At 43.5% G+C, this 51,681-nt stretch overlaps 1 protein-coding gene across 3 annotated transcripts; it reads left to right on the plus strand.

Moving 5' to 3' along the window:
- Positions 1–11,534: 11,534 nt before the first annotated feature.
- PRDM4 (PR/SET domain 4) lies at positions 11,535–41,663 on the plus strand. 3 transcript variants are annotated; one of them, XM_047786457.1, is made up of 12 exons: positions 11,535–11,553; positions 12,068–12,334; positions 15,407–15,540; positions 18,042–18,227; positions 20,676–21,470; positions 27,280–27,429; positions 28,834–28,952; positions 29,991–30,076; positions 30,909–31,036; positions 32,096–32,410; positions 35,442–35,610; positions 40,001–41,663. In XM_047786457.1, exons 2-12 carry the CDS (start codon positions 12,324–12,326, stop codon positions 40,311–40,313), a joined length of 2,406 nt encoding a protein of 801 aa, XP_047642413.1. In that variant the 5' UTR covers positions 11,535–11,553; positions 12,068–12,323; the 3' UTR covers positions 40,314–41,663. The 3 variants fall into 3 exon arrangements, with proteins under 3 accessions (XP_047642413.1, XP_047642412.1, XP_047642411.1); XM_047786456.1 differs by lacking the exon at positions 11,535–11,553 and adding an exon at positions 11,641–11,718; XM_047786455.1 differs by lacking the exon at positions 11,535–11,553 and adding an exon at positions 11,715–11,882.
- The last annotated feature ends 10,018 nt before the right edge of the window (positions 41,664–51,681 follow it).

The following is a 51,681-nucleotide window of genomic DNA, read 5'->3' on the forward strand; positions in this document are numbered from 1 at the left end:
AGCATGAACTTAAACTACTCTGTGTGAGGTATGTGTCTTTACCTGTGGTTGTGTGAACACAGAGAAGGAGGTAGAGAGACACACACTAAACTTTTGTTATTAGTTGCCTAAAAAGAGTGGCATTGGGGATGGAGGTGGGAGTTGTTCATTTTTCTTTATGGATCTTTAATATGTAAAGTTTTACAAAAAAGCAAATATTACTAATCTAGTGAAGTATTTATTTATTTATTTATTTATTTATTTATTTATTTATTTATGTCTTTTTGCCTTTTGAGGGCCGCATCTACGGCATATGGAGGTTCCCAGGCTAGGGGTCGAATCGGAGCTGTAGCCACTGGCCTACGCCAGAGCCACAGCAACACGGGATCCGAGCTGCATCTGCGACCCACACCACAGCTCACGGCAACGCCGGATCCTTAACCCACTGAGCGAGGCCACAGCCTTATGGTTCATAGTCGGATTCGTTAACCACTGAGCCACGACGGGAACTCCATCTCATCTAGTAAAGTTCAAAATACTAAGATAAAATGTACAGAAAACTCAAATGATATCCTGGTCTGACCCAAATCAACAGATTTAATCATTATAAAGTTCTTGGACTAGAAGTTCTGGCTTCTTATAAATTCTGTCTCTGAGGAAGAAATATCTAAGGGATTTTCTTCCCCTAGTAATACCACAATCAAAAATGATCCGATGCTGGAGTTCCCATCATGGCTCAATGGTTAACAAACCTGACTAGTATCCATGAGGACACAGATTTGATCCCTGACCTCGCTCAGTGGGTTAAGGATCTAGCGTTGCCATGAGCTATGGTGTAGGTCACAGACAAGGCCCGGATCCTGGGTTGCTGTGGCTGTGGTCTAGGCTGGCAGCTGCAGCTCTGATTTCACCCCTAACTTGGGAGCCTCCATCTGAGGTAGGTGTGGCCCTAACAAGAAAAAAGACAAAAAAAAAAAAAAAAAAATCCGATCCTGATCCTCTACTGGTCTTTTTACAGGGTTCAAGTAATGCGATACTGTACCCACATAGCCATAAAGAATGCTGATGGTCTTTCTACACTTTCTAAGGGTGAGCGTGCATTTGAAATAAGTGGCTTTTCCAGTGAGAGAAGCACTCACATGATGTGTGTGTGTGTGTGTGTGTGTGTGTGTGTGCACGCGCGCTCGAGTAAATGGGGAGGGACTGTCTTCTTACATACAAGATCAAAAGAAAAGATTCTGATTTCCCCTCACCCCCAGTCAGTTTTGATGCAGGCAAATGTTCTCTCCAACTTAAAAGATGTCTTTCTTCAGACTGGCTCCATCAAGTCACAGATATGCAAAACTGCCAAGAACGCTTGGGACTAGGTTTGTGTGGTCCTATTTAGATCTGCTTGTAAAGAGGGGAATGGGATTCACCACAGGTCAGGGTCAGTAGATTTAGGAATCTCTCTAAGGCCAAAGAAAACATCCATCCCTGAAACTCAGACGGGTCCCTCATCATCGGCTTGAAAAATGTGAGATAAAGAAACTTAGCTCTTCTTATGAAGTATTTGGTAAGTATTGTAGATTTTGGTTTCCTAAACCCACAGCAGAGGGGGGTGTATACCCGTCTGGCCCCGCACCTGCAATTAGCATCAGCTGTCACAGGGGGAGCAGGGCAGCATTTTTTTTTTTTCTTTTTTGCCCATCCCTCAGCATATGGAGTTCCCCAGCCAGGGATCAGATCACTGTTGTGACCTATGCCATGCTGTGGCAACACTGGGTCCTTTAACCCACTGTGCAGAGCTGGGGATCTCAGACCTGCGTCCTGGCACTACAGAGAAGCCAACAATCCTTTTGCACCACAGTGGGACCTCCTGGAAAACACTCTTACTGTTGTGTTTTTTGTGTTTTGTGGTTTTTTTTAAGGCTGCACTTGTGGCATATGGGAGTTCCTGAGCCAGAGACTGAATCCTGCAGCTGCAGCAAGGCCAGATCCTCGAAGTCATTCGGCCAGGCTGGAGTGGAACCTGCACCTCTGCAGCAAACCGAGCTGCTGCAGTCAGGATCTTAACCCACTGTGCCACGTGGGCACTCCCAGGAAACAGATTATTATCTCGTGATATAAATGAAATTCCTCACAGGTGTAGTTAACCGAATCTCAAATTGATGATCAAGCAGGATTCCATTCAGTTGGTCCTTTTCTATGGAGCCCAGGTATAAGCTATCTGTGTCACCAAGTGCAAGATCCACCAGGCATGTTCTTGGGTATGACTAAATTTGAAGACTCATGAAGCCCATGTACCATGTGCCACCTTTAGCAGCAGATTCATCTGTCAGGATTTAGGTCGGGAAGGACAGCTCCAAGCAGGGCAGAATCGGATGTTTCACCTCCCTAGGGGCCTTTGCAGCAATCTCTGCGGAAATCTACACAGCCGCCCCCCCCAAACACACCTGCAGCCAAGTGACAGCTCAGGTGCAAGGAAAGACTATGGCCATCAGACCCGTGTGGCAGCTGCCCTGACTTAGAAGTCCGGTACCCTTCAGGAGCCAGCATTTCTCAAAACTACCCTACAGGCATAGCTGCCAAGGACCTCACCGCCGCCAAATTAAAGAATCTTCGCACTCCAGAGAGCCCAAAGCTATGCTCCCCCATCAGGTACAGTTATGTCAGCTGAGATGCAATCTACCAATCAGGTAATTGCTTTAATATAAGGCTGCCTAACGACAGAGTTGACATTCTATCTTTACTGGATTTCAGAGCAACAGATAACAAAGTTAACTGAAGGTCAAATTGTCATGTAGAAGAGGAAAAAGTTTATTAATCTTTTACCCACAACTTTACATTCTTTTCTTTCTTTTTAAATCTTTTTAGGGCCACGTCTTTGGCATATGGAAGTTCCCAGGCTAGGGGTTGAATCAGAGCTACAGCTGCCAGCCTACGCTGCAGCCACAGCAATGCTGGATCCCACGCTGCAGCTTGCGGCAATGCCAGATCCTTAATCTGAGGAGCAACACCAGCGATTGAACCTGAGTCCTCATGGGTGATAGTCGGGGTTCTTAACCCGCTGAGCCACAGCCAGAACGCCAACATTCTATTTTAAAGATAATGTAATTTTGCAACAAGATTTAAAGAACCACGAATATTGAGGTACAATTTATTGCTGTTTTTTTTTTTCCCCCTGGTCTTCTCAAATACTATTTGCATTTTAGCCTTGTCTATTTGGTCTTTTATCAAATAGAAATGTAAAAATTTGATGTGATCAAATCCATAATCCTTTCCTTATGCCTTTTGTCTTTTCTCTCTTGTTTAAGGCTGCCTTCTCCTACCACCCATTGTAGACGTCCTCTCCTTGTCTATGTGGCCTCTTGGTGTGAATTAGAAAAATGCATCAAATTCAAGCCTTGGAGAGTGGAGAGCTGACTCTGCAATTTATATGAAAGAACTATTAAGCCAGGATGCCCAGGATGCTCTTCTTGGAAAAGAAGAGGAAAGTAACATGTACATTTAATATCAGAGAGAGAGAGAGGAAAGCCTTGGTATTCTAATTTGGGGTTGGGTTAAATACACAGACTAATTTGGAGATAATTTACTTTTTGTTTTCCCACATTGAATCTCCCCTATATGAATCCATGGCAGAACTCACTTATTCTTATTCAGGCCTTCTTTTTTGTCCTTTAATAAAGTTTCTTCATGTAGCTATTACATACTTGTTACATTTTCTCAAGATCTTTCACAGTTTTGGTTGTTGTTGTGAATAGAATTTTTTTTCAAAGCTATTGATCTATTTCATATTAATTTTTAATCCAGTCATTTCACGGATTTCTCATTAGTTTTATTTTTTTTTCCTTTTTATGGCCTCACCTGTGGCATATGGAAGCTCCCAGGCTGGGGGTTGAATCAGAGCCACGGTTGCCAGCCTACGCCACAGCCACAGCCACAGCCACAGCATCGCTGGATCCAAGATGCACCTGTGAGCTACACCACAGCTTGTGGCACCCACTGATCGAAGCCAGGGATCAAATGCATCCTCACGGACACCATGTAGGGTTCTTAACCTTTGAACCACAATGGGAACTCCTCTAATGGGTTTAACTGAGAGAAAATCTACATACAGTTAATGCTCGTATATTAAATATGTAATTCAATGAGTTTTGATATATATGTACACATGTGAAACAACACCCCAGTCAAAATTGTGTTGAAGGTTACTTTTTAAAGACGATTTTCTAGGATTTCTTAAACTATAATCATATTGTCTACAAATAGATAGCTTTGTTTCTTTTTTCTAATGTAATTATTTATTCTTATTGAATTTTGTTGCTTAAGTTCTAGTCCAGAGCTAGCATCGTTGTATTTTTTTTTATGGAAAATCTTCTAATGTTGCACCAATTTATTATTTGCCCCGTTAAAATCTCCAAAACAGGGAGTTCCTGTTGTGGCTTAGTGGGTTAAGAACCTAATGTAGTGTTTGTGAGGATGCGGTTTGATCCCTGGCCTCGCTCAGTGGGTTAAGGATTCCGCCTTGCCACAAACTGTGGTGTAGGTCACAGATGCAGCTTGGATCTGGTGTTGCTGTGGCTGTGGTGTGAGCTGGCAGCTGCAGCTCCGATTCGTTCCCCTATACCAGGAACATTCATATGCCGAAGGTGTGGCCTTAAAAAGAAAAAAACAAAACCTCCAAAACAGATCAGAACAATGTTAGTTAAATTAACCTTGAAGCCTGGTGGTCCCGAGGCCAAAAACTCATTCTTGACTCTTTTCCTTTCTCCAATGAAAACCATTTCAATATGGCTAGCCAGAGGTTATGCAATCAAATAGCAAATCATAGATGCTTCAGATTCTAAAAAACACCCTCATCAAAATGAAAGAAAAAAATTGCTCCCGTCATCAAATTGCTAAGGATAAATTAAAACCCAAAGTTTAAACAGCCTGACACTGTAGGTTTAACTCCACAGATCATTCCCTACCAATTTCTTTTTCTGCTCAATCTCAAAAGAGGGGTCACACCACCAAGCCTGTGCAGAGTCAGGGGTCACAGCCTGGGTGATTCTCTACTAAAAGTAGTGTAGTTTCTTCAAATCTGAGAAATGAATTAGTTCAACATCATGTGTGTTGTATTTTTTAAGTCCACAGAACATGTGAGATTACATCCCATTTCTAGTCCCATATCCACTACATTTTTTTAAGCTTTTTTTTTTTCTGTATTTTTAGGGCTGCACTCATATGGAGGTTCCCAGGCAACACCAGATCTTTCACCCACTGAGCAAGGCCAGGGATTGAACCTGCGTTTTCATGTATACTGGTCAGATTTGTCTCCGCTGAGCCACAATGGGAACTCCCCCTATATCCGCAACAATTAGGAAAACAAGCCATTCTGCTGCCCTTAGAGAAGTTAAACCAAATACTTGGAACTTAACCCAAAGAAATTATGTTCCAAATATACTAGCATTTAATCTTTTATGCCCATATAACGGTTTCCAAAGATCAAAGCAGAAAATCAGTGGTATCCAAGAAAAGGAAGACAGCCTCTCAGAATGGCCATCAAAAAAATCACCCAGGGACTCAGTAGCTTAAGACAAGAAGCATTATTTATTTCTTGAGCCTGAGGGACAATGATTTAGGCTGAGTTATAGCATATTCTAGCAGGGCAAACTCAGAATCAAGGGGCAGAAAAAAGGCTCCACCTCTTCCTAGGATGAGCTATAAAGTCTGCTTGCGAAGGGCATGGTTATGAGAGGAGTGAAGAACTGGGGCTGATAACACAATCACGCACTCAAATAATTGCACAGTTGGAACCAGGGACCTTTCAGGGGCTCAAGAACCACACGGGGCTAGTGCCTCCCCATGTTGGACCTTTCAGTGCAAATGTCACTTTCTCTTGCCTTAAGGCCTTCATACTTGCCCATCCCTCTGACTGAAACACTCTTCCAAGTAAACACACGGGTCACTCCCTCACCTGCTTTGGTTCAAATGTCACCTTTCTCATGATGACCTCTCTGTCTACCCTCTTTAAAATTGCGGCTCCTATTCCTGAGCACTTTCTGTCCATATTCCTTGCCATATTTTTGTGTAATTTATTGCCATTTGGTGTATTTTATGTATTTATTTATTTTTTAGGGCAGTGCCCATGGCATATGGAAATTCCCAGGCTAGGGAGCTAATGGGAGCTGCAGCTGCTAGTCTACACCACAGCAACAGCAACACCAGATCCTTAACCCACTGAGCGAGGCCAGGGATCGAACCTGCATCCTCATGGATCCCAGTTGGATTTGTTAGCACTGAGCCATGATGGGAACTCCTGTTTTAATTATTTATTTGTTTATTTTCTTTCTTCACTATAATGTACACTCCCTAACGACTACTTTTTTTGCCTCTTTGGTTCACTGCTGTCTCCCCCTTGCCCAGAGCACGTATTTATTGAACACAGTCTAGACTTTCCATTCCTTTCTGAAAATATTAAATAAATGTCAGGATTATATTTTGTAATTATAATTAATTGTATCAGATTCTCAATCATGAGTCTGATTTAATCAGGGAAGAAGAGATTTACTCACATAAAAATCTAAAACCTCATACTTCCAGACCCTCTTAACATGAGATATCAGAAGCAGGATTTGAAACCTTAATTGGAGTCAACTGAAAGAAAGATATCCTGAGAAACCCAATTCAGGCCCTGAATCACCCATTAAAAACACCTGTCTTTAGAGCCAGACAAAAATGTGTAAAGGTAATTTGCTCTTTGCTTCTGTCTTTGCCATCCAGCAAAAATATTCACAGTTGTTATCTGGTTTGTCTTTCATACAATTATCTCTAAGTGTGATTTTTTTTTTTTTTTGGTCTTTTTGCTATTTCTTTGGGCCGCTCCCATGGCATATGGGGGTTCCCAGGCTAGGGGTTGAATTGGAGCTGTAGCCACTGGCCTATGCCAGAGCCACAGCAACGCGGGATCCGAGCTGCGTCTGCAACCTACACCACAGCTCCACAGCTCACGGCAACGCCGGATCGTTAACCCACTGAGCAGGGGCAGGGACCGAACCTGCAACCTCATGGTTCCTAGTCGGATTCGTTAACCACTGCGCCACGACGGGAACTCCTCTAAGTGTGATTTTGATCACCACCCTACGTCTGTGTCCAACAGTCTTTCCAGTACTTGGGTTCTTTTATCTTTCTTTCTTCTTCTTCTTTTTTTTTTTTTTTTTTTTTTGGTCTCTCTTTTTTTAGAGTCACACCAGCAGCACATGGAGCCTCCCAGGTTGGGGGTCTAATTGGAGCTAGAGCTGCCAGCCTACACCACAGCCACCGCAACGCCAGATCCAAGTCACGTCTGTGACCTCCACCCCAGCTCACGGCAATGCCAGATCCTTAACCCACTGAGCAAGGCTAGGGATTGAACTTGCAACCTCATGGTTCCTACTCGTATTCTTGTCCACTGCGCCATGATGTGAACTCCTCTAGTACTCGGTCGGGTTCTAAAAGAGCAGCTACGCGCTTCATTTCTACTTATCTAATTGTCAGCAATTCTCCCGTTGTTTTTGTCGTCTCCATGGCAACTTGGTGTCTCCCTAAAGTGGTAAGTCACCCTAAATCAGCTCCTTAGACCAGCTGTGGGCAGTCATTTTGCTGTAGGTCTCCAAATGAATAGTTATATGAATCATCAGGCGTAGCTTTGAATTAGGCCAGTTTGATTTTCATTCATTCGACAAATATTTGAGAACCTAATATGTGCTATGTCATAGAGCATTAAGTACGACAGACATGGATCTTATCCCCCAAACTTAAAATCTATTTGGCAAGAGAGAAGATTCAACAATGAATGACAATAAAGATTAGGGCGATGGGAGAGCACACACTAGACATAAACTAGTCTGGGCGTAGAATTAGGATGCGTCAGTTTTCGACGACTCTGACTTATTTTCTTTTTAAATCAACCTTTTTTTCCTTTTCTTTTCTTTTCTTTTCTTTTTTTTTTTTTGGTCTTTTTTAGGATCGCATTCATGGCATGTGGAGGTTCCCAGGCTAGGGGTCGAATCAGAGCTGTAGCTGCCAGCCTAAGCCACAGCCACAGCACTCCAGATCCGAACCGCATCTGCAGCCTACACCACAGCTCATGGAGATGCTGGTTTCTGAACCCACTGAGCAAGGCTAGGGATTGAACTTGTGTTCTCATGGACTCTAGTCAGATTTGTTTCCACTGAGCCATGACAGGAACCCTTAAATCAATTTTTTGAGGAATTTTTACATACAATAAAACTCAGTAATTTTAAGTGTACTATTTGATGAATTTTGACAAATGTATGCAGTCCTGCAGCCATTCCCACAATCACCATGACATCACCCCAAAAGTCCCCTCATGCCCCTCTGCATCAGTCTCATTCCTCCCACACATCCTCGACCCCTGAGAATCGATTATCTGTCTTTTACTACTGTAGTTTTGCCTTTTCTAGAATTTCATATAAATGGATGCACATATTTTGTTCTTTTGTATCTGGTTTCTTTTACTTAGCTTAATACTGTTGAGATTCATCCATGGATTCATAGCTTGTTCCTTTTTTTTTCTTTTTTTGGTACCACCCACAGCATGCAGAAATTCCCAGTCCAGGGACTGAACCCAAGCCACAGCAGTGACCTGAGCCACTGCAGGGACAACCCCAGATCTTTCACCTGCTGCACCACAAGAGAACTCCAGCTTGTTCCTTTTTATTGCTGAGTAGCATTCCACTCCCTAGATATATGCTCTAATTTCTTTATTCATTCACCAGTTGGTGGACATCTGCATTGTTTCCAGCTTGAGGCTATTATAAACAAAGCTTCTATGAACATTTGTGTACAAGTCTTTGTACGTATGTTTTTATTTTCTCTGAGGTAAACACCTAGAAGTCTAACTACTGAGTCATATGGTATATAAAATTGCTAAGTTGTTTTCTAAAATGGATATAGCATTTTGCATTCCCACAGGAAATTGTCAGGGTTCCAGTTGCTTCATAATTGCACCAAAACTTGTTATAGTCAGTCTTTTAAATTCTGGCCAGTGTAGGAGGTGTGTAATATTACCTCACTGTGTTTTGATTTGCATTTTCTCTAATGAGTAATAATTACTCATCTTTCTGTGTGCCTAACTGCCATCCATGTATATTCTTTCGTTGTTGTTGTTTTTGCCATTTCTTGGGCCGCTCCTGCGGCATATGGAGGTTCCCGGGTTAGGGGTTGAATCAGAGCTGTAGCTGCCGGCCTACACCAGAGCCACAGCAACATGGGATCGGAGCTGTGTCTGCAACCTACACCACAGCTCATGGCAACACCGGATCCTTCACCCACTGAGCAAGGTCAGGGATCAAACCCTCAACCTCATGGTTCCTAGTCAGGTTCATTAACCACTGCACCACGATGGGAATTCCCAGCCATGTTTATTCTTTGGTGACATGGCTGTTCAAGTATTTTGCCCATTAAAAAAACAAACAGGGGAGTTCCCGTCATGGCGCAGTGGTTAACGAATCCGACTAGGAACCACAAGATTGCAGGTTCGATCCCTGCCCTTGCTCAGTGGGTGAAGGATCCGGCGTTGCCGTGAGCTGTGGTGTAGGTTGCAGACATGGCTTGGATCCCGCGTTGCTGTGGCTGTGGCGTAGGCCGGCGGCTACAGCTCGGATTCGACCCCTAGCCTGGGAACCTCCATATGCCATGGGAGCAGCCCAAAGAAATAGCAAAAAGACAAACAAAAACAAAAACAAACAGGGCTGTTTATCTTATCGAGTTTTAAGGGTATTTTATACACTCCAGGTACAAGTCCCTTGTCAGATACTTGTTTTGCAAATATTTTCTACCTATCTCTGGCTTGACATTTTATTTTGACTTTTAAACTTTTCAAGACCAAAAGTTTAAATTTTGTTTATTTATTTATTTTGCTTTTTAGGGCCGCACCTGTGGCTTGTGGGAGTTCCCAGGACAGGAGTCAAATTGGAGCTGCACCGCCGGCCTACACCACAGCCACCAGCAACGCGGGATCTGAGCCATGTCTGTGACCTACACCACAGCTCATGGCAATGCTGGATCCCTAACCGACTGAGGGAGACCAGGGATCAAACCCGAAACCTCATTGTTCCTAGTCAGATTTGTTTCCACTGTGCCACGACAGGAACTCCCCAAAAGTTTAAATTTTGATGAAGTTCAATTTATCAAAATTTTAGAGGTTCCTGATTTTTGGATACTTTTTATTTACTTTTTGCGTTTTAGGGCCACACATGTGTCATATGGAAGTTCCCAGGCTAGGGGTCGAATTGGAACTGCAGCTTCTGGCCTAAACCACAGCCACAGCCATGCCACTTCCAGACTACGTCTGGGACCTATACCACAGCTCATGGCAATGCCAGATACTTACCAGTGATGCCGGGGGTCAAACCCAAATCCTCATGGATACTAGTCAGGTTTGTTACTGCTGAGCCACAAGGGGAACTCCTGGAGGTCCCTGATTTTTGTGTCCTATCAAGGTTACAAAGATTTTCTCCTATGTTTTCTTCTGTAAGCATTATAGTTTTAGCTCTTAAATTGATCTGACCTGATTTTACACTTCCAAAATTAAATAAAATTGTTTAAAAAGAATAGGCATGGAAAACCAGGGAGAACTAATTTAGCCTTTATAGGACACATCATCATTCCCTAGGCCCCTGGATGGATGTGTGGCATTTTAGGGGATATTGTCTCTCACTTCCTTGTGGTATGATGACTTTCTTGATTTAGGTTTTTATTGCCAAATAAGGGAGGAAAACTATTGTGACGTGCCAATGTTCAGTGATTAACTCCCTCAATTTGGAATATTCTTTCTCCGTATGAGAGGTAAAGGAAGGGGAAGATTATACGAGTTGACACCACTTCGGGCTCTCATCCAAAACTCTGTATGTGCATCTGTCTTTCACAAGATCTAATTCTCAAAACTCACCAGTCTCCACTACTCGGCAAGCTGTCCAAAGTCAAGACCTGCGTGTTATTTTGCATCCCTTTGTTTGAGATGCAATTCACTAAATGTCTTCTGAATGAGAGAATTCCTGGGTCTCTACAGTTCTGCTGGTGAATGGCAGCGTAGTGTGGTGTTTCCATGTTCAGTTGTCATGAACTTGGGAACATTTTCCTTTAAAGTCATCTCAGTATCCCAAGGGCTTGACACAGTGCCTGGCATGCAGTAGGGGACGAAGAGCAAAAAAAGGAAGAAGGAAATGTACACAAAATCCCAAACCCTGCACTCTATGACTTCAAGCAGGGAAGCTGAGTAACCTATAGGTGTAACCTGTGTTGACAAATACTCGGGATAAAATCCCAATTCCTCCTGGGCAACAACAGCCAACACCTCTGGGTTAAGGCCCTTGTTTCAAACCTTGCGGGCATGTGTGGACTTACGCTTTCCTAACAGGAGAATGACACGAGGACTGAAACCTGAAGTCTGGGGGATTTATGGGACTCAGAACCCACTCCCTCCTTACACGTCAGCCCTGGTTGCTTAGCAACAGGGTCGATAGCTCGGCGCTCGACTCGACCCGGGCCGACTGAGACGCGGCGCTCCCGGCCGATCCTCAGGCGGCCCGGCCCCCTCCGGCCCAGGTCCCCGCGAAGCGCACGCGCGGCAGGAGACGGTGGGGTGGGCTGGGGGAGGGGCGAGCCGGCGGCGGGCGCTGCTTGCGGTTCCCGGCGGGGAGGGACGCACGCACGAGGGGAGGAGCGGCGGGCGCGGAGAGTGGCTGAGGAGTCGGAAACGCGCCTTGGAGGGTGCGGCCCCGAGGAGACCGCGGGTTGGGCCGGGCGGGAAACGTTAGGCGAGCGGCCCTCGGGGCGCGGGGGTCGTGCTGGAGGGGAGGGCCCCGCGGCGAGCTCTGCCTGGATGAGGAACAAAGCGGTGGGGCAGGCGCTTGCGCCCCCCGCGCGGCCGGCAGGTGGGCTGCGCGCGGGCCTGGCCGGGGCGGGGCGAGGGCGGCCTGCGGGCCCCTTGCCGGCGGCCGGGCGAGCGACTTGGCCGCCCTTGGGAAGCGGTGTCCGCAGGCCCGGGCTCTCCGGCGGCAAGGGGACGTGGGCTGCATCCTTCCCGTGCTTTGGTGACCGCCCTTGTCCTCCCTCTTAGGTTGCGCAGTCCCCCTCCCGAAGCTTCTGGAGGAAAGGCCCCGGGTGTCCCCCGGCATGCCCCATCTCGCGGCGGGGTGCGCGGCCGCGGGCCCTCGGGAGAAGTTGGGCGGCCCCGGGCGGCCTCGGGGACGAGGGGCTGCGTTTGTGCAGCGGTTGTAAGCAAGATGCGGTAGCACGTGACCCTGGAACGCAAACCCTGATGCCGGTTCCCCGCCACCTGTGTGCGCCTTTCTTTGACACTTGGCCCCCAGCAGATGCATCACAGGTGAGTAGCTTGGTGGGCCCAGCGCTGGTGACATCTTTGGAAAACATCTAGAAGATGAGACTTGAGAGTGTCTTTGTTTTTGGTGCCATTGGGCAGGTTACAGGTGCGATTTGCAAATGGATTTGTGTCCCAAAGGGAACAAAAAAATCCAGAAAGTAGTGCTGAGTTGAGTTTACTCTCATTAAACTTGATTTTCTCCAAGTGTGAGTAGTCGTTCCAAATAGCCATACGTCGATTGTTGGCTGTTTAACATTTTATCTTTGCCTTTGAGTTATTTGCGCATTTAAGAAAATTTTAATCTAGATTTCGAAGTGTATTTTTAGCTCATCACCATGCTTCACCTTGAATTTTGTTGGTCCCCATCTGGCTTGGCTGGTAATGTAGAGAAATAAAGTTTTTAATTCTGCAGGCTTCGTGTTAATGTTGAAAGTAGTTTGTGGTACCAGGCCAGTACAGTGCAGAAGTGTACCAAAGACATAGCTACATTTGGCTGTTCCTTCTTTTTAGGGCCCCTTTCCTAGGTTGTATGTTGAGGACAAGGAAGAGTAAAAAAATTCTTTCCAGTTACTGAAACTGTCCATTGCATTTGCAAAATGGCTGCATTTCAGTTAGCTTTTTATATGTCATTATAAGAAGAAGTTATAAGATCAACAGATGGTTCGTGCATAGGTCACATAAACCAGAAATGATGAAGGGATTGATTCTGCAACGAAAGCATAGGGGAAAAGAGTGAGCTTAGGATCTTGATTTCTGGCTCTTCTCCCAAGATTGCTTCCTAGAATCCCACATGAGAGAAGTAGCTAGAATAGAATTGCCCTTTGGAATGAGAGAGCCTTGTGAGGCTCATACTGTAAATTCCTTCATCTGCTTTCTCTCTGTGGGATACTAGTTACCTTTGGTTTATGACTGCTGAGGTCATCACATTTTAGTGACTCACGACAAAGCAGAAATCTGCTGAGCCTCTCACATTAAACTCTGGTTTGAACTGGTTTGAGAAGGCCTAGGAGTCAATTTAGAAACACCATTTTGGTTTTTATCTTGAGATTAGGTATACAGATTAAAAGTCAGATTTTCAGCATGCGGTCTGAAGCTACAGACGTTTAGTTGTACTTTAAAAAAAAAATCTTTTTTCAAATGAGATGCTGATGGGTTTATTTATCTTTTAAGTATTTATTGAAACATAATTGATTTGCAGTGTTATAATTTCTGCTGTACTTAAAAAGCTTATTGTAACTGTTTTTGTAGATCATTACTGCTCTTGTGATTATAAAGTTTTAGTTAATGTTTGCAGCTATAAAGAGTTACAGGAAAAGTCTGTTTTAAACCATCCCAAGCCCAGAAACTTTGACAATTAAGATAGCTATGGTTTCTTTAGGCTGTAAGGATTTTTGCGTTCTTATACAGCATAATTAAATATGTTATTAATGTGCTGTCCTTCATAAGATGTATCTCACTGGCCATGTGATTCTTATTGTCTTTTTAGTAAGGGTGAGTTTGCATTTCTCTATCTAAACCAGATGCATATTTCAGAGTGCCTGCTCTATGCCAGGTACTACCTTCAGTTGGCTTTGTACACTTTATTAATGTCTGGGAGCTTAGTTTTATGAGATACCTGGCCTGGGGTAAGGTTGAAGCCTGTGGATATAGAATAATGCAGGAACAGGTCTGTGTGGGACTTTAAACATACCCCACCATATAAATACATGGATCCTAAAGTGTTGGAACTATAAAAGGCAAAAAGGTTCTTTTATCATAATTGTCTTTTTCTATCATAGTTAAGAGCTCGAGTTTTTTAAATTAGGCAGACGTGGATTTAAATCCCAATTCTGTGATTAACTAGTTTTGCAAATTAGGCAGACCTGGATTTAAGTCCAGACTCTGCCACTTAACTAGTTAAGTAATTTGGGGTTAATTTTCTCAGCCTGGGTCTCAGTTTACTCATCTCTAAAATGGGATTAAGAATAATGCCCACCTCACAGTAGTTATAAAGGTTAGACGCAATGATTACATGTTTAGGCACACACAGAAGTACTTGCATGACCGTGAGACCCAAGATAGGGATTGGAGGTCACTGGTGACCTTTGGATAACCTGTTGGGTAGCCTCTTGAAATTATGTTTATAATATGGCAGTCTCTAAATTCTGACATAGAAACTAATACTCATTGATAACGTCCTCCAACAATGTCTTGTTCAAATCAGTATTACTCTTATTCTAATGACAATGCTAATGGCACTACAAGATGGATTGCATAGAAAAGGCAATTCTTAGGTTCTTCAGCCTGCCAAAAATGATCTGTAAATAAAAAAAGTTTGGTGTAATGAAAAACTTTTTTGCTGGTATTTTGTGGCATGATCGATGTTCTTCCACTGCACTGCTGTGTGATTTGGGGCATAAGAAGAGCCCTCTTTTGAGTCTCTTTCCTCCATTATTTTGAAGAATTGATGAGAGGATATGAAGTAATTTTTAATAAAATATTTAGCAAAGCTTATCTAGTGAACCATGATATGGGAAGGATGTTACGAAGATCATTGATTAATTATTAAGGTCTCTATACAGAATTTTAATAAAATGCTGATCCGTGGAGAAAATGTGATGTACTTCTTCACACATTGATAATCTAATTCAAACCCAGTAAAACGGGTTAACTCCTAGTAAAAAGAAGTAGTAAAAATTCTTTGACTAAGTTAAAACAAGCTGTCTAAAAAAGTCCTGGTTGAAGTAATAAGCCAGTTGGAGAAAATGTTGCGAAAGGAAAAACTCAAGTGAATTTAAAAAAACAAGTACTCTAAGGATTGCAGAGTTTGTTTTAGTGTGCTTAGGGTTTGGAGCAAAGCACACCTGAATTAAATCCGATTTCTGCTGTATGACGGCTGAGTTAGTGACTCTGAATCTTGGTTTCCTTATCAGTGGGAAGAATATGACACTAGCTTTCAGAGAGCTTTGAGCATTAAAATGCAGTCTGCAGTTGGTCATGTTCCATTTCCCCTCCTCCGCTGTTTCAGGTTCTTCAATAACTTAAAGTCAGCTGAGGTAATTATTTACATAACTGGTTGTATCTGCTCTTTGTTAGGATGAATGAAATGAACCTGAGCCCAGTGGGGATGGAGCAGCTGACCTCATCCTCTGTGAGCAATGCCTTGCCAGTCTCAGGGAGTCACCTGGGCTTGGCTGCCTCACCCACACACAATGCCATCCCTGCTCCAGGTGAGTGGTAAGGGAGAGCCACTGAATTCCAACACTTAAGTGCCTTGTCACTTCTAACTGGAGCCTGGAGGGAGTCAGAGCCCCTTTAAGAGCGGGAGGGAGAAGCCCAGCAGGTCTGAGTGGTGGTTCCACGTGCAGTAGCAGTTTTTGTGTGTCCTGAAGTTCTAGTTGGATAGGAGTAGCAGGTTTTTCTGGTCCTTCTCTTCTTGGGTTAGTAGCCCTCTATCTAGAACTGTAGTTGACTTAGTGTTTTTTCTAGATTACCCACTCTTCTGGTTCTCTCTCTTAGCATTCTGTCCCTGGCATATTAGGAGAGAATCACAGTTACTGTAATAACTATTTCTGGAAAACATGAGAAATTTTGCTTCATTTTCTGTCACATCTGAAACTGGGAACAACCACAGATTTGCCAGGCGTAAACTGTGGTCGAAAAGGAGGTTTCTGAGATGACGTTCCTGCCTGGAACTCGCCATGAGCCTCAATGGGACGCAGCAGTAGGAGGAGAAAACCTCATTTTTCTCAATGACTGTACTCGTAGAACCTTTTTATCGGCCTAGTTCCGTTTTTTCTTTCTGTTGAAATGGAAAAGGAAACAAGTAAGCTGTTGAGTCTCACACTGGTAAGCTAGTGATTGTGTATTGGACTTTCTTCAACAATATAAGAGTTCATGTTTTAAGCGTATTTTGTTTATTTTTTTATTAATTAAAAAAATTTAAAAAAAGAAAAAGGAGCTCCCATCGTGGCTCAGTGGTTAACGAATCTGACTAGGAACCATGAGGTTGCGGGTTCGATCCCTGGCCTTGCTCAGTGGGTTAAGGATCCGGCGTTGCCGTGAGCTGTGGTGTAGGTCACAGATTTGGCTCGGATCTGGCGTTGCTGTGACTCTGGTGTAGGCCCGTGACTACAGCTCTGATTAGACTCCTAGCCTGGGAACCTCCATATGCCACAGGAGTGGCCCTAGAAAAGGCAAAAAGACAAAAAAAAAAAAAAATTTATGGCCGCACCCACAGTATATGGAAGTTCCTGGGCCAGGAATTGCATCTGAGCTGCAGCTGTGGCAGCATCGGATCCTTTAACGCACTGTGCTGGCTGGAGATCCAGTCTGGGCCTCTGCGACCTAAGCCACTGCCGTCGGATTCTTAACCCACAGTGGGAACTCCCTTAAGAGTATTTTAAATCTGCAAGTGGTTTAAATCGTTCTCTACAGAGAAATTACCTGCTTCATTAGTAAAAGGTAGTGGTTAAATAACCTGTTAAATTAGGGTCTCTTCACATTCCTTTTAGTGTTCACAAACGAAATTTTTTTTAAAGTTCCTAATTTACTTGGTTATCTCTTAGGCATTCCATTTAGTGCACATTCTTATTAAGGAGGAAAAACCTATTTAAAAATACTGCCAATGGCAAAATAATGCAAATCAGCATCGCCCAAGCTGGTGAGTGTTCGTTATGATACTTAGGCGCAGAGTCGCTTGAGCACTTTGGGTAGGTATAATCCGAGGTAGATATAAAGTTTAAATTGTTTAAAATCGTGACGTGTAGCACATATAGAGAAGATTGTATGAAAACATATATGTATAGTTTTACATCTAACTTTAGAAGATTTCCAGGTAAAAAACATCTATGGTATTTTTTTCTAGTGAAACATTCTTACCATATAAAATGGAAAATATAATAACATAAATTTTTTTGGTAGTTCCCATCGTGGCTCAGTGGATTATGAACCTGACTAGTATCCATGAGGATGGGGATTAGATCCTTGGCCTCACTCAGTGGGTAAAGATCTGGCATTGCCGTGAGCTGTGGTGTAGGTCACAGACGCAGTTGGGATCTGGTGTCAATGTGGCTGTGGCATAGGCTGGCAGCTGCAGCTCCGATTCAACCCCTAGCCTGGAAACATACATATGTTTCAGGTGAAGCCCTAAAAGGCAAAAAAAAAAAAAAAAAATCACCTGTAATATCACTACTCAAAGGCCACTCTGAACTTTGATGTATTTCTTCCCATTCTGTTGATCTCTAAATAATTTTTTACTGGCCGCCCCCAAGGCATATTGAAGTTCTTGGGCCAGGGATTAAATCCGAGCTGAAGCTTTGGCAACACTGGAGACTCTAACCCTCTGCACCGGGCTGGGAATTGAACCAGTGCCTCCGCAGTGACCCGAGCTGCTGCAGTCAGATTTTTAACCTACTGTGCCACAGCAGGAACTCCAATAATTTGTTTTCTTAAATCATATTTAAACTAGGTTTTTAATTGTAATGTTGTAGTACTTAATGAGCAATACACACACCTGGATGATCAAATTGTCACTTTAAAACTAACTTGAGGACTAAATTTAGGGCTTGTTTGTGGACGTCTGCTCACCACTGCCCATGTCGGAATATAAAGGGCTACTAGGTGAGATTTTTGCCCATTGCAAAAACCTTCCTAAGAGTTTAGCCAGTGATTATAGAGAGAATTTTAAAGTACTTTTAATTGAGAAGAAACTTTTTTTTTTTTTTAATAGGCTTGCCAGTGGCGATTCCAAACCTTGGTCCCTCCCTGAGCTCCCTGCCTTCTGCTTTGTCTCTAATGCTTCCAATGGGTATTGGGGATCGAGGGGTGATGTGTGGGTTACCTGAAAGGAACTACACTCTGCCTCCACCACCTTACCCCCACCTGGAGAGCAGTTACTTCAGAACCATTCTACCTGGTAAGTGTTAACGGTTGTTGGGGAATTGAGAAGAAAAAGTTCAGCCAACCCTTAACCTCAGTCCTTGAAGACTTGAATGACGCTTTTCCCTATTTATCACTCTTATGTATTAATCTCAGGAAAAAAGTTGTATGTATGTTCCTTTCCTCTTAGAACATGCAGATAGCATATTATTAATATAGCGGTTTGACTAAGCCTAATTTTTTTTTCTTTTTTTCGTTCTTGGCTGCCCTGGGTGACATATGGAGTTCCTGGGCCAGGAATCAGATCTGAGCTGTAGCTGCTGCCTGTGCTGCAGCTGCAGTGAGGCCAGATCCTTTAACCCACCGTGCCTGGCCAGGGATCGAACCTGCATCCTGACGCTACAGAGATACCAGTGATCCCATTTGGCCACAGTGGGGACTCCTGACTAAGCCGAATTTCTTAATGACACATAAACAATTCTTCTGTTTTCTCCTCTTAGCACCTCCTTGGTTCAGTTTTCATAATTCTGCAATTGTAATTCCTGCCAACCACATAGCTTCCTACACTATCATTGTTTATTATAAATTAAAATTTATTGGAATTCCCTGGTGGCCTAGTTGTCCCTGCTTGTCTTGGGTCTCTGCTCTTTTGCAAGTTTGACCCCTGGCTTGGGAACTTTTGCCTTCTGGAGACACAGTCCAAAAAAAAAAAAAGAGAGAGGGGAATCACTCATAATCCCATCATCCATCTTTTTGGTGGACTTGATTCCTCTTTTATTTTCATGTATAGGTTTTTACTGTTTTTCATATTTAAGACTGTAGTACTATCTACAATTTCTATAATTGTGTACCCTTTCTTCATGTAATATTTTTCTCTATTTTTGCATAGCTGTTTTCACCACCTGCTACATGGTTTTCATAATTGTCTTTTTTAATGACACATTATATTCTTCTGAATGGATATTATATGGTTTATTATATCAATCTATCGTTGGACAGTTTTTTCCAGTTTTTTTTCTTATTAACATTATACTGTGTGAATATCTGTATATATACTATTTACACAATGCATTTAGAGACTATTACCATAAGTGGAATTGCTTGTGCAAGAGGTTGTAAACATTTTTGAGGTTGTTATTATTATATATACTTTGTTTTTTTGGCCATGACATGCAGTGGCTTAATGTGGGAACTCGGTTCTCAGGCCAGGGATCGAAGTCGGGCCACAGTGGTGCAGGTGCCAAAGCCTGACAACTAGACTACCAGGGAACTCTCTATTATCATAGGTACTTTCAAAAGAGGTTTTAGAAATTTACACTCCTACCGGCAGTGCAGCAGGTACCGTTTCACCACATCCTCACAAGCATGAGTAGTCAAAAAAAAAAAAAAAATTTTTTTTTTTTCCACCTTTTAGGGCTGAATCTGCGGCATATGGGAGTTCCCAGGCTAAGGGTCTAATCAGAGCTGTAGTCGCCGCCCTGCATCACAGCCACAACAACGCAGAATCCGAGCCACGTCTGCGACCTACTCCACAGCTCATGGTAACGGTGGATCCTTCACCCACTGAGCAAAGGCAGGGATTGGACCTGCATCCTCATGGATGCTAGTCAGATTCATTAACCACTAAGCCACGGTGGAAACTCAAAAAAATTTTTTATTTTAATAAAGCACGTATAATTGTGGCTTTTTTTTGGTTTGTTTTTTTGTCTTTTTAGGGCCGTACCCTCGGTATATGGAGGTTCCCAGGCTAGGGATCTAATTGGAGCTGTTGCTGCTGCCCTAGGCCACAGCCACACCAGATCTGAGCCGCATCTGTGACCTACACCACAGCTCATGGCAACACCAGATCCTTAACCCCCTCAGCAAGGCCAGGGATTGAACCTGAAACCTCACGGTTCCTAGTCGGATTTGTTTACGCTGCGCCATGTCAGGAACTCTACTCATGGCTTTTTTTGGCCATGCCCAAGGCATGTGAAAGTTCCTGGGCCAGGGATCGAATCAGAGCCACAGCAGTGGCAGTGCTGAATCCTGCTAGGCCACCAGGAAATTCAAGTTATAACTTGTTTTGAGTAGGGCCTAATGTTTTATGATAGTCTGATAAGTTAAAACTGAGTTATAGTTGATTAAATTTTATCTTTCACATGGAAGATTTGTTTATAAATGATTTTACCTTTTTTTTTTTAAATTCTTACAGAGCAAATTTTAGTATCTTAGCATTCTGGGATTCCCACCTTGTATATGCTAAAGGCAGCATTTAAATGATTACTTTCTAGTGACTTCAAAGGAACATAGTTTTTATGATTTGAGTTTTCACAGGAAAAACTGAATTATGATACGTGGTACGTTGTTATATCTGTATCAAAACAGAGAAATAGGAGATTATTTTAGTTATATTTGTAAGGAAAATAGATTTTAACATTTGGAATTCTTTATATTTAACAATTTTCTGAAAAATTCCTGATATCTCATCTTTTCCTTTTCTCAGGCATTTTATCTTATTTAGCTGATAGACCACCTCCTCAGTATATCCACCCCAACTCGATAAATGTCGATGGTAATGCAGCGTTATCGATTGCCAATAACCCTTCAGCACTAGATCCCTATCAGTCCAATGGAAATGTTGGCTTAGAACCAGGCATTGTTTCAATTGACTCCCGCTCTGTGAACACACATGGTGCCCAGAGTCTTCACCCCACCGATGGCCATGAGGTGGCCTTGGACACCACAATCACCATGGAGAATGTCTCCAGAGTCACCAGCCCAATCTCGACGGATGGAATGGCAGAAGAGCTTACCATGGATGGTGTTGCAGGCGAGCATACCCAAATCCCAAATGGCTCCAGAAGTCATGAACCTCTCTCTGTGGATTCTGTGAGCAGCAACCTTGCAGCAGAAACTGTAGGACATGGTGGTGTGATACCCATCCATGGGAATGGCCTGGAGCTCCCTGTGGTCATGGAGACAGACCACATTGCAAGTCGGGTCAACGGGATGTCTGACAGTGCCCTCAGTGACTCCATCCACACCGTGGCCATGAGCACCAACTCTGTAAGCGTGGCACTCTCTACCTCACACAACCTCGCCTCCCTAGAATCTGTTTCCCTCCATGAAGTTGGCCTCAGCCTAGAACCTGTGGCCGTCTCCTCCATCACCCAGGAGGTTGCTATGGGGACAGGTCATGTAGATGTGTCTTCAGACAGTCTGTCTTTTGTACCACCTTCACTGCAAATAGAAGACTCCAATTCAAACAAGGAAAATATGGCAGCCTTGTTTACAATTTGTGAGTGTGCTTAGCCTTTTTCTTTTGGAAACATTGGTGGAAAGGGCCATCATCCCTAACAGGTGTAGTCGCAAAGTCAGGTGTTGATTAAGGGGGTATAGAAAGTAACGAGAACCTGTGGAACTTTGGTTTGCCTGTGTAGTGTCCTTTGTGTCAACATGGTGCCTTTTCTCAAGTAAACCAAGTGGTCCATCTATAGAAAGACGTTTTGTTGGTTCTTAAAACATCTTCCTGAAGTAAGGAAGCATCGTCGTTTCTGTATTTTACAGATAAGTTTAGCCTCAGAATGCTTAGGGATGTTTCCCAAGGTTTCACAAATATAGTTAATTATAGAAACTTTACTGAAGTTAGAGAAATTTCAGTAAGGTATTCTGTGTGACATGCCGTGTGCTTTTTCAACATAAGACAGATTCGTTAGATCATGTGTATTTGTTTTTTTATCCCCATGGAAAAATGTTGGTGAATACCAATGAATTTTTTTTTTTTTTTTTTTGCTCAGAATGCATATAAATTACCACAGTTTGGCACATGAAGCTTCTTTTTATGGGGCCACAATACAAAAAGTGTAAAAATAGTCAATTTTGAGAGTTCCTATTGTGGCTCAGCAGGTTAAGGACCTGATGTAGTCTCTGTGAGAATGTGGGTTTGATCTCTGTCCTAGGTGGGTTAAGGATTTGGCGTTGCTGCAAGCTGCAGTGTAAGTCGCAGATGTGGCTTGGATCAGAGCTGCTTTGGCATAGGCCCCAGCTTCAGCTCTATTTCGACTCCTAGCCCAGGAATTTCCATATGCTGCAGGTATGGCCGTATAAAGAAAAAATCAATTTGTTGGCGTCACTGCATGCTTCATTCATGCAGGAAATGTGTTGGGTGCTGGTAAGGACAAACCTCTGTGCTGGATGTGGCATAAAAAACAATCTGTAGCAGACAGCAGATGCCTTTATGGAGCTTATGGTCTGAAGGGAAACGCAGGCGAGTGGACAGGCTGTTGCAGTCTGGAGAGATGGGATTAAGTGCAAGGGGCTAAAGGGGCCTGCGGGGAAGCACCTGACAGCCATGGAAGGGGCAGGGAAGACTTGCCAGTGGAGGCCACATGCGTGTAGCACAGACCTGGAGGACAGAGATGTCAGTGGAGAATCAGGAAGAACAGTGTCCAAGACGGGAGCCGGCACCCATAATTTCCTGGAACTAAAAGACTTGGGAATGGTTCGGAATTGCTGGCGCATAAGGGGAGGGTGGAGCGAGGGATGTGTGATGAGCAAGGTAGGAACCAGAGCATAGAAGTCTTTTAATACCAGTCGGAGGCTTTAAGGAGCGAGGGGGTTGGGGTGGCAGCTCCTGCTGCCATGTGAGCTTAACTTGCTTGTTAGGGGCTAAGAGGTAAGGATGATGCCATGATTTAAGTGAAGGGTGATGGTTTCCAACCCCCTAGAGGAGAGGTAATAAGGATGAAGAAAAGTGAAGGATATTTACAGAGGACTCAGTAGGACTTGTTGATTGGGTGAAGGTGGGGGAGGGAGGGGTTAGAAACCCCTGGTTCCTGGCGCGGGAAACGAGGTGGATTAGTGCCCACTCCTTAGATAACGAGTGGTGGAGGAGGAGCAGATGATTATTTGTTTTCTTTTTCTTGCTTGCTCCTGTGGCATCTGGAAGTTCCCAGGCTGGGAGTCAAATCGGGGCTGCAGCTGGGGCCTCCGCCACAGCCACACTGGATCTGGGCCACATCTGTGACCTAAGAGTCACAGTTTGTAGCAGCAACCAATCCTTAACCCACTGAGCGAGGCCAGGGATCAAACCCACATCCTCACAGACACTGTGTTGGATTCTTAACCTGCTGAGCCGCAGTGAGAACTCCTATTGTTATTTTTGATGAGTGATGGTGAGTCTAGTTTCAGACATGCTGATTTTGGTGTCTCGTGATCTCTAGAGATGTCTAGTGAGGGTTGGAAATGGACCTCAGAGATCTGTCTGTCCGGAAATATTTAGAGACCCTCAGCATTAAGATGTTAATCGTAGCCGTGGAAGTGGGGGAAAATCATCTAGTAAGAGTCTGGGATGATAGGAAGGCGGGGGATGTTAGTGTATAGTGGCGGGGGAAGAGCTTCTAAAGCAGGTTGAGCAGGATGGTCAGTCAAGTAGGAAGAAGCTTCTGGTGCTGCAGAAGCCAAGAAGTGGGAACATCTTTTTGTGTTAACCCTTCAGTGCCTTAAATTTATAATTTTAAAACATTTTAATTTAGAAATGTAATTAATGTAGGATCATTAATTTAGCAGAAGGTAAGAGGTGGCTTAAAATAAACCAGTTCCTTTTTTAAGTGGGCAGGTAGAACATCTAAGTATTTTTTTTAAATGAGATATAACTCACATACACATTTTAAAGTGTACAATTTCTTGGTTTTTAGTATATTGACAAGGTTGTGTAGCCATCACCATTAAGTCCAAAACTTTTTTTTTTTTTTTTTGGCTGTGCTTGCAGCATGCAGAAGTTCCCAGGCCAGGGGTTGAACCCTTGCCACATCAGTGACAGCGCCAAATCCTGAACCGGCTGAACCACCAGGGACTCCAATTCCAAAACATTTTTGTCACCCCCATAAAAAAACTCTTAGGAGTTCCCGTTGTGGTGCAGTAGAAACAAATCTGACCAGGATCCATGAGGTTTCGGGTTTGATCAGTGGGCTAAGGATCTGGAATTGTCATGAGCTGTGGTGTAGGTCGGCAGCTGTAGCTCTGGTTGGACCCCTAGCCTGGGAATTTCCTTATGCCACGTGTGTGGCCCTAAAAAAAAAAAAAAGAAAGAAACTCTTATCAGCAGTCCCTTTCCCTGCCTCTCCCTCCCACCATCCCCACCCTCCCATTCTCAGGCAACCCCTAGCCTACTTTGTCTGTGGGCTCCCCTATGCGACATTTCAGATCGATGGAACCCGAAAACATCTGGCTTTCTTTGACCACTTTCCCTTGACATAATAATGTGACGGCTCATCCGTGTTGGAGCATGTGTCAGTACTTCATTCCTCTTTTTGGGGTGAATAATATTCCATTATATGGATATACCACATTTTGTTTATTCATTTGTCATTTATGAATAATTTGTTTATCTTTTTGGCTACTCATTGCTGCTGTGAGCATTCATGTGTAAGTTTTTGTATGAGCGTGTTTTTAGTATTCTTGGATATACGTCTAGGAGTGGAATTGGTGTCTTTAGCTTTTTGAGGAATTTCTAGACAGACGTATCCAAAGTGGTTGCACCATTTTTCGTTCCCAACATCAGTGTGTGAGAGTCCCAATTTCCCTACATCTTTGCCACCACTTTTATTATAGCCGTTGTAGTGGGTGTGAAGCCGCATCTCACTGTGGTTCAAATTTACATTCCCTTAATGACTAACGATGTTGACATTTTTATGTGTACGTATTGGCCATTTGTATATTCTTGGAGAAAACCTCTAAATATTTTTCACGGCAATGCGGGATCCTTAATGTACTGAGCGAGGCCAGGGATCAAACTGGTAACCTCATGGTTCTTGTTGGATTCGTTTCTAGTGCACCACGACAGGAACTCCTGATAGTCAAATAATTTTTTTCTTTATTTTTAGGGCCGAACCTGCAGCATATGGAGATTCCCAGGCTAGGGATCTAATCGGAGCTTTAGTCGCAGGTCTACACCACAGCCACTGCAACACCAGATCCAAGCCTCGTCTTCAATCTGCACCACAGCTCAGAGTAACAATGGATCTTTAACTCACTGAGTGAGGCCAGGGATCGAACCTGCAACCTCATGGTTCCTAGTTGGATTTGTTTTCACTGAGCCACAGCGGGAACTCCAGTCAAAGAATTTTTAATCAAAAAAATTTTTTTTATTTTTTTAAGGGCCATACCCAAGGCATATAGAAGTTCCCAGGCTAGGGGTTGAATTGGAGCTACAGCTACTGGCCTTCAGCACAGCCACAACAACTCGGGATCTGAGCTGCATCTTCGACCTACAGCACAGCTCACAGCAATGCCAGATCCTTAACCCACTGAGTGAGGCCAGGGATCGAACCCACGTCCTCATGGATCCTAGTCGGGTTTGTTACCACTGAGCCGCAATGGGAACTCCCTGAAGAAGTATATTATTAGTGCTTTGCCCAAATACGAAAGCTTATTGATATTTTATGCCATTTAAGTACTAATTTCTAATGGATTGCTTAGGTAAAACACCTAGAAAGCTGTGCTGCTCGAAGTGTTATGTATCACAACTATTTTGTGAATGAATTTGCAAAGTTTGAACACAGTCATTGACTAGATAGGGTCCTGAATACTCGTAAAAAAGGAAGGAGTAGAGCAGAATGTTTATGGACAAAGAGGGCACTCCTGAGCTTGTAAAGTTATTGTAAGCTTAGAACACAGCATGTGGGAGTTCCTGTCGTGATGCAGCGGAAACGAATCCGACTAGGAACCATGAGGTTGCTGGTTCGATCCCTGCCCTTGCTCAGTGGGTTAAGGATCCAGCGTTGCTGTGAGCTGTGGTGTAGGTCACAGATGTGGCTCGGCTCTGGCGTTGCTGAAGCTCTGGTGTAGGCCAGCAGCTATAGCTCCGATTAGACCCCCTAGCCTGGGAGCCTCCATATGCCGCGGGTACAGCCCTAAAAAAAAAAAAAAAAAAAGGGCACAACATGTGAAGTCTGCATGTTTTCTAACAATACAAAAAGACTATATGAACAGTAAGAAATTAAGAATGTTGAGCAAAAGAATGTAAGAATATGATTCTACCTGCTGTCCCAAAGAGCAGGTCACAGTTTTTTTGGTGTGTGTGTATGTTAGGAATCTGTCATCAAAACCTGGTCAAGTAGTTTGTTTATAGTGAAGTAAGAGAGATCAGCGCTGCAGCTGGCTCTGACTCCCTTGTATTGTCACCTGTTTGGGCTTTGCATGACTAGAGCATTTCAGCTCAGTTTCCTATTATAGTTTGGTAGAATTGGAATCTTTTTGGAGTTGAGGACATCATGTCTGAAGGTATTACCACTTAAGCTAAGGAATAGAGTTATTGCCTAAAATAATGTAGTGTGGTTTTTTTGTTTGTTTGTATTTAGGGCCACATCTGCATATGGAAGTTCCCAGGCTAGGGGTTGAATTGGAGCTACAGCTGCTGGCCTGCACCACAGCCACAGCAACGTGGGATGTGAACTGTGTCTGAAACCTCCACCACAGCTCATGGCAATGCTGGATCCTTAACCCACTAAGCAAGGGCAGGGATCAAACCCAAGTCCTCAGGGATACTAGTTGGGTTTGTTACCACTGTGGCCCAACTGGAACTCAATGTAGTGTCTGGTTTTTTTTTTTTTTTTGCTTTTTAGGGCTGCACCTGCGCCACATGGAAGTGCCCAGGCTAGGGGTCAAATCAGATCTGAGCCACAGCCATAGCAATGCAGGATCTGAGCCATGTCTGCAACCTATACCAGAGCTCATGGCAACTCCACATCCCTGACCTACTGAGTGAGGCCAGGGATTGAACCCTCATCCTCATGGATACTAGTCAGATTCGTTTCTGCTGCGCCACAACAGGACTCCATGTAATGTAATTTTTGATCAGTCTTTCTCTTATGCACTGAATAGGAAACTTGTTCCACTGGATCAAAAGGAAAAAAAATCAGACCTTGCTGAAGAAAGATGTAAGAATGGGTATATATTTTAATGTAGGAAAGTGGTATTTTGATCATAGTAGCTCTACTAGAACCTTGCTGGTTACATTTTAGTAAATCACACGTAAATAGAAAAAGTAGGTGGTCATTTGCCTGCTTGAATTGACTCCATTTGTGTCTCACATTTCCCATCCACAGGGTGCACCCTCTGTGACCGGGCCTATCCCTCAGACTGTCCCGATCACGGACCGGTGACTTTCGTTCCCGACACTCCAATAGAGAGCAGAGCAAGGCTTTCTCTCCCAAAGCAGCTTGTTCTCCGCCAGTCAATTGTGGGAGCAGAAGTTGGTAAGAACCTTGGATGCACGAAACCCCGTCAAGTCTCCTCTTTTGTAGGGTAGAGTTGTTAAAGTGGGTGTGTATAATTTGGTGGTCACTCGGTTGATCCAAAAGTCAATTTCTAGCTGAAGATTTATCCTTTTAGAGAATATTTGTCTTCTCCAGTGGTGTTAGTAAGTAAAGTTGAAAATTTTGTTGAGAAGGTTTCCCTTTCTTAGAATCAGAATTGAATGCTGGCCTGAATCTAAAGACCTGCCCTTTAGTCTCAGCTGTATCATTTGCTAGTAATTTTCATGACAAAACACTTTTTTTTTTTTTTGGACTGCACTGTGGCATCTGGGAGTTCTCAGGCTAGGGGTTGAAGCTGCCAGCCTACATCACACAGCAGTGCAGGATCTGGGCCATGTCTTGTGACTTACACCACAGCTCACAGCAACACTGGATCCCTAACCCACTGAGCGGGGTCAGGGAACAAACCCCTTCCTCATGGATACTAGTCGGGTTTGGATACTAGTCGGGTTCATAACCCACTGAGCCACAATGGGAACTCAAACTTAGTTTCTAAAATTTAGAAAAGAAAAAAAAGGAAACAGTTTCTTTTATAAAACATGGAAAATTCACCATCGATCCCCTTGCTAAGATATTAAGAGTGGATATTTATAATTTGTCTAATACTTCTTAGGAAAAAGGAGTGAGACGTGTAGACTGCCACAGTATGTTTATTTCTATTTGGCTTAACATGTTTATGAATTACTGCCATTTCTTTGAAAATTGAAACTAGGTTGATTGTTTTTCCAGGTGTAGCTTGGGCACAAGGACAGATGAAAGTATCAGATGAGATGGGCATTGGTACCTTGTGTATGAACGCGCGTTTAGGAATTTCTGATACTGCTTACTCTGCATGTTTCTTCTGAGCTCCCAACTAATCTGTTCATTGCTTTTTCCTTATTTATTGGATAGATAAATGGATAGAACCTGTAAGACCTAGCTGCCTTTAAAAGTGCTGGAATATCAGTAGTTCTGAGCTTCATTGAAAATAAGATTCTTTGCGGCATTCCTGTAGTGGTGCAGCAGAAGTGAATCCAACTAGGAACCATGAGGTTGTGGGTTCGATCCCTGGCCTCCCTCAGTGTGATAAAGATCTGGCATTGCTGTGGGCTGTGGAGAGGGTCGAAGACTCGGCTTGGACCTGGTATTCTATGGCTGTGGCATAAGCCAGCAGCTATAACTCTGATTTGACCCCTAGCCTAGAAACTTCCATATGCCGCATGTACAGCCCTAAAAAGACAAAAAAAAAAAAAAAAAGAAGAAGAAGAGAAAATAAGATTCTTTGCATGAGTTAAGCTGCTCTCTTTTCTATTCTGTTAGATGTTTAAGTCGTTGATTGTGTGGTTGGTATCCTTCCACCGACAGGTGTATGGACTGGAGAGACCATTCCCGTGCGGACTTGCTTCGGGCCCCTCATTGGCCAGCAGAGCCACTCCATGGAAGTAGCAGAATGGACGGACAAGGCAGTCAACCATATCTGGAAGGTCTGTGTTGATGACACCCCTGTGACTTGTGGACGTCTTTATTGTAATGAGATAGTTGCAAGTGGTATAAAAGTCAAAATTAGCCAAGATTCCTAATGACGCTGCTCACCTGTCGTTTAACACTTTCTGTTCCCGCTGGTCAGATTATCATACATAGCAAACCAGGTAGTGAATGTAGAAGATAAACTGTTTGGTCTCCATTTTGTTAAATAACCCAGTGATTCTTCAGGTTGGTTACTGTGGCAGCCAAGGCCATGGACTCTGTTTATATGTTAAAAAAGTCTTATTTTATAATCAGTAAAACATTCCTCAAAAGTTTATCTTGGGAAACAGTTCTAGAATTCGTTTTCTAATGAAACGGGCTAGAAACATAAGGTTTTGATATGAACAGCTCTCCCTATGATGTATTTATGTAGAATCCTAGTCAGGGAGTTTCCTGGTGGCTCAGCAGGTTAAGGATCTGGTGTTGTCACTGCTATGGCACGGGTTCTATCCCTGGCCCTGGGAACTTCTTCATGCAACGAGAGCAGCCAAAAAAAAAAAAGAATCCTAGTCAGTAGATGAGGAATGATTCTTGCAAAATTGAAGTCTAGGGGAAATGGATCTTGTGATAATTGGAAAGGTAAAGTGCCACTGGCATTGGGGACTCGAATTGTGTTTTCCGGAAGAAAATGGAGAAGAATGCTAGGTGCACTGGACAGACGGTCAGTGGTTGTTCTCTGACCTTTATGTCTGTCCATGTGGTAGGTAATGAAGACAGTTGGGCTGTTTTTTTATGTCTTTTTCCAATCAAGCCAAAGTGAATAATCCAAAGCAACATGTTTGACATACTGAGCACTAATTGTAGGTCTCTCATGGTCTTTGTTTTGTTGCTGGAAACAGGAAGATTGGTGAAATGACAAAGATGTGAGAAGACAACTGTATTTTCACACTGATGAGGAAACTTGGTACCTACTGCAAAGTAGATGAGATACTGCTAGTCTAAATTGAGTAGCGTTGCCGGTTCATTTGATGTGTGTATTTTTCTTCTGTTGGCAGATATACCACAATGGCGTCTTAGAATTCTGCATCATTACAACGGACGAAAATGAATGTAATTGGATGATGTTTGTGCGCAAAGCCAGGTAAGAGTTGAGTTGGATGAAAGAAATAGCTATAATTCAGATGTTTTTCAGTAGGAAGCCTTGCATAAAATAGGGGAGAACCAAAGAATCCAAATACAGTGGTGTCGGAACATGCTTTAAGGCTTAAGGTTTTTGCCCTTCCTCAGTAGCTGTTGACTAATGATGATTATAAGTCAAAACACAGGAAACTATCCTTTTGTATGAATGGTTGATTCAATTTACCAATGCAATAAGGAATGATACCGTCACCGCTGAATTTGCAAGTGGGTGCCTTTTCTTTCTTTCTTTTTTTTTTTAAATGGCCACACCTGGAGCATATGGAAATTCCTGGGCCAGGGATTTAAGCTCAGCCTCAACTGTGACCTATGCCACACCTGTGACAATGCCAGATTCTTAACCCACTGGGCCCCGCCCAGGAATCAAACCTGAGCCTCAGCAGTGAGTCAGGTCACCACAGTCAGGTCACTGTGCCACAGCTGAAACTCCGGGGGAACTTTTCTTTATATTAGTCAAATCTCCTAGGCTGCTGTTTTGATTAATTCTTGTTCAGCTATCTATTTCTGCATCTTTGTCATACTGTTTTAAGACCTCATTTTATTTACTCTTCTTGCTTCCAGTAACAGACTCTAGGGTTTTTCACTGTAAAGTGCAACCGACTGATACAGCAAAGTAAGAATTCTGTATCTATACAAGTCACTCCTCATAAGAAGTGTAGAAATGGCCCAGAGAAATGATATCTAAATGTTCGTGTAGTGTTTTACTGTAGGGATATAATATGTTTAGTATGTATTTCAGCATTCATATGCGTGATCTATTAAATGTGATAACTTAGGAACCGGGAAGAGCAGAATTTGGTGGCTTATCCCCATGATGGAAAAATCTATTTCTGCACCTCACAAGATATCCCTCCTGAAAATGAACTGCTTTTTTATTACAGCCGGGATTATGCTCAGCAGATTGGTAAGTTTATGTAAGATATGTTTGTCATGAATCTGTTATAGTAAAAACCCCAAGGCCCAGTAGTAAAGTTGTGGTAATGATTTATACGTAAGCTGAAGTAAAACACATGCCTTTGTATCTGTAGAAGTATTACCACTATGTTTAAAGTATTAAAATCTGTGAGATTCTTCACAGGTTGAATGTTATAACCAAGAAGTATTCATATAAAATGAACCTTTGCGTTAGGACTTTGGGCATTCTGAGGTTCCTGAGTTGTTTTGAACCATTGCAGTTTAAGTTCATAAAGGACAGCAAAACGCCTCGAGTTGATTTAACCCTCATAGGCTTTTTCTTTGCATTGTCCTGATGACAAGTGATGTTTAGGAATTTTTTTCGGGTTTTTTTTTTTTTTTTTATGGCGATACCCATAGCATGTGGAAGTTCACAGGCTAGGGATTGAATCTGAGCCACAGCTGTGACCTTTGCCATAGCCGAAGCAGAGCCAGATCCTCCCCACCCTGGTTTTCAGGGCCACCCCCGTAGCATATGGAAATTCCCAGACTAGGGATCGAATCGGAGCTACAGCTGCTGACCTGTGCCACAGCCACATAACACGGGCTCCAAGCTGCATCTTCGACCTACACTATAGCTCACGGCAATGCCGGATCCTTAACCCACTGAGCAAGGCTAGGGATTGAACCTGCGTCCTCGTGGATACTAGTCAGATTAGTTTCCACTGTGCCACAGCGGGAGCTCCCGATGCCAGATCCTTTAACCCCCTGTGCCAGGCCAGGGATCAAACCTCTGCATCTGCGGCCACCTGAGCAGCTGCAGTCAGATTCTTACCCACTGCGTCACAGCAGGAATTCCCAAGAGTTGGTATGTACTATGGAGTCTTACGTTTTTTTGCCTCAGAGAGATGCCTTATATTCCACTATTTATCCAGTGTTTCCTATGTGGCTGACACGCTGTTTGAGATGCTGGGTCTAGAGCATTGACCAAAGTGTTTACTTTTACAGGCAGTGGGCAAGCAGGAAATTTTAAGTATCAGGGGACATTGAGTGAATTTTTTTTTTGAAGGTGTTCCGGAACACCCGGATGTGCACCTCTGTAACTGTGGCAAGGAGTGCAGTTCGTATACAGAGTTCAAAGCCCACCTGACCAGCCACATCCATAACCACCTTCCGAGCCAGGGCCACAGCAGCAGCCACGGGCCAAGCCACAGCAAAGAAAGGAAGTGGAAGTGCTCGATGTGCCCCCAAGCTTTCATCTCTCCTTCCAAACTTCATGTCCACTTTATGGGTCACATGGGTATGAAGCCCCACAAGTGTGATTTCTGTAGCAAGGCTTTTAGTGACCCCAGCAATCTGCGGACCCACCTCAAGATACACACAGGTAAGTTTTGTTGGACCCTCAGAGTGGAATTTTGTAAAATTAGAAATTAGTAAGGGCTTGGCAGCAGGATGGTCTTTTGCAGGTAGAGTCGAGCTGGGATGTTAGAGAATGAATCCAGCGTCTGTCAGCGGGACTTCACCGCGCCGCGAATCTTGGTGGGATAACTGTCCCTCCTCAGAGTATGCCTTCCGGTTATTAAGATGCTCCACTTTCCAGGTGTCCCCACTGTTGTTTGAAGCTGACTGAGAAAATGAAGTTAATAATCGGGAAGGGTTGTTGTGTTTTGTTTTTTAATGACTTCTCACTGTGTGTGGCGGGTTCATTTTCTCTGCAGCTTTATTGAAGACTCTTTATTTTGATTTTAGGGCTGCACCTGCAGCATATGGGAGTTCCCAGGCTAGGGGTCACATTGGAGCTGCAGCCACTCTCCTGCGCCACCGCCACAGCAATACCAGATCCGAGCTACATCTTCCACCTACACTGCAGCTCATGGCAACGCTGGACCCTTAACCCAATGGGCGAGGCCAGGGATCGAACCCATGTCCTCATGGATACTAGCTGGGTTCATTACTGCTGAGCTATTACAGGAACTCCAGTAATCAAGAAATAAATGCGTGTGTTTGGACTTAAGGGGAATTTTATGGAAACGGCCTGAACTCCCCCCTCATAGCTCACTGTGGTCACCAGCCAAGCCAATTTCTCTCTTTTGACTTTTGCTCAGTAAATACTGCCAAAATTTGTTTTTTGAGTTTCTATTTTCTGTTGGTTTTTTTTTCTTTTTTGGGGAGGGGGTGGGGTAGCCTATAGAGGTTCCCAGTCTGGGGATCAAATCAGAGTCGTAGCTGCCTGTCTACGCCGCAGCAGTGCTGGATCTGAGCCTCGTCTGTGATCTACACCACAGCTCACAGCAGCGCTGGATCCTTAACCCACTGTCTGAGGCCAGAGGTAAAACCCGTGTCCTCCTGGACACTAGTCGGGTTCATTAACCACTGAGCCACTGTGGGAACTCCGGGTTTCTATTTTCTAAACTCCATGCAAAGCAACTGCTTTCTCTTAGCACTTACTTTTTTTTTATATGCGCCATAAAATAACTGCTTTAGTTTAGTTTTCTTAGCTGGGTATTTGCTTTCCACTTCTTCCTCATCCTTTTGCAATCAGATCAAGTACTCACAACAGAGACTGTGGCTCCTAAAGCCTAAAATTCTGACCTTTGAGAAAAGGTTTGCTAACCCTTAACTTAGAGTAACTTATTTCTGCATTCTTTTTTTAGTTTTTAATTTTTAATTTTTTTGTCTTTTTTTTTTTTTAAACCATTTCTTGGGCTGCTCCCGCGGCATATGGAGGTTCCCAGGCTAGGGGTCGAATTGGAGCTGTAGCCGCCAGCCTACACCAGAGCCACAGCAACTCGGAATCTGAGCCACGTCTGCAGCCTACACCACAGCTCATGGCAATGCCGCGCGGATCATTAACCCACTGAGCAAGGGCAGGGATCGAACCCACAACTTCATGGTTCCTAGTCGGATTTGTTAACCACTGAGCTTCGACGGGAACTCCCCATTTCTGCATTCTTAAAAGGATTTTATTTCATTCTTGATTTATGAGATTATATGTTTTTAAAAAGGAAACTAAAATATAGGTTTGTTTCTAGACAAGTGCTAGAAATAATGAGGTTTTTGTTTTTTATTTTTTCTCTTTTTTCAGCTGTACCCATAGCACATGGAAGTTCCCAGGTCAGGGATCGAATCCAAGGTGCACACAGCTGTGGCTATGCCAGATCCTTAACCCAGTGCACTGGCTGGGGATAGAACCAGCACCACCACATAGATGAGCTGGATCACTGACCCACTGTGCCACAGCAGGAACTCCTCCCCCCACCTCAGTTTTTTTTTTTTTTTTTTTAAATAAGTTTGGTGCTAGGGTTATAAGTGATTTTTTTCCCGCCAGGGTCTATATTATGTGTCAGTTATAAGCATTAAGAGAGTGTCATTTACCATCGTGAGTTCCCATCGTGGCTGGTTGGACAAGGACATGGGTTCGATCCCTGACCTTGCTCAGTGGGTTAAAGATCTGGCGTTGCTGGAAACTGTTGGTATAGGTTGCAGACGAGGCTCAGAGCCCATATTGCTGTTGCTGTGGCGTAGGCTGGTGACTTCAGCTCCAATTCGACCCCTGGCCTGGGAACCTCTGTATGCTGCAGGTGTGGCCCTGAAAAGACAAAAGCCAAAAAAAAAAAAAAAAGACTTATTGGAGTTTCTGTTGTGGCTCAGGGGTAACAAACCCAACTAGGACCATGAGGACTTGGGTTTGATCCCTGGCCTCACCCAGTGGGTTAAAAAGGATCTAGCGTTGATGGGAGCTGTAGTGTAGGTTGCAAATGTGGTTCAGATCCCATGTTGCTCTGGCTATGGTGTAGGCAGATGGCTACAGCTCTGATTCAACCCGTAGCCTGGAAACTTCCGTATGCCATGGGTTCAGCTGTAAAAAGACGGGAAAAAAAAAAAAAAAAAAAAACCAAACTGTGTGTGCTGGGGGGGTAGGGAAACAGTCATAGGTGGTCAGATGTGTTAGTTTCACCACCTTTGGTTGCAGAATATAAAGTCGGTGACTCTGAGGAGTTCGGTGACTGAGGAGTTCGAGGGATACAGTCCTAGAACTGCAGTTCCAGTTACCAGTCCCTTCTTTTTTCTTTTCTTTTTTTTTTTGTCTTTTTTTGCTATTTCTTGGGCCACTCCCGCGGCATATGGAGGTTCCCAGGCTAGGGGTCAAATCGGAGCTGTACCCACCAGCCCACGCCAGAACCACGGCAACGCGGGCCGCGTCTGCAACGTACACCACAGCTCACGGCAACGCCGGATCCTTAACCCACTGAGCAAGGGCAGGGACCGAACCCGCAACCTCATGGTTCCTAGTCGGATTCGTTAACCACTGCGCCACTACAGGAACTCCCCCTTCTTTTTTCTTCCTGCCTCTGTCACATCGCTGTGAAGTGTGCCTCTTCATCTTGAGATGCTAGTGACTGTTGTATTCACAGGTCAGAAGAACTACAGGTGCACTTTGTGTGACAAGTCTTTCACCCAGAAGGCTCACCTGGAGTCCCACATGGTTATCCACACGGGGGAGAAGAATCTCAAGTGTGATTACTGTGACAAGCTCTTCATGCGGAGGCAGGACCTCAAGCAGCACGTGCTCATCCACACACAGTAAGTCCCCCGCAGCCCAGACGCTCCCCCTCCTCGTGGCGAACGAGGGCTTACAAGGGGGGCCTCATCATCTGTCTCCTCCCTTGGCACCGGGCAGTGCCTCCTGTGCTCTGCATAGCCGAGCAAAGGTCAGAAAACTAAGATTTTGGTTTACCCTGGGAGATCTCACTTGTTTGCTTTTTCTTGTTTTTCACTTCTACTCTCTGTAGAGAGTACTCTTTTTTATTTTCTTAGAATTTTCAAAACATAGTTTCATTAACACATTTTAAAATATTTATTTATTTTTGTCTTTTGTCTTTTTAGGGCTTCACCTGAGGCATATGGAGGTTCCTAAGCTAGGGGTCTAATCGGAGCTACAGCTGCCAGCCTACACCACAGCCACAGCAAAATGGGATCTGAGCCTCGTCTGCAACCTATAGCACAGCTCACGGCCACGCCAGATCCTTAAGCCCTTGAGGAGGGCCAGGGATTGAACCCGCGTCCTTAAGGATACTAGTTGGGTTCGTTAACCACTGAGCCACGACAGGAACTCCTCAAAATGACGTTTTAAAACAAAGGCTTCATTAGGCGTTTCCATTATTTATTTATTTATTTTGTCTTTTTGCCTTTTCTAGGGCCACACCTGAGGCATATGGAGGTTCCCAGGCTAGGGGTCGAATTGGAGCTGTAGTCGCTGGCCTACGCCAGAGCCACAGCAGCTCGGGATCCGAGCCGCGTCTGCGACCTACACCACAGCTCATGGCAACGCTGGATCCTTAACCGCTGAGCGAGGCCAGGGATAGAACCTGCAACCTCCTGGTTCCTAGTTGGATTCATTTCCGCTGCACCATGACAGGAACTCCTGGTCTTGGTATTTTTAAAAAGCTCCCCCAGGTGACTCTAATTCTGCTGTTAGGGTCCAGCGCTCCTGAGCTGATCCAAATGAAAGACTTGTTCTCACAGTATCTCTGGCAAGTGGCTGTATTGTTTCTTCCTAAACATAAAGCAGAGTTATTCTCTTCCTTGACCTTGGCTTTCTGTTCTTTCAAGTGATGTTTAAATTTGCACTTGCCTTTTTTGTAGCCATTTAACAGCATAATGAAATAGAAATCATTTTGAGATTAGTTGTGTAACTGTTTCTCTTCTTTTGGGTTGGAAATTGGCTTTATCAGATATTGACCAATGAAAACAATTCTCTTAAATGTGGATCTTGACATTTTCTGACGATGATAAAATATGAGCCTCTGACAAACGTTCATGCTGTAAAAGTTGTTTTTGGACTGTCAAGACTTTACGCCAGTGTTAAGTAATTCAGAAAAGAGCATGGTTCACTACAAAATATTTTTGAATGAAACTTTAGGCTTCCTGTAGAGATCATTGGTAAAGTTTTCTGACATTTTTATCTTTAATTTTAGGCATTTCAAAATGCGTATATTAGTGTTGGAATTCATTTTCTTCACCTGCTTAGAAAAGAAAACCACTACAGCCAAATGAAGGAGGAGTCCCCCAGGAGCGTAAGGCATGGGGCTTTGTTCTCCTCTGAGAAAGGAATGTGAGAGCAGGAGCGGGGCACTAATTCCCTAGCAATCTCAGTCCCATGGCTTTAGATATCACTTAGGGATTTATAGCTCCAGCCTTGTTTAGCTAACCATCCACTCGGCATCTCTGAGTTCTGGGTGTCTGCTGGGCACCTCAAACCTGAGAAGTCCAAAGCTCAACCCTTTTCTTTAAAAAAAATTTAATTTAGTTTTTATATTAGCATATAGTTGATTTACAATGTTGTGTTAATTTCATGTGTACAGCAACATGATTTAGTTACACATAAGCATGTATCCACTTCTTCTCAGATTCTTTTCCCATATAGCTTGTTATATAATATTGAGTAGAGTTCCCTGTGCCATGTATTCAGCCCTCGTTGATAACTATGTATAGTGGTGTGTATATGTCAATCGCAACCTCCCAATTTCTCTCACCTCCCCATACCTGTCCCCTTTGGTAACCATAAATCTGTTTTCAAATCCTGTGACTTTCTATTTTGTTAATAAGGTCATTTGTATCCTTTTTTTTTTTTTTAGATTCCACATACAAGTAATGTCATATGATACTTGTCTTTGTCTGATTTATTTCACTTAGTATGATAATCTCTAGGTCAACCCATCTTATTGCAAATGGCATTGAGGTGCCTGAATCTTTTCAAAACAGAGTTTTGTCTGGATCATATGTTGGCTCCAACTTCAGTGGTGACACAGCTGACTTCCCTGCTTCTGGTCTTCTCTCTCCTCATTCATTCCCCAACACACACACACACACACACACACACACACACACACACACAGTTCTGTCCAAAGTGGCCAGAGGATCCATTTAAAACATAAGTCAGATGCACACACAAAATTCTGTCCACTGTGATCCATTTAAAACATAAGGGAGATATGGTGTCTGTCTCCTCTGTTGGGTTCCCATCATACTGGGTTAAAAGGTCTTGGTACTTGGGTGCATGTCCCTCTTTATCTTTTTTTTTTTTTTTTGTCTTTGTTGTTGTTGTTGTTGTTGCTATTTCTTGGGCCGTTCCCACGGCATATGGAGGTTCCTAGGCTAGGGGTCGAATCGGAGCTGTAGCCACTGGCCTACGCCAGAGCCACAGCAACGCGGGATCCGAGCCTCGTCTGCAACCTACACCACAGCTCACGGCAACGCCGGATCCTTAACCCACTGAGCAAGGGCAGGGACCGAACCCGCAACCTCATGGTTCCTAGTAGGATTCGTTAACCACTGCGCCACGACGGGAACTCCCCTCTTTATCTTTTATTCCTTTTCTCATTGGTTCCTCTGCCCGCATTGGGCCTCCCCTTGCTGCTGCTTCAGCCTACTGAAGATACTCCCGTCTCAGGGCCTTTGCACTGGACTGCCTAGAATCTTTCCCTCTAGATATCTCCCTGTCTTCCTTCACTTCTTTCAGGTTTTTGCTTAAATTCATCATCTCTTCAGAAGGGTCTTCTCGAGTAACTCATGTGAAATAGGACTCTATCATGCTTAACCTGGCTTCCTTTTTTTTTTTTTTTTAGGGCCTCACCTGCAGCATATGCAAGTTCCCAGGCGAGGGGTCAGATCTGAGCTATAGTTGTTGGCCTACACCATGGCCACAACAACATGGGGTCCGAGCCGTGTCTGCGATCTGTGCCGCAGCTCATGGCAATGCCGGACCCTTAACCCACTGAGCAAGGCCAGGGATAGAACCATGTCCTCATGGCTACTAGTCAGGTGTATTAACTGCTGAGCCACAACGGCAACTCGCTGGCTTCACTTTTATAGTACTTATTACTATCTGATATCATGGTATAATTTTTAATTTGTTTATGGCTTAACTCTTCCACTAACGTGTAAGCCCCGTGAGGCAGGGTCTGAGTATTCCCCGTCCTGTAGCTCCTCAGAATCCTTCAGTACCATCTCCTGCTGAGAGAAGGTGACAGAAATGCTAAGGAGACCAGGCTTCAGAACTTGCTACTGCACCTCACACTCCATCAAGGATTTTAATCCCCTTTTATCTGTTTTACGTATCGGGCTTTCATGAAGACATAGGGTTCAGCTGCTCAAAAAGTTAAAAAACTCCTGCTCTGTATGGTCCTGCTCTGTATGGTCCCTAGGTTCCTTTTCAGCTCCACAATGTCTAGGCCAGGGTTACTTGACACTACTGACGTTTTGAACCAGATAATTTTTTGTTGTAGGGCCTGCCATTAAGACCCATAGCATGATACTTGGCCCGTTGGCAAACGTTTTCCAGTCTGACTCTTCCAATTCTTGGTGAGAATGTGGGCAGCAGGACCTCCCAAGTGGCTGTTGATGAACACGTGTGTACACCCACGCTGGGAAACAGTTCAGCATTATCTCATAAAATTGAAGATGTGTGCATACCCTTGATCCAGCTTGCCTGTCCTGAGTACAAGCCCTCGAGGAGCTGATGCATATGCAACCCACACAGCAGCATCGACTGTGTGGAGCAGCCTCGCCTGTGGCGCCAGGAAACTGGAAGCCATCAAAACACCCGTTAACAATAGAGCCAGTGGCACGGACAAGTTGTATATTTATAAGTAGCTTATGGCCATGGAAGGGAGCAGACAGCTGAGCCTCATAGCAAAACTTGATTGAATCTCAGAAATATCATATTGGGTGGAAGCAGCAAGAGATACATAACAGTATGATCCCATTTACATAGACTTCCAAGACAGGCAAAATCAGGCTGTGCTCTTTAAACGATGCACATGTTTTATGACTCTTCTGTATAATATATCTCCTTTAAAAAAGTTTGATCCTAGATGTGTAGGCCTCTGGCAAAGGCCCGGAGTTGTGCAGAGTAAGTGTGTGTTTGTCATTTGTAATCCCAAATCAAATGTTTTTCTTGTGTTCCTCTTAGAGAACGCCAGATCAAGTGTCCCAAGTGTGATAAGCTGTTCTTGAGAACAAATCACTTAAAGAAACATCTCAATTCACATGAAGGAAAGCGGGATTATGTCTGTGAAAAATGTACAAAGGCTTATCTAACCAAATACCATCTCACTCGACACCTGAAAACCTGCAAAGGGCCCACCTCCAGTTCATCGGCACAGGAGGAGGAGGAAGATGACGACTCCGAAGAGGAAGAACTAGCAGACTCTGTGGGGACGGAGGACTGTCGGATTAACAGTGCTGTGTATTCAGCAGAGGAATCGCTCTCCACACATAAATGAAAGAAAAAGAAGCCACCTATTTTGGATGGAAAATACAAAGGGAAAAACACACATAACCGGTTGTCGACTACAGTGGTTTTTGTATGAAATGATTTCGGATTTCCTTCCCGCCCGCAGTCAAAACAGACCACCGGGGAATGGATAAAGCACTTAGAGGGGAGCTTCCTAATGAAGACACTTTTAAAAAGATTGGGAAAAGAGCATGTGTCCTCATTTTAGGTGATATGTGGGGAGGAAAGGGTAGGCTTTTGGGATCTGTTCTGTATTTAGATGATGATCTGGGAGATACATTTGTACTTGAGTCAGAGCTGCCCTCTGCCCAGACAAATCAGATTTATTTTAAATTCTTTCTTTCTTCCACATTATTCTGTCTTCCTCCCAACCTGCTGATTTCATAGCACAGTCATCCTGATGACCGATTTTGGTTCTGGTGTTTGTGTTATGCAGATTATTGTGACTTAAGCTCATCCCAGAATGGATTGAAACAGAGCAGTTTAAGCTTGTTACTTTGAAGCTAGCAAGTGTAAAGCACCACCTGCCTTAATCTCTCCTGGCTGCTTGGGAGTTTAGGGTAGATCTTGCTTCTGAGATTTTCAGCAGGTGCCTAGAGGGCAGATAAAAAAGGAGCAGTCAGGCAGGAGGACCCTGATGGAGAGAAGAAAAGGAGAGACCCCTGGGCCACTGTTCAAGAAACCAGCTCTGCTGGAAGCCGGGGTGAGACCTGCTCCTTAGAGATCTTGGATGGTGTAGATGTGTCTCTGTCTCCAGTGAAGCTTCCGGCACCCAGACACGGGATCTGGAGGTGTAGTGAGCCAAGTAACGCCTGCTGCATTGTCTCCTGAGAACAGGCACGTGTGGACTCAGCTGGCAAAGTGGTACCTTGGCCCATGGAAGGCAGGGGAGAGTGACCCTTTCTATCTGGCTTGCCTCGCCCTATGACCAGGATTGAGACACCGTTAAAATGTTGCCAACTCAATGACCGATGACTCATTGGTGCAGTTGCAAGGCCGGGCCTTCCCAGTTGTCTGTGTGAAGGACCTCATCGGTTTCACGTGGCGGATGTCAAAGAACTTGGAAGCCGGCATGTTTTCAGGGTCCCAGCCTAATTCATCGACCCCTCTGATCTTTCGCCTGATCTCTCACGCTTATCCTGCTTTCAGCAAGAAGCAAACACGCCTAAGTTGACGGTTGAGGGAACATACTGTCTTGCTCTAAGGCACAACCTCTGGGCTGGAGTAGAGAGGACTCTGGTGGGAAGGTTTTGCTGCTAACGTATTTATGGAATGAATGTATTTCATTCAAATCTGTATTCCTCTAGGAAGGATTAAAATAAAAACTTTTTAAAAAATACAAGATTTCTCTTGGAATCCCATTTTGTGGAAGGAGAGGAGTGCGTCTCAGGGAAAACTCAGGTACAACTTGAGTGTTTTCTAAGGTTAGAAGTGGAGAAAGTATTTCCTGAGTACCGTAGCTTTGAAGTTATATTTTAATGTGCTTCTGCATGACAGTGCTTAGACAGACTATCCTTCCTGCGTCTCCAGCTCCCGTCTCCTGCCCCCTTCCTTCCTGAGGTGGTGCCTTGACTTTGATGCCTCCTTGGAGAATTGCAGGTCTGTTGTTGAGGGAGTGAGTGTTGGTGGTCGCCAACGCTGGGTCGTGAACCTTCATCAGAGCAGCTCTCTGAGTGGGACTGAGGTCGCTCAGACTTCTGACCTGGTAAAGGCAACCTGGTGGCAGCCACTCCCTTAGGAAACCATCAATGCTAGAACTACAAGCTCCCTTTCTCCCTTGAGTTCAGTGGCTCGTGTTGGGTTAAATTTCTTTATTTCCCAGTGCTGGGTGAAATGCCCCAAATATTAAACCTTATGTTTTAAAAAAAAAATAGTAATTCTGGGAAATGATTTAAGTGAGAATGTAGCTATTACTGCTTACTTAAAACTGTGTCTTCCATTTTTTACCTCTTAGACTTCAATGGCATATACTGTCATTCTCACAATATGAGTACATTTTGGGGTGGGGGACATGCCTGCAGCATGTGTAAGTTCCTGGGCCAGGGACTGAACCTGCACCACAACAGTGACAATGCCAAGTCCTTAACTGCTAGCCTACCAGGAAGGGAGCTCTGAGATGAGTAAATTTAATAACTGCCCCTTTGACGAGACTTTACTCTGAGCCTTCTCTGCCCATTGCAGGTGGCCTCATCTGTTGCTGCTGTTGGGATCAGTCTGTTATGGAGGAAACAGTCATGTTCAGAGATGAGATCCTATGTGCATGGGCTCCTGAGCCCTGCTGAGTGTTCTCCAACCTGGGCTCTGCTGTGTGATGGTTTGTAAGCTTAGTCAAGTTATGTAACCTCTAGGCCTCTGTTTACTATGCTTTACTAGTTCCCTGCTTTAGGATCTGGCCTCAGTGCTGTGGCTTGGGTCCCTGCTGTGGCATACTTCCACATGCTGCAGGGTGGCCAGGAAAAAAACGTTGCCATTTCATAATATTGTTTGGCATTAATTCATGTAAATGGCTGGCACGGTGCTCAATGATCAGTAGACATTGGCTGATACTCTTCAGTTTTAGATCAGCCTAGCAGAGATTTCTTTCCTTAACAAAAAGGCTTGTTCATGACTCAGAAAGTCTTCGATTTTAGTGATGCAAGTAAAACTGGCATGATTTCAGTTTTGAAGGCCAAAGCCTGGAAACTAGTTTGGAGTTTTCTTTGTCGATCAGTATATGTATGTTTGGTGTTTCCTTCTTTTTACAAGGTGAGTTGCTCGTAATCTCGCATGTGTGTTGAGCTGAGGTCCACAGTACGTCAGAGGACATAGAGGTGGCAAGAACTAGTCTCCTTCAGCGTTTCCAGCTGCTCGACCTTTGTAGACACTTCCTGGTAAACCTTCCTTTAACTGTGTTTTAGGGAACATACACATGGCCAGAAGCTGTCACCACTTATCAGCTATGTAAACTTATATCACTGATCACCATGCTGCGTCTTAAGAGTCAAACACTCAGAAACATACTTCAGGTATATAAGTGATACCATCAGTTATGGGCAGAATTGTGTTCTCTCGATATGCATGCATTGAAGTTCAGACCCCCAGTACCTGGCAATGTGAGTGTTTTTGGAGATAAACTCTTCACAGGAGTGATGAAGTTAAAATGAGGTCCTTGGGGTAACGTCATCAGGTATGACTGGTCCCCATATAGACGAGATTTGAACAGACCGCATCGAGGGAGGACCAGGAGAAGACCCAGGAGGAGATCGCTGTCCGTAAGCCCAGAGGAGGGCTGGGAGGAAGCAGCTCTGCCCACACCTTGACCTGGGACTTGGGGCGTCCAGAATTGTGAGAAAATTTATCTTGTTTAAGCCACCCAGTCTGTGGTACTTTCTTGTGGCAACTTTGGCAAACTAAATAAACCCTGTCCAGCTGAATGTACCATCTTTATGGTGGTTGCTTCTTGAGGAGCAACCTGGAGAGCAGTGGTGACACCTTTAACCTCAGTTATGCAAATCGTGGGCAACTTAATGGCAGTAACAATCTGTAGTGGTGTGGTTTTTTTGTTTTTTTTTGTCTTTTTGCCTTTTCCAGGGCCACTTCCCTCGGCATACGGAGGTTCCCAGGCTAGGGGTCCAGTCGGAGCCGTAGCCACCAGCCTACGCCAGAGACACAGCAACGCAGGATCCGAGTGGTGTCTGCAACCTGCACCACAGCTCACGGCAACGCCGGATCCTTAACCCACTGAGCAAGGCCAGGGATTGAACCCGCAACCTCATGGTTCCTAGTCAGTTTCGCTAACCACTGTGCCACAACGGCAACTCCTGTAGTGGTGTGTTTTGCCACTGGCAGATTTCTGACTACAGAAAGGGATGGCACTGTAGGTTTTTTATTTTTATTTATTTTTGCAATATAATTAAAATTTTTTGTTATAGTTGATTTTCAATGTTCCTTTAATTTCTACTGTACAGCAAAGCGACCCAGTCACATATACACACACACGCACCCCCCCTTTTTTTTTCATTTTCTGTCAGGTTCTTACGCAAGAGACTGGATACAGTTCCCTGTGCTGTAGAGCAGGACCCCATTACCCATCCATTCTAAACATGACAGTCTGCATCTACCAAGCCCAAACTCCCCATCAGTCCCCCCCTCTCCCCCGTCTCCCGGCAAGCACAAGTCTGCCCTCCATGTCCATGATTTATTTCTGTTTTGTAATAGATTATTTGTGCCATATTTTAGGCTCCACATATAAATGGTATATGTTATTTGTCTTTCTGACTTCACTTAGTGTGAGAGTCTCTAGTTCCATCCATGTTGCTGCAGATGGCATTGTTTTGTCCTTTTTTATGGCTGAGTAGTATTCCTGTGTGTGTGTGTGTGTGTGTGTGTGTGTGTGTCATAATCCATTCATCTGTTGATGGACATTTAGGTTGTTTCCATGTCTTGGCTATTGTCAAAGTGCTGCAGTGAACATGGGGGTGCATATATCTTTTTCTTTTCTTTTTTTGCTTTTCAGGGCCATTCCTGTGGCATATGGAGGTTACCAGGCTAGGGGTCTAATTGGAGCTACAGTGTGGGCCTATGCCACAGCCACAGCAACGCCAGATCCGAGCCTCATCTGTGACCCACACACTGAGCGAGGCCAGGGATCGAACCCACAACCTCATGGTTCCTAATCAGATTCATTTCTGCTTTGCCGTGATGGGAACTCCAGGGGTGCATGTATCTTTTTCAGTGAATGTTTTGTCTGGATATGTGCCCAGGAGTGGGATTGATGGATCATATGGTAGTTCTATATTTAGTTTTCTGCGGAACTCCCATACTCTTTTCCATAGTGGCTGCAGCAATTTACATTCTCACCAACAGTGTGGGAGGGTTCCCTTTTCTCCACATCCTCTCCAGCATCTGTTGTCTGCTGACTTGTTAATGATGGCCGCTCTAACTGGTGTGAGGTGGTACCTCATAGTAGTTTTGATTTGTATTTCTCTAATAATTAGTGATGTTGAGCATTTTTTCATGTGCCTGCTGGCCATCTGTATGCCTTTGGAGAAATGTCTATCTAGGTCTTCTACCCATTTTTCAATTGGGTTGTTTGCTTTTCTGTTGAGTTGTATGAGTTGTTTGTATATTTTGGAGATTAAATCTTTGTTGGTTGAATGCAAAGATTTTTCTCCCATTCTGTGAGTTGTCTTTGTTTTTTTAATGGTTTTCTGTTCTCTGCAGAAGCTTTTGAGTTTGATTAGCCCTACTGGTTTATTTTTGTCTTTATTGTCATTATTCCAGGAGGTGGATCAAACAAGATGTTGCTGTGATTTATGTCAAAAGAGCTTTCTGCCTATGTTTTCGTCTACATTAGGTATCTAGACTTAACATTTAGGTCTTTAAGCCATATTGAGTTTATTTTCGTGTATGGTGTTAGAAAATGTTCTAATTTCACTTTTTTTTTCTTTTTTTTTTGTCTTTTTTGTTGTTGTTGCTGTTGCTATTTCTTGGGCCGCTCCCGTGTCATGTGGAGGTTCCCAGGCTAGGGGTTGAATCGGAGCTGTAGCCACCGGCCTACGCCAGAGCCACAGCAACTCGGGATCCGAGCCGCGTCTGCAACCTACACCACAGCTCACGGCAACGCCGGATCGTTGACCCACTGAGCAAGGGCAGGGACCGAACCCGCAACCTCATGGTTCCTAGTCGGATTCGTTAACCACTGCGCCACAATGGGAACTCCCTAATTTCATTCTTTTACATGTGGCTGTCCAGTTTTCCCAGAAGCATTTATTGAAGAGACTATCTTTCCTCTACTGTATGTTCTTGCCTCCTTTGTCATAGATTAGTTGACCATAGGTGCTTGGGTTTATTTCTGGACTTTCTCTCCTGTTCCCTTGATCTATATTTCTGTTTTTGTGCCAGTACCACATTGTTTTGATGGTTGTAGCTTTTTAGTATAGTTTGAATTCAGGGAGCCTGATTCCTACAGTTCCATTTTTTCTTTTCAGTATATTGTTTTGGCTGTTTGAAGTCTTTTGTGTTCCCATACAAGTTTTAAAATATTTTGTTCTAGTTCTGTAAAGAATGTCATTGATGGGGTTCCCATCATGGTGCAGCAGAAATGAATCTGACTAGGAACCATGAGGTTGCAGGTTCAATCCCTGGCCTTGCTCAGTGGGTTAAGGATCTGGCATTACCGTGAGCTGTGGTGTAGGTCACAGACACAGCTCGGATCTGGCATGGCTGTGGCTGTGGCAAAGGCTGGCAGTTGTAGCTTGGATTAGACCCCTAGTCTAGGAACCTCCATATGCCACAGGTGCAGCCCTAAAAAGCAAAAAGCAAAAAAAAAAGTCATTGATAGGGATTGCATTGAATCTGTACATTACCTTAGATAGTATTTTCATTTTACTGTATTGATTATTCTAATCCAAGAGCATGGTATATCTTTCTGTTTGTGTCATCTTTGATTTCTTTCATCAGCATCTTACAGTTTTCAGAGTACAGGTTTCTTGTCTCTCTAGGTAGGTTTATTCCGAGGTATTTTATTCTTTTTGATGCGTTGGCAAGTGGCATGGTTTCCCTGGTTTCTCTTTCTGACCTTTCATTGTTAGTGCATAGAAATGCAATCAATTTCTGTGTATTGATTTTGTATCTTGCAACTTTACCAAATTCATTGATGAGCTCTTAACAGTTTCCTGTAGTGTCTTTAGGATTTTCTAGGTATAATATCATGTCATCTGCAAACAGGGATAGCTTTACGTCTTTTCCAATTTGGATTCTTTGTATTCTTTTCCTTCTCTAGTTGTCATGGCTAGGACTTGTGAAACTATGTTGAATAACATTGAAAAGAACAGCCTTGTCTTGTTCCTGATCTTAGTGGAAATGCTTTCAGTTTTTCACTGTTAAGAATGATGTTAGCAATAAAAAAAAATTTAAAAACAAAAGAATGATGTTAGCTGTGGGTTTGTCATAAACGTCTTTCATTATATGGAGGTAGTTCCTCTCTATGCCCACTCTCTGGAGTGTTTTGTTTTGTTTTGTTTTGTTTTAAAATCACGAATTGATGTTGAGTTTTGTCAAAATCTTTCTGTATCTATTGCGATGATCAATGTGTATCACATTGTTAGATTTGCGGATATGGAAGAATCCTTGCATCCCTGGGATTAAATCCTACCTGATTGTGGTGTATGATCTTTTAAATGTATATTTGTATTCAGTTTGCTAACATTTTGTTGAGGATTTTTGTATCTATGTTCATCTGTGATATTGGCCTGTAATTTTCTTTTTTGGTGGTATCTTTTTCTGGTTTGGGTGTCAGGCTGATGGTGGCTTCATAGAATGAGCTTAGGAGTGTACCTCTGCAACTTTTTGGGAGATTTTCAGAAGAAGAGGTATTACTCTTCTCCGAATGTTTGATAGAATTCAGCAGAGAAGCCATCAGGTCCTCCGCTTTTGCTTTTTAATCACATTTTCAATTTCAGTGCTCACGATTGGTCCATTTGTGTTTTCTGTTTCTTCTGGGTTCAGTGTTGGTAGGTTGTATGTTTGTGAGTATCTGTCCACTTCTTCTAAGTTGTCCATTTTTATTAGCATACATTTGTTCATGGTAGTCTCCCATCATCCTTTGTATTTCTATGGTGTCAGTTGTAACTTCTCCTTTTTCATTTATGATTTTATGATTTGAGCCCTCTCCCCTTTTCTCCTGATGAGTCTGGCTGGATGAGTCTGGCTTATCAATTTTGTTGATCTTTTCAAAGAACCAACTTTTGGTTCCCTTGATCTCCTCTATCGTTTTCTTTGTCCTTATGTTATTAATTTCTGCTCTACTCTTTATGATTTTCATTCTACTAATTTTGGGCTTTGTTTTTCCTTCTCTAGACGTTTAAGGTGTCAGGTTAGGTTGTTTGAGTTTTTTCTTCTTCCCTGAGATTGTATTACTATAAACTTCCCTCTCAGAACTGCTTTTGCTGTGTCCCATAGGTTTTGGATTGTTTTATCCTTTTTTTTTTTTTTCTTTTTAGGGCTGCTCCTGTGCCTGTGGCATATGGAAGTTCCCAGGCTAGGGGTCCAATCGGAGCTATAGCTGCCAGCCTACGCCACAGCTCACACCAATGCAGGATCCTTAACCCACTGAGCGAGGCCAAGGATCAAACCTGCATCGTCTTGGTTACTAGTCGTGTTGGTTACTACTGAGCCACAACTGGAACTCGTAGATTGTTGTACCTTCATTGTCCTTTGTCTCTGAGTATCTTTTAATTTCCTCTTTGACTTCTTCAATGATCCATTGGTTCTTTAGTAGCATATTGTTTAGCTTCCAGGATTTTGTGGGTTTTTCTTTTTTTTTTTCTTTTTTTCTTTTTTCTTTCTTTAGGGCTGCACTCGGAGGCATATGGAAGTTCCCAGGCCAGGGGTCTAATTGGAGCTACAGTGGCTGGCCCACACCATAGCCACAGCAATGCCAGAGCCGAGCTGCGTCTGTGACCTAAACCACAGCTCACGGCAACACTGGATACTTAACCACTGAGCGAGACCAGGGATCAAACCTATATCCTCATAGATCCTAGTTGGATTCATTAACCACTGAGCCATGGAGGGAACTCCTGCCTTTTTTTCCCCTTGTAGTTGATTTCTGGTCTCATAGCATTGTGGTCAGTGAAAATGCCTGAAATAATTTCAATATTTAAAATTTTTAAAAAATTTCAATATTTTAAAATTTACCAAGGCTTGATCTGTGGCCCAAGATGTGATCTATCTTGGGGAGTGTTCCATGTGCACTTGAGAAGAAGGTATATTCTGCTGCTTTGGGGTGAAAAGTTCCATGGATATCAGCTAAGTCTATTTGGTCTAGCGTATCATTTAAGGGCTGTTTCCTTGTTGATTTTCTGTTTGGATGATCTGTCCATTGCTGTAAGTGGAATGTTAAAGTCCCCCACTATTACTGTGTTACTGTTGATTTCTCCTTTTATGGCTGTCAGTAGTTGCCTTATATATTGTGGTGCTCCTATGTTGGGTGCATATATATTTACAATTGTTATATCTTCTTCTTGGATTGATCCTTTAATCATTATGTAATGTCCTTCTTTGTCCCTTGTGACCCTCTTTATTTTAAAATCTGTTTTGTCTGATATGAATAGTGCTACTCCTGCTTTTCTATAATTTCCATTTGCATGTAATGTTTTCTTCCATCCCTCACTTTGTATGTGTCCTTAGATCTGAAGTTGGTCTCTTGTAAGCAGCATATGTATGGGTCTTATTTGTCTTTTCTTTTTTCCTTTCTTCTTTGTCCTTTATTTATTTTCTTTTCTTTTTTATTTCACTTTCTTTCTTTTCTGTGCTGTATGTCGGTAGTACTTTTCTTTCTTTCTTTCTTTCTTTCTTTCTTCTTCTTTCCGACTTACTTCCTTAGTCCTTGCCGTCCCTTTCCTTCCTTCCTTCCTCCCTCCCTCCCTCCCTCCCTCCCTCCCTCTCTTCCTCCCTTCCTTCCTTCCTTCCTCCTTTTATTTTTGCTTTTTTAGGGCCGCACCCAAGGCACATGGAGATTCCCAGGCTAGGGGTCCAATTGGAGCTACAGCCGCCATCCTACACTGTAGTCACAGCAACGCCAGATCCAAGCTGCATCTTCGACCTACACCACAGCTCACGGCAACACCAGATCCTTACCCAATGAGCAAGGATGGATTGAACCCTCAACCTCATGGTTCCTAGTCAGGTATGTTTCCACTGTGCCATGAAAGGAAATCTGGGTCTTGTTTTTCTATCCATTCAGCCAGTCTGTGTCTTTTAGTGGGAGAATTTAATCTGTTTACAGTCAATGTAACTGCAGATGAGTATGTACTTACTGTCATTTTCTTAATTTTTTTTTTGTCTTTTTGCATTTTTCTAGGGCCGCTTCCCAGGGCATATGGAGGTTCCCAGGCTAGGGGTCTAATCGGAGCTGTAGCCGCCGGCCTACATCAGAGCCACAGCAACGCAGGACGCAGGATCTGAGCCGCATCTGCAGCCTACACCACAGCTCACGGCAACGCTGGATCATTAACCCACTGAGCAAGGGCAGGGATCGAACCCGCAACCTCATGGTTCCTAGTCGGATTCGTTAACCACTGTGCCACGACGGGAGCTCCCCCTTCCTCTTTTTATTGTCCTCTCTTGTGATTTGCCTACCCTCTTTAGTGTAATGTTTGGCTCGCTTTTTCTTTTTCATGTGTGTGACCATTATAGTTATTTGATTTGTTGTTCCCATTATGTTTTGGTATAACCGTCTATATGTGTACAGAATTGTTCCTGGTAGCTGGTCTCTTAATTTCAAGTGCACTTTCAATGTTTGGCATTTGTCCTCTTCTCATGCTTGCTAGTTTTGATATATTCGTCAGTGGGTGATTTCCTGCTTTTATATTATCCTTGCCTTTACCAGTGAGTTTTTTCTCTTGTAATATTCTTGTTTCTAATTGCGGCTTTTCCTTTTCTGCTTAGAGAAGTTTCTTTAGTAATTGAGGTAAAGATGGTTTGGAGGTGCTAAATTCTCTTAGCTTTGCTTGTCTGAAAAACTTTCAATCTCTCCATCAAATCTGAATGAAAGCTTTGCTGGGTAGAGTAATCTTGGTTCTAAGTTTCTCCTCTTCGTCACGTTAAATAGATCTTACGACTCCCTTCAGGCTTGTTGTACAATTTCGGCTGAATAATCAGCTGTCATCCTCACGGGCTTTCCCTTGAATGTGATTTGTTGCTTTTCCCTTGTGGCTTTTAATATTTTTTCTTTGTATATAATTTTTGTCCGTTTGATAAGAACGTGTCTCACTGTGTTTCTCTGATAGTTTATTTTGTATGGCATTCTCTGTGCTTCCTCAACTTGAGTGAGTGTTTCCTATATTAAGGAAATTTTCAGCTATAATCTCTTCAAATATTTTCTCTGGCCCTTTGTCACTTCTTCTGGAACTCCTATGATGCAAATGTTGGTACATTTAATGTTGTCCCAGAGGCCTCTCAGACTCTCCTCGGTTCTTTTCATTCCTTTTTCTTTAGTCTTTTCTGTGGCAGTGATTGCTACCATGCTGTCTTCCACCTCACTTACTCGTTTTTCTGCCTCCATTAACCTGCTATTGGTTACTTCTAGAGTATTTTTTTAAATTTCAGATATTGTGCTATTCATCTTGCTCTTTAAATCCTCCAGCTCTCTATTAAACACCTCTTAAGTTCTCCATCTGTGTCTCCATTCTTTTTCCAACATCTTGGATTAGCTTTACTGTTATCACTCGGAATTCTTTTTTAAGTAGATTGCCTATCTCCTCATTATTTAGTGGTTTTTGTCTTGTTCCTTTGTCTGAAAACTACTTCTTTGTCATCTCATAATGTCTACCTTTCTGTTCATCGTCCCCTTGAGAGTAGGTACGTAGATGGAG

This window comes from Phacochoerus africanus, chromosome 7 (assembly GCF_016906955.1).
Source record: "Phacochoerus africanus isolate WHEZ1 chromosome 7, ROS_Pafr_v1, whole genome shotgun sequence".
Classification (NCBI taxonomy): Eukaryota; Metazoa; Chordata; class Mammalia; order Artiodactyla; family Suidae; genus Phacochoerus; species Phacochoerus africanus.

Excerpts from the sequence above, each read along its gene's own strand:
- PRDM4 (XM_047786457.1), top strand. Across the intron at positions 18,228-20,675 it reads CTTCAGAACCATTCTACCTG|GCATTTTATCTTATTTAGCT; the intron begins GTAAGTGTTAAC and ends TCCTTTTCTCAG. Across the intron at positions 35,611-40,000 it reads CACGTGCTCATCCACACACA|AGAACGCCAGATCAAGTGTC; the intron begins GTAAGTCCCCCG and ends TGTTCCTCTTAG.